Genomic DNA, 72089 nt, shown 5'->3' with positions numbered 1-72089 from the left:
GGATTACCGAAAACGCCGGATAACTGGAAATACCTAATAATGACGCAGTTAAACGGCAGAAGCTATGTTTTATTGTAAGCATGCATGTAAATACACGCAGTTGAGGTGTTATCTTAAAGTAAAACAAAAAAAAACTTTCATAAGAGCACTATATTGTTTCATGTCGATAATCCACATTATTCCATTGAAGTCGAAGACTCCCCTTTCAGTAAGCACTACTTCTCCTTATTTCTGAGCTGGACTAGGCTCTCCGTCGAAGAGGACTACTCGAAAGTAGCGAGCTACCCACTTTTCAGCTGCCAGTATAAACACGCCGAAGTACCGGATAATACAGGGAGTACTGTATTTCGGGAATGTCTTTGAGGTAATATTGAACATTAATGATGAAAAATTGTATTTTCAACGGATATTTTAATTTTTAAACACTCAAAACGCCTTTCTCCTCACTTTGGCGGATGAATAGCTACAGTGCGATGAAACGCGTGGTGCGAATTAAGATAACATTTCTACGGAAATTTCAAAGTTTAGATGTTTGCATAACGAATATACTTACTATCGCCGCAAAAAGGTAGAACGCTGAACTCTAAGCACTTGTACGAAATTTTGCCGAAGCTCTATAGGGTCGTATCATATATCGTCGTACTCATTGTTTATTCGGCTACAACAATAAATCATTAAACATTGTTTAAATGTGAAAGTTTAGCTTCTACGGTCGAAAGAGTGAAGTAGAACACGCGAAAAACTATGAGAACGGCGAAACGGTCTTCTTCTTCATGTCGTCACGGGCAAAATATTTGATTGATGTATTTTATTCTACTTTTTTATAAAGAGAAAACGACATCTTAGAGATATAAACAGCTTTTTAAAATTAAATTTTACGTATTCCTTGCTTTTTAAAATGGCTGAAAGTTAGATTCAATTTCCGAGGTTTAGAAGAGTACATGAATATTGAAGTTACGTATGCTATATGTAAAAAAATATAAAATTTTTACATACTGAAATTTTTACATCGTTCTCTTACTTAAAATAAACCAAAATGACAAAAATCGTTGTTAATAATAGTTTTAATAATAATAATTAAACGAAAGCGAATATTTTCGTCTTTTTGGTTTATTTTATGTAAGAGGAACATAATTAATATTTCCTTAGATGAAAAGTTTATAAATATTTTTTACACATAACATGCGTAACTTTAATACTCATACACTCCTCTAAACCTCGGAAGTTGAAATCTACCTTTCGGCCATTTTAAAAATCAAGGAATGGATTAAACATGCTTTTTAAAAGCTCTTTGTGATGCTAAGATGTCGTTTTCTCTCTAAAATAAATACAATGAAATGCGCCAATCAAATATTTTGCCCGTGACGAGAACAAGAAGACGACCGTTTCGCCGTTTTCACAGTTTTTCGCGTGTAACTTCACTCTTTCAACCGTGGAAGCTAACCGTTTACGTTTCAACAATATTTAATAATTTATTGTTGTAGCCGAATAAACAATAAATATAACGATATATGACACGACCTAATAGTGTGGCGAGTCAAACAGGAAGTACAACGCACCGACGCTGATCAGCGCGGGCAACCAGGCGAGCCCGGTCAACGCGGCGAGGCTGCCGCATCGAACCAAAAGCAGTATATCCAGCGTATATAAGACCAGCGGAGAAGCCACCGCGAGAGGCAGAAATATAAGAGAAGGTGCTAGCAGAACGCTGTGCTAGAGAGAACTGTGCCACCTCAAGTGTAAACCGATTTTTGTACATAATAAAAATCGTACATTGGAAGAGTATTGTTTGCTTGCAACATAGCCCGGCAGCCGACCTCTACAATAGATCTTCGGTAAAATTTCGTACAAGTGCTTTAAGTTCAACGCTCTGCCTTTTTTGCGCCAATAGTCGGTATTACCGAATTTTGGATATCAACATGATTAAGTATTCACAGTATTGACTCGGTGATAAAAAAAGGAATTTTTTTAACATTCAGAAATCCTGGGAACGTGGGAGAAGGTTGCAATGTCGAGGGTTAAAAAAAAAAATAGCATGACGATTAAGGAAAAAAAGGAATAAATGCAAAATTCCAAATCGTATTAATTCAGCGCTCATAAAATTGTACCAACATGTTTTCCGACATTCTTTTTCCCCCTCAATTCTTCTTATCTCCAAAATGTGGGCAATGTAGCACGATTCATTTACATAAACGATCATTACTCACGGATTTTTAAAATCGCTAATTGCTTGCGAATGACTCGAAGATAAAATCGAGATCGACCTGGAAGTGTACCCACTACCCAAAGCAACAATTAATTCTCACCTTTTCGAATGAAATCATATCACTCCCTCTTGTTACCATGTTCAAAAAGAAAAATGTAATGCGCATGTATATGTTTGGCGAATTCGAAAATTGGGAAATTATTTGCCACCTCAAAAGTCATTCATTCTCGGGCTAAAACATTTACCATCAGCGTATGTAATATTCAATCTCCGAAATATTAATGCTTTTATGTAGTGAGAGCAAGTCGTATTGACTGCCCACGAATTAAATCTTAAAGTGAAATCTTAAATGCTGATCCAAAGACACTTGGGATAAATCAAGAATCTTCAATAGCAATGACACTATCCTAAATAGACGTAGAATGAAAGGACTTTGTTGTAAATACGCTGAATGGTATGGTAAAAAATGTAATTATTCTCGAAATATATGTATCAAGGACAACCGAGGTATCAAGATATGTGTGCAAGGAATTGAGAAGGGAAATATAAGCCATACTACAGTATACATACATATACATATAATAGATAATAATAAGCTAGAACCTGATGCTTTCGAAATATCAGTGCAAGATATTTAGACATAGATAATGGAGTATAAGATATTTATTAGTGGCAGATAGACTATAAAGCTGTTAAAATCTGCATATTTTTGGCAGCAATCAATTTGGCTTTATAAATGGAAAATGTTCTTAGAAATTATATTATATATATAATTTATTTTTCAACAAAAATAATTGCCCGTATATTTTCAGTCAGTATATAAAGTAGTGGTAGAAGACTTGGATTGGGAGAAAAGCAGAGTAGAAATATAAAGAAAAGCCGAAGAGTGAGGTGACGACTAACTAGCTTGGCATAAAGAGGGAAAGAGGATGATGGGAGGATTTGTAGTGTGCAGGAATTCCACGAATCATCGGCGCGGAACAGGGACCTTTGGTTACGTAAGCGGAGGCAACGGAAGTATCCCCTGGGAAGTATTTACGTAACGTAAAATAACAAATCACTCAAACCATCTTCCAGCGAGAATTTTGACGTGTACAAAAGGATGAGCGAAAATTGTGCGAAAAATCCACAGAGAAAAAATCAGCAAAGGGAAGTCAAGTATCCTGGTCAAGGCGAATGATTTTTCTATGTGGATTTTTCGCATAATTTGTGCATTGCGGGTGACTAAAAGTTATCACCGTGTCTAGTATACTTAAAACAAGTGGATTAGGTTACTTAGAAGGAAGCAATGGAAAGAAAGGACTCTTTACACGAGGTATATTCTCAATGTACACGATGATGCATGAAGCCATTTGTGCACTAATGCGTTCCCGAAAGAACATAGAACAGGGCATAGTCGGATTTAGGGAAGGGGAACCAGCCCCCCCCCCCCCCGGATGCTTAAAAAATAGACAAGATTTTTAATAGGGTTATCATTGCGTTCGTTTTGTTTGGTGTATTACGGAGCACCAATTATTTAACTGAATATTAATAACTTTCATATTTAAGTAAAGAGAATATTTCGTGCAGTAATTGTTGTATGCTGCTTTTAATCTCAAATATGAGGATACCATTTGGCTGTCAGACCCTTGTGTCCTCCAGAAAAAAATCCTGACTCCGACCTTGGAACAGGGGCCTACAGAACAACATAGCTGTAAACTCAGCTTATAATTAGTAAAACAACTTGTCTGTTTCCACTCATTTTTATTTAAATCGACCATGGTTTCGACAACTGTATCATTATCAAGGCACCTTGATAATGGCACAAGTTGCCGAAACCATGGGCGGTTTAAATAAAAGTGTGCAGAAACAGACAAGTGGTTTTACTAAGCTGAATATCAAAGATTTCCACCGTATCACGCCGGACACTGTATGTTTAAGCTGTAAACTGTTTCATTCATATAGGTACAGACTATTTCAGCATGAATCTGCCATGCTTCAGGAGGTGATGGGGAGAAAATTTTAAGCATTGAATTGCAGTGATGATAACATAGCGATGAATTCATTCACCTTCAGTTCGTCTCCTCTGTGCAAAGTTTCCATTATTATAGTTAATCGCTTCGGTAACTGGGGAAAGCTATAACTCTCTCCCCATCCGAGGAATGCTCCCTAACGGTCATGACATCACTCAAGTTTCCATATCATCCATACATGTAATGATATAGAAATGATGTTTACTGCAATAAATAAAATAATTTTTCCTTAAATTTAGTGGAGCTGAAAATAAAGCTTTTATCATAAAAATACGCCTTTGAAAGTTGAAAATGTCTAAGATAAATCGGAGTCCATTGTAAAAAGAAGTTACCATTCTCTTTTGTGGATGGAATAAAATGAACGAAATATATTTCAAGCACAATCAACACAAGTTTCAGATTCCTTCCATCACTGCTAAAATTTTTCTGTAAAAATAGAAAGCACAATGACATTTTTATTACTCACAACAATTTTATCACTAGGTGTGATACAACCTTTTTTGTGGTTCATACCAAAACTAATAATTATTCAAAAATGCATCTACTTTGAAAGAAAAATTTAAATCATTATTATAATCATATCCACAAAAATTACATTATACTTTTATTCACGAATAATTTGTTCACCGTTGAATGCTTTGTGGAATTATGTAGCTTTTATTATGCAGGGTGTTTCATGAGGAATGTGCAATACTTGCAGGGTTTAAGATTGTACATTATCGTGCAACCTTAAATATTAAATACCCTTAAAAATCCAGATTATTAAATAAAATGTCGAAAAGGCTAGATACCCAAGAAAAACCGTTTTCATGGTTACTACAAAGTGTACCCACCAAAAATGTTTGCGTTGCCACAGCTAGTTGTACGTAGCTAAGGAGTTGCGACCTCATGTTTATGGAAAAAAATGCTTAAAATTGTCTCCCCTACCACCTCCTGAAGTATTGCCCAGTATATCCAATATCGATACCTTATTTCTCGGCCTTGCGCGTCCATATCACGTGTTTCGTCGTCATTAACACTCTAATGAACGATTCTTCCTATCGCGGCTCGGTGTTCTGTGAAAGACTCAATGAAACAGAACTTTAATGGCGTCAGTTTATCACGAAAAATGGGCTGAAATTTTTGTTTAATTTTATTTGATCTCCCAGAAAACTTAAAAGTTGCAATTGTGAGATGGTTAGGTGAGTTTGCTCCGATGGCAATGATTGTCTTTATTAATTCAGCGAAATAGTTTGCGGATACATCAACTCTTTTTTTTTCAGAATGACCCGTAGCCGTATAGCTGCCATGGGTGGTAACGAGTTCAGAATCTAAGGCTGTTCAGTTTCTACAAGTGACTTTTATAGAAAAGATGAATCTTCAGGGCAAGCGTATTTTTGAATGAAGGAAATTTAAAATAACCTATACAATGCCATTCCCTATTTACTTTTATGATACTTGAATGTAATTTACAGGCAGTAGGCCTCCATATTGAATTTCCATTTTGCTCCTGTGTAATTCCTTCAGTGGGAAAATTTCGACTGGCTTCAAAAGTAAACTAATGACTGGACTAAGTTATTGTAAGCTTCAACAACATTTTTGAGACATTTCTACGGCGAAAAGGAGTGCGGGTTTTCTCCAAGAGCGTCACATGCACAGAATGGTAGGATCACGAATATAACAAAAGAGGATCCTCAAGGCGGCCTCATATTGTGTCGTCGCCCACCGCGCATTTAAATGGGTTTACAGAAGTCGACACTCGCGTCGTTGACGGACAAATTGATCCGAGTTCCACGGGGAAATAAGGAAAAATTTAGGTGTGTGAACCGAAATTTACAATAAGAGTTGATGACTTACCATAAGAGATGATGTTATTTATCAAGGCATAACTCTGTCTGTGTACTCATCACCGCGGTACGGACAATTTTGAAAACCGATTAAAATGCGACTGAATTGGCAAGAGAAATGAGCCTTTGATTGGATGGAATTGGCCCTCCTCTATGCAGTACCGTAAGATGTAGCCGTATGGCTACGGTGAGCGGAAATGGGTTAGCTATTAGAAAATGGCTGTAGGAGGAATGATTTATTTATCGTTATAGCTTATCTTTCTCAATCTATCGGATAATATTATTAATTTGCGATTTCATGTCTGATTGAACTATAATATTTCTGGAACTGATTGCGCAATAGCTTAGTTTCTAAAACCCAAAGAAGATACCGTGGGCATTGCCCTTAGGGCCTGTTCCCCCGACGTGACTGACACCTTACATGGAGAACAACGAAGGCCTAAATTTGATGGCAAAATCAATGGCACTACGCGAGATTAAAGCTTGCCCCAAAAAACAGGCGAAGATAAGGCCCCTGGCCGCTAGCCTCTTGACTATAGCCTAGCCTCATGAACGATTTTCTGTATCATGGTAGGCGTTTGAAAAAATATTTCCTTGCCGCTTCAACTCATCTGATATCATTGTTTCATTAATTATTTCTAAAATCGAAGGGAAAATGAACTATGCTCAAAAAACTAATTTAGCAATCAGATAGGGTTCTTGGGTTCTCCAAGCGGCAATTGGCTGCATGCTTCTCGACGTTTCGAAGAACGACTTGTTCTTCATCTTCAGGGAATATTCTACATGCCGTCCCTCAGTGGTGTAGCCTTGAAATTTCGTTGAGTCTTAATTGAGTCTTCCTGAGACTTATACTATTGATAGTAATACAGTAAGTTGGAAATCAAGAGCGTAGAGAGCGCTGGTGGTAGGGGAAAGAACCCTTGCGGAATATTTTTGAGTGGAGCATGAAACCTGTCTCCCGTGAAATTATTTTACGGTAGACTCATGCTCAATTCTCATAGGCCCTTGGAATTTCCAGGTTATCTGGTGACGGAGGGCGTGAGATAATACTTGTTAACGAAACACCGCAAACAGCGGAGGCGTGAATATTCCTCAACTTATTCCCCTCTCGTGAAAGAGAAAGAAGTGGATGTAATGGTTCACTTTTTCAGTGATTTATCTTCATGTGGAATAAAATGCTTTTAAATACTTTTTCATACCGTGAGGGTACTTTCTCAATCGCTGGAGTCGCTTATCACGACACTGAGAGGCCAGAAAAGCTTTCATCGAAGAGTATAAACGGATTTACACGCGCCTTGATAACAATACATTACAATATAGTAACAAGTTAATAAAAAAATCCACGTTTATATTTTATTTTAAATGAAATTGATTAGAGCAACTAAACCGAAAATTAATCGACTATGCAAATGTTAGAACACTAAACATTACCACAATTTTGGAATTAAAAAGGAATCGTAAGAAGCTATTACTTGAAAATCAACTATAACATAATAAAATGGATTGATCTTTCCTTGCATTTGTTCATGCGATAACATGTATGTAATTTAGTTTTGGTTTTTTCATGATAAGAGAAAATATCAATAGTACCTGATCAACTAATGCGTTTTCCACTTCCTAACTATTTTTCTGCTGACTCAGGCCATTGGCTCAGGAGGAATTATGTTTAAATATTCATAAGATTCATATGTAATCTAATCACACAGTTTACTTTTTTATATTTCAAAATTTACATTATATTGCAATTTGGTTGATTAATACCTAACTGGTGAAAACATTGTACAACTATAATGCATTTTTATATGCTACATGTTAGGGTATTAAAATTGATGCATCATACACCTCGTATATATATAATGTAAAATGATCTTAGTACCAATTAATTCTTTTGTTTGAAATTCAAATGCAATACGATAAAGATAAACTGTGGCAAATGTAAAACAATGCATATAATTGCGGTAATTAACCTAAAAGACAATATTTTACTTGAAGCACCGGGCCACAATTGTATATACCATATAAAACAAGATTGTATATGTCCAAGACTGGAACAAGTAGAAAACTATAAGTATCTTGTTATTGAAATAAATTAAATACGAACTTTAACTACAGTTATAACTAATTACGGTAAAGTTTGAGTAACAATGCATCAATGTTACTACATTAAAAATACAGCAAACCGAAAAACATTAAAGTTCATTTATTTCAGTGCAGTAGAAATTCTATTCAGGTATAGCATTACAATTTGGGAAAACACTAGGTGCACATACTCAAACATGTTAAAAAGAAATCAGGATAGGATACTGTACCGAAATTTCATGCTGAATATAAGAGAAAACAAAAAGGTCTGTTGAAATACCACTTACGCTGAACAAATTACCAAAAGGTATTCAAAATATCAAAAATATAAATGAAGTGAAAAATTGCAAAGGAATGTTTATTGAAATAAATTATAATAATATTTGAATCAGATAAATCAACTGTACATTGCACGATAAAATAAAAATGATGTTATAATTTTTGTAAACAATTTGATCAAGGACATAAAAATGATAATTCAACACCGCAGATTAACTTAGTAAAAAATGGCACCGTCTGACAAGTTCTAATGGAATTAGCAGGACCTAAATTGAAACGATTATTTATGTAAGATACATAATTAATGAATATAAGGAATTCATTTGCTTCTACATTAACTTTAAGATATCTTATACTGCATATACCACGCATTATTCGATGTCAAATGTCGAATTTCAACAAATTTTATTATTGTTATTATTGAGACATGGTTACTGACAGGTTGTTTACAATGAAGTGTAAAAGTATTTTATAGAATGGTATGCTTATTTGTTTTTAAGACAGTTTGCTGAAATATTTCATTTTTTATTTGACGTGATGCAGAGCATAATACTTTATATGGCACCTGTTAATTAAATCGTTAATTTTGCAATTTGACAGGACATAAGTTATATTGCTTAGTGTGGCACCTGCTGACAAGCAAATTTCGGCTTAGCGGGACCAGAATGTACGCGATTTAATTTAAAAATTTAAAACGATTGTGTAAAACAAGAGTTATTTTATACATTTGTTGTAAATAAATTATTATTATTAAAAATTTAAAAAATAGGAAAATTGACCACCTTGCCTTGACTCAAAAGTCAAACGTTTTAATTTTACAGATAAAATTCATAACTATAGGGTACCCACACAATATCTACGCCGACTCTTTTAAGTTTCCGAATCCTGCGTGGTATTTTTGCGTTTTCAGGGAGGGGAGGAGGGGACGAGAGCGGACGAAAGTGGGGTGGGAGGAGAAAACAGAAGAGTTCCGCAGCAGCACAAGGTCGCCCCCGCAAAGAGCGCGGCAAGGTGTGGGAGTGGGGTGTGGGGGTGGTGCAGAGGGAGGGTGGAGTGGGGGAAGGTATATTTAGAAAACCCTTCCCCCACCACACTGCCCGACGCCTAAACACATTCATATCGCTTCCTATGAAATTTCGACCAGCTCCTCCCCCGCCCCCTTCCCCTACCACCCCTTGCTGCTGTCGCGATTAATTCTCAGGACTTCCCCCCACCCCCTCACCTCCTATTTCCCTCTTTCACTCACGAGATGGCGGTCCCGAAGGGAAACTCTACATTATTACGTCAAAAAAGTTGGAGGGGAGAGATAGAGTGAGGAAGAGGGTTGATCTGAATATACTAGCTCGATGGGCAATTTTTTGACATCGAATTTCGATGGAAAAAAATACCGGGCGGATAGACACACAGATAAGAATCCTTCGGGTACTTTTTAGGAGAAAATCTTATTCTAATAGGTAAGGATTACCTGATAATTTTTTCGTGAACTGTATAGTTTTCTAAGATGACTTTTTCATACAGAATCCAGTTAAGTAGGTGAATTATATAAATTATATATACAAGTCATATGCGTCAGTTGCCAATCGCCGATTGGATTCATTGTGTAAATCGTAAATTTGTTTGACGGCCGTGTCGCGTCGTTACGACATTAAATTCGATGCCTTTCTCCTTTACGTTATGGACTAGCTGTTATAAGTGTTTTACTATCACATCACATTATCCCTATTTAAATGTTACTGTTCCAATTTTTAGTGTAAACCAAACGATGTCTAAACAAAATATTATCATTATTATTTTATGAAATTGTATTGAATGAAATTTAAAATGGTGGTTTACATGTCTGCACTCCCTTTTTGAGGATACCTTGTTAGCGATTGCACCATGTACAGGGGGAAAAATAAAAGTAATTGTATTGTATCGTAACTGTTATCGTACTGATTATTTTTCTAAAAGTATTTAGTCAGTAATTAAAAATTTGAGAGTGTAATTTTAAGTGAGCCCGGTTGATTTTTAAAATATTTTTCCCGTCACCGCAGTCGATGGGCACATCTAAATAGAATCCTAGAAGTTCGAGGTGGCCCCGTTTAAGGAACCGGTACCCCAAAACCAAATGTGTAATATTTTCACGCCCAGGGGCGGACCCTGGATTTTTTTTCTGGGGGAGCACAAGGGTTTTACAGGAAAACAATCCACTCACACTTGAGATTAAAAACAAGATGAAACAATTACTGGACGAAATATTCTCTTTTTTTTAACCTGAAAGTTATCAATATGAAATTAAATGAATGAGACTCCGTAATGCACAAAACAAAACGAACGTAATGATGACTGTATAAAAATATTTTGTCCATTTTTTAAGCGTCTAACCCACGTTCACGCCAGTGATTTAGTTCGGGGTGAGCTCTACCCTTAAATTTACCACCCAACCTGGGTATAATCACCGAGAGTGAGTACCTACATTATAAAATTCAGACTTGAAATTATAGGAAATTGATGAAAAATGATGGCTCAAATGGATGGATCAGTGATTCTGTTGTTCTTTAATGTGACAGAATCAAGTACTCTATTTTATATCCTTTCAGAAAACGAATACTGAATACTGAATAGGAAGATTAAGACGCGAATGACATTAGGAAATCCGGAGTTGCACACGCATTTTCGGATTCGACAAGAGCCTCCAGCTCTTGTGACCTTTTCCACGATGCATTACCAGTCAATGGGAACGATTGCCTTCAAATGTCACTCGCAAAAGGGCGCATCGGAATGGGTTGGTATGAACATGAAAGTGCACGACCGATGTCTACGTAGGTACCTACTAGCCAACAAACACTCATCCACTCATCCTGAGCCCCTGGCCCTTTCGCCTCTGGTTGCCATGGTAATATTTTTAACACAATGAACTAGTATCAGTGGATGTATTTCAATTATAATTATAATAGGATCCTTTTGTATTTCATCAAGGAGTACTTTTGCATCTCATCAAGGTGTCCTTTTATATCTCCTAAGGAATATTACGTCGGGCTAAAAAAACTTGAGTCACTCTTTCTTTAAAAAATCAATGTGCGATTGCGCATTTTAAAATGATAAGTTGTTTTACCGTGAAAACTTGCCAATCATTATTTTAAGATTTGGAAAAACTTAAAAAGTCTATCGCGACTTCGCTAGTGATTTGATTACTAGAAATCAAACAAATAAATAAGATAGAGCAGAGTGAAAAAATTGAATCAATGATCGAATGCGGATAAACTGCTTTTTCAAATAAATAATATTACGATATCACCGAAAAAATCATAACAAGTGGTTCAAAAAATACCAATTCCAAAGTTTTTAATGAAACAATTACAGCCCATATGGATTAAAACATTAATTTTCAATAATTTAAGGTGCGAAACATGCACATTATTTAATGCATATATACTTCAGCTGTTCAAGCGACCATCTTATTTCGAGTCCAATCACGGAAATAATTTTCTAATTAGTCTAAAATAAAGTGCATTACTTAAGTGCAAAATCTTTATCATAATATAATTTTCGGGTCAACACTTTATTTTGTAAATATAGGTAATTAAAATGTTCACCTATGATTAGGAAAACATTTAAAAATTTTTTTGAATCCGAGTCTTTTATGTTACACATTTCCTACGTATCTTTTATGTTACACATTTCCTAAAATTTACACGAGGAAATCTCAAGTTTTAAACGAGAGTCGGTTGCCCATAGAAGAAGGCTACGTTTGGAATATTGTTCAAAATGACCTTTCCTTCGTTTCCGAGCGAAAACTACATAATAAAAAGGAAGAAATGATTAAATGTTAACACGAATTTTCGTTCGAAATCAACGATATGTAAGTACTTCAATAACGCATAAATATTACGCGCGAACATTTTGCACATTTTAGCGGGAGCTCAGTTCCTCAATTCAATAGCCCGCTAGCAGAAATCGATAAATTTTAAACAAATTGATTCTCGTTAAGTTAACAATCAATAGGTAATAATCGAATTACTAAAAAATGGAAATTCAAAAAAATTCAAAATTTTACGTTTTTTTGCTAAGAAACCGGCGAATTAACCCCATTAAGATGCGAAATCGGTCGGATATGGTTTCTCCGAAGAAAATATGCATTAAGGCAAAGGGAAGAATCGGTTACTGTTTCATAGTTGGAGCCTTTAAACCAAGTTACAGTCTATTTTAAGTTTTTTTTCGGAAAAATTCCAATTGTTATGGGTTTGATTAATGGCACCTAGAGATAATAAAGAATGTTTTTCTGGATCTTAAATGCTTGTTATCAAATACGATGTAATTTTTCCACCATACGCCAAAAGCAAAAAAATATTCGTATTAATTCCAGAAATGCGACGAAACATAAAATCATATTGGTGACTTATTCAGAAGCACAAAACAATGAGATATCAGGAAGTATAGTTTCCTAACTTTGGAGGAATGGGTTGGTATGATCATGAAAGTGCACGGCCGATGCCTGCGTACCAGTACCAAAAAACACTCATCTACTCATCCTGAGCCGCTGTCCGTTTTGCCTCTTGTTGCCATAGCTATATTTCTTTACAAAATAAAACAGTATCGGTGGATGTATGGATTTTTACAAGACCAATAGGGGTTGCTTTTAAAAGAACGAGATGTAAAACATTTCAAGAATGGTATAAGGCTTCCTATACATGCATAATTCCAAATAATTCTTTATCACCATAATGTACCATGCTGAATAGGGTAGTTTCCTTCATCAAAGAAAACGAAAGGCATTGATTGCGATCCGTTACCCAGTGTATTCATATTATACAAATAATTTGGTTTTACAAATCCCAGTTTGCCCAGACGAATTTTCAATTTTAACCGCATTTGAAAAAGGCCAGATTGGCGCCCATGCGATGCCACTCCACGTGATGTCACAGGACCTAGTTTCTATACGAGTAGATAGGAGTTTTACATCGTCTGAGATTACTAATGCATGCATAAGGCACAGAGCTCAGGGAAACCTCTCTTAATAATCACCTATTATAATTGCCTATGGTCGGAAAGTCTCCTTCGGTTGATAGGGTAATAATAATCCTTATTTAAGCCCAGCGCCACCTGCTAGAATGATACTCGGCTACCTGCTAGCAGCCTGCATCGCAGCGGCGCACATATCCTCGCCCCAAGGTCACCTCACATGGTGGCAGCGGTAATCAGAATGACGTCACACGGGCTTTTCCCATCATTCATACTTAGCCGTCGAGTTTTCGCGCGCTTGACAATTTTCACTTTTCATTCAATCGCGAAAAATAGTCATTTAAAAATCTAAATGCGTGAAACGTGTACTCCAGGAGTAATTATATTTCGATTTATGTAATAAAAAATAATAGGAAACCACCCGATGCAGATGCAGATATAGCCATCCACCGCCGTAAGGATATGTTTATAATATATTCTGGACCTGGGATCAGTATCCATCAGGTTAGTCGATAGCTTCTCGCCTTTTTCTGTCCTCTCAGATGCTCCTCTGCACGGTTCGTTTTCCGTGACGTATGGCAGGTCTACATATCCATACTTTCGCCGGAACAGACGCATTCCGCGAATAACCGGGTCGCATCCCGCTGACCACTGACGTCGAAGATCAACACAATGGCCACAGCGGCATCACGGACGAGATCGCAACAAATGGATTTTTGACACGGGATTTGGGCAGGAATTTCAATGCGTCGACGGCCTGTTTACGCATTCGACGTATGCGCGACACTGGTCGTGTCCAGAATGGTGAAACAAAAAGAGCATTCCGGGCGACCAGTTCAAAAGACACGATGCGAAGGGGTCTCGGTCGCAGTGCGGAGCATGTGGCATGGATGAACCACCGCGAGGGTCCAATCATTCGGGTCCATGAGCAATTATCGATGTCCCCCTAGTCATGGGCGTACCCACAATCAAAACTTAAGGGGGGCGCTAAACCAGCCCTAGTCTTAACATTTTTGCACAGAAAAAGTTAATGAAATAAAAATTTTAAGGAAATTATGGCAGAAATTAATTAGTTTTTATAATTATTTGCTTGAAAAAACAATGATTTTTATTTCACTTCTATGTCTTATACTAATATGCTTTTTTCTCTTCAAAAGGAAAATTTTTCTCATAGCTTTTGTTATGAACTAAATTTATTTTCGCTTCTGGGGGGGGGGGGTCAGTTGTTCCTGGGTACGCCCATGCCCCGTTTGGGGAAGCGATGTACCCCAGGCATTACAACTATTTTGGGTATTTACCCGGGCGATTCCCAGAATTTATCCACGCCTTTTTAAATTAATAAACTTAGTAAATTTGACTTAATTTAGTTTTATCTTAAAATTATAAGATTAAAGTAATAAACGTGAACTTTACCGTAAATAGTAGGGAGTGCTACGCTCTACGTTAAATACAACTCAAATTCTCTCACATATGGGACTTGTTGACATGCACTCACATAACACCTTTAAAAGGGTACAAAAACTATTAAAATAATAAAAATTTAAAGTTTTTGATAATATTTGGGGGGGGGGGTCATGACCCCTGTGACCCCCGCCCCGAATCCGACCCAGGTTACATGTCAGGAAAAAATACTAGGCGAGCGTATAATATGCGTTCTCTCAAATGACTCTATGAAAATTTCATTAAATGCAACGAGAGAGGATCTGATGGTAAAAACAAAAAAGAGCTTTCAATTAAAAAGAAAAAAAAAATGATTTTCAGTTTCCGCTTATGCAACCAAGGTTGAAGTAATAATACTCAGATCATATGATCACTGATTTGTATCAAGTGCTGATTCCGAACATACCGTTCGTTTAAATGTTGGTTATTTCGACTGGAAAATTAATTTCATTGAAGTGAAATACTCACGAAGGAGGAGACGCTTCGCTCGGCATTTTTGTAAACTACACACGCATTTTCATTGACTATGCTTTCCATTTTCCAGAGTAATATTGAGACTCGTGGATCCAATGTTGATCTCAGCTTTTGGCAACTGCACAGCGTCCTAGAGAACTCTAGTATATATATCTACGCCAAGGTGAAGGTGAGGATGAACATTTCAAGATGATAACGTAAAGAAAGTTCACTCGCAATCAAACCCGAAGCCCTCCAGGGGTATACCAAGGGTTAATCTACAAGGTCACTACGCCGCTGCCGTCCTGATAAAACGCATAGCAGCATCTAAATATTTTTGCCAGAGGATGGTCGTGTTAGCGGCGGCACTTGAGAAGTGAAGGGTACATCCGGCGGCGACATACCGAGCAGATGACGCGAAGCCAAAAGCATTGGTCTCGATGCTCACGATTTACCCGGGAAGGCAACCATCTCTCGCTTGCTAATGCCTAAAAGTAGAAAAAAAACCCGCACCAAAAACCTCACATCGACCGCACCGAGGCGCAAAGTAGTCAGGACTGGGAAGTATTTAAATACAAGTGTTTTAAAATACATATTTGAAATACATCTGTAATTTGTTTTCGGTATTTCAAGTACGCGAACTGAATGTATATTGTACCTTGTATTTAAAATACAGCTTTTTGATATTTTCCTATTCTAAAATAAACATACATTTGTAAGATACTTCTGAAGTAGCTTTGATAACACTTTTATAACATTATGCTTCAGAAATTATTTCCTTTTCATTAGATTCGTTTTATTCATGCTTGCAACTATCCATTACGTGCCAAGAAAGGTTATATTTTTTTAAGTTCTTTTAGTTTCCACACAAATGTATTTTGTATTTTAAAAGGTATTTAAAATACTGTTTTGTAGTATGCTTTTCAAATACCCAAGTCAAAGGTATTTGCATTTGGCATTTCGAATACATTAGGATAGGCACTTTGTATTTCAAGTACTTCTAGATCTGTATTTTGCCAAGTCCTGAAAGTAGTATTTCGAAAATTCATTCCATACAGGAGTATCTTGGATTTTTATTTCAGAAAATTGTGTGTGTAAAATTTGAGCCATATATTTGAGATATACATAATTTTGTCCATTGCGGAATGGTATTCTGGCATACTTTGACTGATTTTATGGACGAAATTTCAGATACGATCATATGGCTCAAATTCAACACCTCCGATTCTCTGGACTGAAAATTCAAAATACGCCTGAACGGAATGATTTTATGAGATGGTACTACTTTGCGACTGAAAGCGGTCGATATGCGAAATATATTTCGTATATAACAAACCTTAGGGGCTAGTTAAGCAACAGAAAGAGGGTAACTTGCAATCAATTTACTATCCAAGATTAACTAAGCGATCTCTGTAATCAAAGTCTACCGTAACTTGGCGTAGCATGGCCTAATTAGTTGCATAATGATCAATGACATACCCTCCCATTTCAAGCTCAGATGGCGCACCAAGCACGAAAACTATTTTAGAGTCGAGCTACGTATTTTATATGAATCTCAATAGAAAATATTATCCTACTTATAAATCGCGTCTTTCTAGATGAATAGGTGATTTTAACAACTAACGACAATACCAAGTCGAGTGACGCCATTTTATGCTGCTGTTAACTGAAATACTCACACTAGATTAGGCATGCAGAAGTTAGGTCATTTGGAAGAAAATTCCGGTAGCAAAAGAGGCGTTCATGAACAAAAAGGAGCTTATCAGATGATCGCTATACATGAGTGTAAACAAAACGTTAGTGAAGAGTCTCCACTGGAATGCAGTGGTTTGCGGTGAGGAAACGTGGACACTTAGGAAGGAGGAGGCGTTCAAAATGTGGGCGTGGAGGAGAATAGAAAGGGAGAAGTGGACGGAGGAGAGGAGGAACGAAGAAGTGTGGAACATGGTGGGTCAGGAGAGGCAGCTTTAAGATGAGGTACGAAAGAAACAGAAGGTATGGATGGAGCGAGTACTTAGCGGGGCGGGGACGTTTAAAACAGTGTTAGAGGGTAGAATGTTGGGTAACCGAGGGAGAGGATGTAAAAGAATAGGATTTTAGATAGAATGAAAGGGGGTAGGCCTTATTGTGTATTGAAGAGGAATGTATTCGAAGGGAGGGGAAGCTACCAGAATTCTTCTTAAGTACTCCACGGAAACCTACCTTAATCGATAAAATACTTTCATAAAAATTTCAAAATAAGTCGGAAGTTTATCCTAAATTGTAGGTACCTGCACAAATGTTTCATTGAGGCACTGCATTATGAGTAGAGATGAAGCAAATGTGTTGTTTTATCAAACGGATACTCGACAAACCTATATTACCTTCCTAAGTGAAATATTTCGCTTTTTTTGCACGAGTTACCCATAAAGTAATAATGGAAAATTTTCATTCACGGGTTGCTTCCTCTTTAAGTCCACTTTTTCCCTCAAACACATACCAAATTTGCAAAAAACTGAATTCTCACGAGTTGAGAGCACGGGAAATGTAAAAAAAAATTCATCCCCGAAGTAAACTTAAGGCTCCCTAGACGGTTCCGAAAATGAATTTTGATTTTCACTCGGTGCGACCACTAGCACGGCGAAGGAGGGGGAAGAACGTTGAATTGGAGGAGTGGTCTCGCCTTCAGAGTGGATGGAAAATGAAACGACCTGTGAGCCTCTGAAATGGGTAAGTACTCTTGGTGCCATCGCGTCGCACGTTCGGGTATTCCGGATTTTATTTTTTTAAAACCAAACTAGACCTCGATTTCACGCTGAAAATGATTAAATTAATTGTTAGCTGTTGATTATTCGATTTCAAACTGATCTGTGATGCTTAATCCTGGACTTAAGTAGGATCCCCTAAGAAACTATGAATTAAGTTTTCTTGGATATTACACTTTTACTTATTCCACTACTTTTTTATATAACGCGACCCGGGTTTCGACCCGGGTTTTGCGGTTTGCTACGAAGGTAGAATAACATCATTTTTTACATGTATAAGTGGTGCTTAGCCCGTAAACGTCCAGTACGCTATTAATACAAAGGTATATGACTTTAGGGTTTTCAACCAGTAACCTGAAAATCACTCTATACTAGTGCTAAGCACCCCCGTATTTTCCATCAGCGGTCCCAACAATGATTGGGGGGCACTGCATGGCACTCTCTTCGGCTCCCTTGCGGGGATAAGCGTCACTTCGTGACCATAGTCCCTGCGCAATCACACGGGCGCATTTCCGAAATCGGACTTTCGTCTGCCGCCTCTTAATTGGAAATCTCGTTAAAAACCCGCTCTGCGAGTATGCCTTATCTATTTACGCCCTTTGCGGCAGCTCGGTGACAGAGCGAGGCACTGAGCGGATATGATTGAGGGGAAATATGTATCGGGCGACCCTTTCCATAACTCGTGTATCGCAGCAGATATTTTCGGATGTATGGGGACCAGGGATCAGGATTGCTTTTATATATCTACCGAATCACTTTAAGTGAGGTTTGCAATTTTTTTTTTTACTATCCAGTAACATGTCGGTAAGTGACGCCTTCGGTGGCCCAGGGAAAGGAACTTCAAACTGGACCCCCTACCCTGAATGGGTGAAATAAACAAGCCTTTGACCCAGTCGAGGCTGAGCTCTGCACTTACTTATCCAAACAAACCACCGGGGTAAATCACTAAGTGAGCAAAAATTTTCACAGGTGGGTCAGCAAATTGAAGAGAAAAAATGAAGATTCTTTCCCACCCCCACAGTGGAAATGGGCAGAAAATGTATTCGCGCAGATTATAGCCACCTCTTCACGGAAAGAAAATTCAGAGGCACTCACCGCCTTATTCTTTAATCACACCTCAACTTGATAAAACCTAGATCAAATCCCTATTTTGCAAAAGGAGAGGGAGATGAATGCCCAAAACCAATTCCTTTCTTGCGCGAAAGCCATACTACGTCCATCCTACTATGATGTATGAAGCAAGTGCATAACCAGGAAAAATGTAAGTTAATCCCTTGACGTCAATGAATCATTATTCCATCGAATATACCAAGGCATGCAAGATGTTATTGGTGACATAGTCACATATAAATACTAACTTTTACCTTTCTCAAGTTTTTGTAATCGACCGACCAATGGCTAATATGGTGTGCAACGAAAAATGTGATGTAAGAAATCTAAAATTGGAAAAAAGTAAAAAAGTCTGCAAAATACAATAAAAAAGTAACGGTTTTTATCTATATTGCCGATCATTAGCTTTCACCAAGTTTCGACAATTACAATTAAATTGAAGAGTCAATGGTGTAAGGTTCATTTGGTGTCATTCTTTCGTTAGAGAACGAAAAAAAAACATTCGATGCCAATGATAATTATTTTTACGAATAAAGATAACTTTTAATAATTCCATTTATTATCATTCAAACTCATCCTGAGTTTTCCACAGGTTTCCTCTCCACCATAAAGCTCACTGACCAAAGAGCATATATGGAATTTCTCTTACTTGCCATTATCATAAGATATTCTTGGTAACATCACCAAATCACAAAACACACCAAAAATTAAAAAATCAATGATTGCTACCCGGCTATCACTTTTTACACCATATACATTATGGTTCATCTTTTATACTCCAACTTACATAATTGGATGTCAAGTTAAGTTCTTTTGTAGAAGATTATTAAGTATGGATTCCTAGTGACAATGGTGTAGTATTTCCAGGCGATAACGCCTGAATCTTCATAACTTGCATGGTGTAGGTAAATTTTCCTATTCAATAGATGATTTATGCTAAGTATTCTCCACTTAAAGCCGTAATCGACATATAGTGGACCCTCGCTGTGCAATGCGTGCGACTTCTGACGGATTGGGAAAACGATCAAAGCTGATTTTGAACGCGCTTTTCGAAATATAAAATTTCGCAGATTTTTTCCCACTCACAAAATATGTAATAAATAATATAGTTATTCTAATTATTATACACCTTATTGATGAAGAAAATCGACGATGGACAAATAGAAAGAATGTTATGAATAGAAAAGGAAGGCTATGAATAAAATATATGGAACAGGTAAAGAAAGAATGATATCAAAGAGAAGAAATACTTAGAGGTGAAAAAATTAGCTAATGGGAGAATTGAGTGGAGAAATGGGTCAAAACAATGTCGGGATTATTGACCAGTGATAATACGCTTAATTAGGTAACCATATATTTTTCTAACATGGTAAAATTAACATGCTATGATGCTCGTTACACGTTTTCCTTGCCCGGAAATAACTCCGATTCAACAAACGATGGAAATCGATTTACGATCGGTCGTACGGGACGGATTAATATCGCAAAGTGAGTGTCTACTGCATGTGGCTCGACAGCTTCGTTTTCTCTCCCGTTTCAATGGAGACCGTAGCTGTTTTCAACTCGCGAGTGCGACTCGGGAGAAGATTCCATCGCCGTGGATTATCAAACGCCGGTACCTAAATCACTTGCGGTCGGCTGTCGTGACACCTCGCAGTAAAATCGTGTGTCCCGCGTTATCTACCATCCCAAACCTCGCACGAGCAGTAATTATTGACGTTTCGGCGCGCGTACAAACTGCCTCGCACATTCCGTGTGAACGGCAAAACGCGATAGCGTTTCGTGGTTGTTTCTTGTTTTCCCCATTCGCCCTCGGCACGGAAACGAACGCTCAGATACATCTCGCATAGTGATGTGGGCCGGACGGATATTCGGGGGCCTGGCGTTTCTCAGTTGGAGGGAACTCAGTTCTCTTTGAAGCCTTTTCCCGCTTCTGGTACATGAACTAAAGGCAGAAAGGTTTTTAGAATAAATTAGAATAGAATATACATTTATTTTACTTGGACATCTTCATCCACTAAGAACATACAACAATGTTCTAATATAGTGTTTCAGGAGAGATCTACAATACTTTAGTAGGTGGTAGAGGAGACAATTTTTGGCATTTTTTCCATGAACATGGGGTCGTAATTCTTTCGTTATAGAGCTATGGCAACGCAAACATTTTTATGGACTTTTTAGTTGCCATGAAAACGGTTTTTATTGGGTACCCAGCCTTTTCGATATATTATTCTATAATCTGGAATTATAAGGACATCAAGTTAGTGAAGTTGGTTGGACGAATATGTGCGCTCATAATTGTCTAAAAAAATTGATTTTGAGCATAATTAAACGAGAGCCTTGAACCAGTATAAAAAAAATAAGATTGCGCAATCTCACCCATTTTGAGATTGTTTCAGATAATCATAATAGCACATTTTCGCTCATTCTCAATTTCTAGAATTTGCACAACTTTGATTGAATGCTAAAGACCATATTTTAATTTTTTCTGCATGAAATACGTAATTAAAATAAAAAATCAAATTACGCATAACAAAGTCGTAATTTTCATTTCATCTATTTTAATTTTTAATTTTTTTGGGATGTACATTGAGGATAACTCAATGCTATAGGTATCTTTTCCTCTTCAATAGATGATTTATACCATAAAAATTCCCAACGTATAGCCATAATCGACATGTAGTGGACCTCCGCTATATAATTGGTGCGACTTATGATGAATTGGGAAAACGGTTTAAGCTGATTTTGAACGCGCTTTTCGAAATGTAAAACTTCCCAGATTTTTTCCCACTCACAAAATATGTATTAAATTATATAATTATTTTAATTACTAAAATCATAATTATTTTAATTATTAAACACCTTACTGGTGAAGAAAATGGTCGAGGGACAAGTAGATGTTAAGAATAGAAAAGGAAGGCTATGAATAAAATATATGGAACAGGTAAAGAATGATATCAAAGAGAAGAAATACGTAGATGTATAATATACTTCTACTCTTCTCATCACCATAATGATCTTAAGTTATTGGAGTTTAGACCAAATAATTAAAAGTTATTTGCCTTCGTTTCGGTTTATTTTAAACCATACTCAGGGCTTAAAATGAAAATATTATTTTAAAATATTGATACATAAATAAAAGGTTGCAAAACCTGAAGATAAAGATAAAAAACAACCATAAATAAAAGGTTAAGGATGGTTAGTAACCTTTTATTTATGTATCAGTATTGTAAAATCATTTTTTCATTAAAAGCCCTGAGGATTGTTTAAAAAAACCGAACGTAGGAAAATCACTTTTAAATTACTTGGCCTAAACTCCACGAACTTCAGATCATTATATAATAGAAGTCAAGACAAGAAGAAAATAAATCCTTCTTATCATCAATTCAGATTTTATTTTTGTTTTCGATGGGACATAAGGGACAATATTCCTATCTCCATTTTTATGATGTCTTTCTGTTTTCGATAGTACGCGAGGGACAATTTCCCAGTGCAAGTGAATTTTCTGGATACCTACGTATCTATCTAAGAATCTGCCCGCGCACGTAATCTCGGCGCTAGGTCGCGTAAACACAATAGAGGCGCGGAGATGGGAGGCGGAAGAAAACAGCGGGAACCTTCGCGACGATGCACGCACGCACGCCGTGAGGTTGCGTTGCAGATGCGCGTCTTTTTTGGTCATCCAAAAATAAAGGCGAGACTAATTTTGAGGCCCTACTCGTGGAATTAGCAGCTCTTGGAAACCGCTGGCCGGGGCGCCGAAGATAGGACGGGGTAGTAGGGAGGTTAAAAGGGGGGGGGGGGGGCTGTCGGCCATTCTCGCCCCCCTCCATCCTCCTCCCCCTCGATTCTCTTTTGTCTCGCGTCAGCACGGGAGATTTGGGGAAACTCCCCCTCCTTTAGACCGACAGAAGGAGGTGGTCCTGCGCTCGGGTGCACGGACCAGTATAAACCGACGCTGAACCGGATTTCCCACCGGACCGATTCGCGGAAAGTTGACGCGGACATCATTTTTTTTCGAGTCTGCTCCGTCAAAGATTCGTTAACACATTCAATACTGGTATCTTCATTTCAAGGCAACATTTCCGAATGTTTCTTGACCAACCTCAGGGAAGAAAGATTTAGTGCTTTCCCGGCGAATTGACTGCGTGATCGCCACCGGGCCAGAAGCTGCACAACTGCCGCTGCTTCGATGTCCGACTCGGCCATAGAAACGTCGGCAGTAATGCAGTTCCTGACCCGGTGGCGATCCCGAAAACTCTTCCCGAAATCATATTCAGAGGCGTAACCAAGGGGGTGTTCGGGTGGTCCGGACCCTCTTGAAATATAAAAACACAATTATTTTCCTTCTTAAAAGAAAAGAAAACATTGAAACATCATGAATTTACGAAATATTTCTTTAACAAATGAATTTTTTTAGATTATGAAAAGTGTTCAAATTAGTTTAAAACCCATTACTTAGTACCCTGTTTTTCAAAAATCTTCCCCCCCCCTGGTTTTGGACCCCCCCATTGCCATGTATAGTCCATAGCGGAACCGGATATCCCAGCGGACCGATTCGCGGAAAGTTGACGCGGTCATCATTTTTTTCAAACAAGTTCCGTCTAAAGGGCGTTTTACGCGGGGCACGTTATTGCGCAATCTGACGCAGTCAAAATTGCGTCGTGTAAAGCGGTGAATGGGCTCCCTGAATGGGTGAAATGATCGCGCCCATGACCTAATCGAGGGTGAGCTCTGCCCTCACCTATCCAAACCAACCACCAGGTTGAATCAAAGATTGAATAAAAATTTTCATCATCGGTACAGAAAATTAAGAAAAAATCGAAGACTCTTTCTCCCCCGCACAATGGAAATGATTATTGATTAACCCAGTATGACCCAATGGTGCTTCTAAACAACATAAAAAAGGCATATTTTTCTGCTTTACCAAAGAAATTTCGAAACTAGGCATTATTTTTTCGTGTGAATAGTAATGAAAAAATGTTTAACTGCCACCATAATCGATTGAACGATGTACGGCCGTTGAACAGTCGAAAGAAAATAAATCCCCCAAAGCCGTACTCTTTAGTGGGCAAAAAGTGGGGGGTGGGAAGTTACAAGTCTTACAGGGGGGTAATGAACAGAAATCAAGCTAAAACACTATGAAACAAAACAATCGCGCTGCTCACTCATTCACCTTGCAGATTTGCTCTAAGGAACAAATTTCCGCGCGGGTCTCAATCAAAGGTGAACACCTTTCACATTCACCTTTGAATGTGTGTGTGATGGAGAGCCTGGTAAGAACAACTGTCTTTGACACTGTGGCGAAAAAAAGCGCTCCGAGACATTTGGAGACTTTTCTAGGCCGGCAATCGGGAGATCAGGATTTGAATCCCGGCTAAGCCAAATATTATTTCATGGTGAACTTCATCCTTGGCTCAAATCAGTGATGGCAATTGAGACTAAACGAAACTCAAAACGAAAACGAAAGTCAAAACCAGAAAAATTTCAACAGTTTCGTTCCCCGGAGCGAAATGTAGGAATGAAACGAAAAAGAATTAAACACGGGGAGCTAAACTAGGGTAGAAACGAAATCGGAGTCAAAACTTCTTTGGGTTGAAACTAAGCTAAAACTCTGGAAATAAAAGAAACGCAGATAATGTTTCGCACCAGAGGGACCACGTGCTTCACCTTCGAACGGTTTAGCTTCGAGCCCCACACCGAGTACGAAGTATGGTTGAATGAAGTGGACGTTCGACCAAACCGCCATTAGATGCATGTGGCACTCATATTTTTACCAATAACAGGAGAACGGTGAACGCAAACTGGCCATTCGATTTTTAAGTTCAATGTTTTAACCTCTCTACTCGCATGTCAAACGCAATGGGTCGAACTATTCCCTCTTATCCCCCTCTCCTCAACTTCAAGGATCGAAACTTAACTACGAGCAGCGGAGTTTTGACTAGTTTAGTTTCGTTCCTGGGAGTAAAGTTTTGCCCCGGCTCGAAACTAAACTCTTACGTGATTTTAATTTCGTGCGGGAACGAAACTAAACCTATGCCTCGTATTTTCTTTTCCTTCCGTGTCGAAACAAAATATTATCGTTTCGTTTCTCTTGCCATCCCTAGTGTAAATAGATTTTTTTCAAACCCTCATTAGATTCGATGTATGATCTTAGGTTTTACCGGCGTATCAGGTGCAGATATATTTCTCTGGTTTTCCACCGGTTTATGTATTCCATGTCTCCCGACGTTTCGAGCAACGACTTACTGTTCGTCCTCAGGGGATCTTCTGAATCTCAGATTGGAAAACATCAACTGGTGGAAAACCCGAGAAACTTTTCTGAACCTTCTTAGATTCGTTTCCTAGTTATCCTCATATTTTGCCTCCTTCTACTACCTAATAGTTTCAACTCTTCAAGACTCCACCCGGTGAAAAAAAGCATATAAATATATATATTTCCATCCTCGGTACTAAACTCAATACCAATAGCGTGTAAGAAACAGGCGACTCTGGTAAGAACAACTGCCTTTGACACCGTGACGAAAAAAGCGCTTCGCCTCACTCTCGCGGACTTTTTTCTGAGCGAGAATACAGACCTTGTCACGAACAATAAAAATTTAGCGACTTCCTCTATTTTTTTTCTCTCTCTCTCTCTCGAACGGAATATTTTCTTGATATATTTTTACTCAGCTCGTGTGTTCATCTCCAGTTATCGCAGTCTTTTGAGAGGTCGGAGAAAGAAATAGACCGTTCGTCGAGTGGGTTGGGAGAAGGGGAAGCGTATATTCGACCTGACGTGAGTTGGGAGAGAAATTTTCTCTCCGCGTCAATGGAAATTCAAATCGGTGACGTTCAAGATAACGACACGTGCTCTGGAAGGGAGTGTGGGTAGAGTGCGGTTGAACTAAAGAAGTTGCGGAGAACTAAAGGGGGACTTAAACACAAGGAGAACCCGCCCGCCCGCACGAAGTGCCTTTATTTTAAGCAAGTATTTTTAGTGGCACGCTGCACCATTACCATTCACTATTATTTCATGATATATTTTTTTGAAATATTGATTTATGGATATTTTGACGTGATTTATCGACGTGATAAAGTATTCTCTCTCGCTTCGGGAAAACGGATCGACCAATAATCTATTCTTTTTATAATAATAATACTGACATGCCGTTTTTAGCGGAGGTCCGTTTACTTCATTCGCTCTAAAAATACCTTCTATAACGTGGTTTCGATTCTCCCAATATTTTCGAATATATTGATTGTTTTTTTAGATATTTCCTCTGACTAAGTTGGCACGGAAACCGATAAATAATAAATCATAATGACGCTGATAAAAAGGACACTTAGAGAGTATATTTTAGCACACCGAAATATTTCCAAGGTGCCCGTAGAATAATAGCGCGTCGCGTGATTACTTTGGTTGCGCATTGCAGAGGCTGATTGAATTTTTAAAATATTTTTCGACTAGGGGGCCATATTCAAAATTAGTTACCCCAAGCCAAGGCTAAGACTTAAAGGGCTCTGCTAAAATTATACCCTTACGTACTTCGATGTCCAGGAATTCGCCCAATTTATGTCAAAATCCAGGTAAAGCCTATTGGACACCCCCAATTAAAATCCTCAGCGTGCGAGGTTACCCAAGGAAAGGAATTGAACGCGTGTAGTTCACACGCTTGTGACCCCAGGCAGATTCAGCATCAAATTTGGTGGAGGAGTTCATGACCTGGGTCCGGGGAGAGAGGGACGTTCTCCCGTGTAAAAAAATCTGAAATACCCCATTGTTTACTCATTTTGGAGCGTAAAATTTCATTTTCATTCTTAACAATGAATAGAGTTGAAAATTTTTAGATATTTAAGAAGTTTAACAATGGAGAAGAAATAAAAAACCAACTTGAAGTTAAAAGTTTTTGATAAAATTGAGGGGGGTCCTTTGGCCCGACCCCTAAATCCGCCACTGCCAGTGACTTAATCTAGAGTAAGCTCTACCCTCACAAATCCAAACCAACCTTTGGGTCTAATCCCTGAGTAAGAAAGTGATGACAAATATGAACAATACATCTGCAAACGCATTGGTAAAAAAATCGCGTGAATTCCTCCACTTGGATCCATTTGGCATTATTCCACCCTTTTTACAATCCCTACCCGCGAAATCATATTTCGATGCTTAAGAACAATTTTTGCATTCAGTAGGAACTCTTAAAAATATAGAATAGAGCATGATTAATTGTTGCTATAACTTGCTACAACTATAGTTGCTATAACTCAAGAGGTTACTTTTTCGAAGCCATTCAGGAGAATTAATGTGAGGCTTTGATAACATTAATGACTTAATAAGAATAAGTTCAAAAGAAGAAATCCAGGTGGATAGAGCCACAGGCACATAGCACAAATATATCCACATGCGACGATAAAAATGTGGAATAGATAGTGAATATTGAAAAAAAAAATTATTTCCTTCTCAATATTTTATTAGCAACTTATCTCCTCACACATCCACAGCCGACCGCTATAAATTAGAAACATCTTATACAATATTTATAGACCGCGTATCCTAAATCAATTCATCATAAAAACTCCATAATTTTCTCACATAACTCTGGTGCAGGAAAAACCGGAAACATTACGATACCGTTGTCGCGTTATTATTACACTCTCCGAGCCCATTTCAAATCGGTATCTCGAACAGCCTACCATCACATCGAAACATCCGCGTAAGAGGTTGGTCTTTGGCACGCGACTATTCAGGAATGAGGAGCGAAAAAAGAAGGCATAACTCATTCAAAATTTCCGTCCTCTATACACTATACCATGTTTCACAAAGCGGGGTGAAGGTTTTACGCCATATTATTCCGACCTCTTTTGCACATATTCGTCTCCCTTACTATCAACTTAGACCAACCGCTTGGATACAATCCACTTTAGTAATCAAAGGGTTTATCTACTATTCACGATATAATTTGGATTTTTTAAAATCCTCTTCTCTCACACCTACACTACCGATCAAAGGTTTTCGATCACCTATCACAACCATGGATTTGTGGTTACAACAGAAATTTAGGCTTAAATAATCTATCATGGCCCTGTTCTGGTTATAAAACAAGCATTAACATATAAAGACATCCGGCAGGAGGTTTATTGGTCGCGGGTTTGTTCTGCATCCGGGCAATTACCGCAAATATTTGTCTAATAGGGTGGTTTCCTTTTATTTTTTTGTTGCCTAAATCGAAAGATTATTACTCCTGGAGTACGCATTTCACGCTCTTAGATTTTTGAATGACGATATCTATTTTTCGCGATTAAACGAAAAGTGAAAATTTTCAAGCGCGCGAAAACGCGAGGGCTAAGTAGGAATGCTGGGAAAAGTCCGTTGAAGTATTTCTGGATCCAGCTGTCGCCGTGTGACGTAGGCTGCCAGCAGGAAGCAGTGTACCCTGCTAACAGGTTGCGCTTGGCTTAAATAAGGATTATCATTACCCTATCAAACGAAGGAAACTTTCCGAACGTAGTTAATTTTAATGGGTAATTATTAAGAGATGTTTTCCTGAGCTCTGTGCCTTTTGCATGCATTGGTAATCTCAGACGATGCAAAACTCCTATCTACTCGAATAGAAACTAGGTCCCTGTGACGTCACGCGGAGTGGCATCGCATGGGCGCCAATCTGGCCTTTTTCAAATGCGGTTAAAATTGACCATTGCCATTCCTCTGAACTGGGGTTTCTAATACCAAATAATTTGTATATTATGAATACACTAATGTTGGGTAACGAATCACAATCAATGCCTTACGTTTTCTTTGATGAAGGAAACTACCCTATTCTCCAAGCTTCGGAGATGAGCGTTTGTTCTCGGGCTATTGCCAGCTGAGCGCATTCGTATTTATTGTTGGGCTCCTTTATGAGCGGATTTGATTCGGTGGGCGATTCTTGAGCGGTTATTCAGTGGAGGTATTGAACTATGGAATAATTTACAGAGCTTTTGGACTGCAATGTCTGCACAAACACAATCTAATTTACAGAATGCCAAGAGCTGACTTTGAAGAGGCAAAAATATAAACCATATTGTGTCGTCCTTAATGTTAGAGAGAGGAAATATATATTTTGTTGGTCCATTTAATTTTTACGATGTGTTTGCACATTGAAATAATGATCTAATTTTGTGCATAGGTGATCGAAAACTTTAAACCGGTAAATTACATATGAGCCTACTTGATGAGGGCTGACTGTATCTACGAAATTCCTGAACAATACTTAACTTCAATCTTCGGGAAAGGGGTTTTGTGGGGACCCCACAAGCATTATTCCAGAAAAAAATTGCACATATAAATATACTAAACCCAACTATTGAAATTAGTTTCATTGTTTTCCACTATTTAATGTTAGTGAATGCTATGTCTAGAATAATGATGAAGATCAAGTTGATAGATCGTGCGAGTGGACTTTCTTAGAAGAGTGCATAGAAACCTAGGAAGGAAGAATTAATCGATTACATCATGATAAACCACCGTCTAATAAAAAGTATCGTTGAATGACTGGTGAAAGGGAAGGCGGATAAAAGATGAGTAACAAAGAGCATGTGATGAAGGTTATAAAGCAAAAGAATTATATACTTAGGTGTCAAAATATTAGCCGATAGGACGATTGAGTGGAGTGCTGAAACAGCCAATCACGCGGTTGATGACTCTTGAAGATAATGGTGATGACGAATGCTATCGCAGGGGGGCAGCTGGAATTAAGGCTAGGGGGGATTTTTAGGCACAAGTAATACTGGGGTGTCTGGGGGTGTGGAATACCCGCCAGGGTAAGCGGGAGGTGCGGGGGCACTCCTTCAGAAACGTTTCAAGTTAAATAGTTCAAAATGGTGAGTTTTACGGCTTTCGGAGGGATATATTATTGATATTTACACTATTCTGTAAGTAATATTAATCCAATTAAGTAAAACGGATTAAACTTAAAAACGTTTCTGAGCCCTGGGGGGGGGGGGGAGGTTAATCCCCCAAACCCCCCCCCCCTCGCTGCGCCACTGTGCTATCGTACCTGTCATTAACTTTAACTGAGCCCTCGTAAAAATCACATTCCGAAACAATTGTGTATTCCACCAGAGCATGTGGGCGACTTTCCCAAATCAGGCCAAATAATAAATGATTTAAAAATTTTTATGAGGGGAAAATTGTCTGTTGGATTCGAACCACGAATTCCTCAGTTTATGGGAATTTTCCGTGAATTTTTTGCGTCTCTCCTGTGCGGGAGAATGCTTCAGGTACTTAAGGCACTTTTCTTAAGCCAATATCTGTCCCCAAAAATCGTTCCCAATTTTATTATGATATCCGTCAACTCTTCCCGTAACAACCAAATTGACCAGGGACTTCAGGAAAATATTTCCTTGCAATGAGGAAAATAGCAATAAAGACGAGAATTTAAAAAATGTAGGGTCCAATTTAGAGTACGATAAATCATAAGTAGCAGATGGTCCTCGTTGAGTTCAACCTTTCTTCTTCTCGTGAATTTCAAATATATGGAAAACTTAAGGAAGACTTTTGGAGGCGTAATTTCACCCCAGATGATATTCAATAATGTCTAAAAATAGATCAAATCGAATGTGTATATTATTAAAGGCATATTATTAGAATTAGTTTTGCTATTAAATTTATTATTGCAAGTAAAAATAACTTTAATGAAAGTTGATTTCTCTTCAGTTGCCTCTCAAAAAAATTATTTATTTTATATTTTTAATAACATATTTTGTGATCACTAACCAAAATATGGGGCAATATAAACGCAATAATATATTTATTTTATCCATATTCACTCTTTTTCCACAAATCGTAGATTTGACATAGTTAGCATATGAATGATGACCATATTCGTGAGTAAGATAAGAATTCATGAATAAAGGTTTTTTCATTTCTATACAGTATTATGGGGGAAAAAATTTTATGGCCTTTTTTTGCAGAAAAAAATGTAATATGCGTGTGTTAGAGATACAAGGGTCATGTGTGTTAAGCGAGCGTTTACCTTCTCTCAGATTCGTGACGTCACGAAGCCATCCATGACGTTGCATGATAGCTCTGGCGTCGGGAATTGCGGAATCGACAGCTCCATGGAAACCAGGGAACAGTCGTGAGGAGAACCCCTCCATTCTCCAACCCAGTCCCAGAACATGCTCTAACGTCATCACGCGGAGATGATCTGATTCCGTGAATCCCTCGTTGTTTAAAACATCGATCAGATCGTAAATGTGGGGAAAAGATCGCGCCAAAAGGAAGTATTAAAGTCATCGTTATTTCAGGGTTCAATTTTTTTTATACCTCCCTCGAAGGACCGTTTCCGCGGCGTGATAAATTTTCCGAAAATATGTATGGAAAAAAATAAAACGCAATACTAGCGGCGCGGCGTTTCGGTCAGGTAGGCCGATTGATTTTGAGGTCATTGATGGCGCTTTGTCACGGAAGGCAGCGAACGGTTCTTTACCCCTCGCCGTGACGTCTTCACGTGTTTTCATTTCACGAAATCATGCGGTCTATATATGCCTCCCTCGCAATAAGCGTGCGTCATCGCCGGTAAGGTTTCTGGACACATAATTTCAATTTTATCCTGAATTTAAGGGAATACACTAGTTCGCAGACTGAAAATGAAGCAATTTTTTCCCAAATCACCATGAAAAAAACTTTATTCGTGAATTCTTTATCTAACTCGCGAATATGGACATCATTCATATGCCTAACTACGTCAAATCTACGACTTTGAGGAAAAAGAGTAAATAGATATTTATATACTAAAATATATATAATAAAATGTAGATAAGATGAAAATGGCGTTTATATTGCTCCATATTTTGGTTAGTGATCACATAATGTTATTAAACATTTAAAATAAATTAATTTTTTGAGAGGAAACTGAAGAGAAATCAACTTTCATTAAAGTTCTGAGTAATACGTGACGATAAAGTGAATGAATGTGACAACTCTTCTCTTCAAGTGCTTACGAGATCACTCAACAATAAGATAAATGCAGTAAAACATGTAGAGCATACCGTTAAATCATTTTAAGAGCCTTCTCATAGTTACTGGCTAATTCAATGAATCTAATTGGTTTTAGGAAAGTAGCTTGGGTAGCCGAAGGATGATTTACAACTGGCAAGGCATATTTCATGTTGTCACCAATCATGTTGTCCAAAGTGTAGTGAATCACGTGATGATCACTATAACGAACTCTAATCCAGAAGTCGAAGAAGGACCATACACAACTGCTTCGCTCCAACCCTGTCTACTACTTCAATACTCATTTTTTTTAATTTTTTTTGGAATTTCCATACAGCCATATTTATTTTCTAACATCCAACCACCAATCAAGAAAGAGCCAAAAATTGTATTCCTTACAATACAATTTTTGGCTCTTCACCTCGGAGTGTGCTCAACACCTTAAAATCCATTTCTACGCTATGTTGTTTTGAAACTGAAATTTTGATATCGCAGTACGTTTAAATTTTCAAATTCCATGGAAAAAGTAAGGATCTTGGCCAAGGAAACGCATAATAGTAATAATAATAATAGTTTGTCTTTATTATACAAGCGAATTTAGGACAGAGTTGTCCTCTCTTACAATTAACTTGTTAGACATTCACAAACATCCATGCCCTGAATGGTAGTCAAGCCACCCAGGCGGGATTCGAACCCGCGACCTCTAGGTTGGCAGTCGGGGACTTTACCCCGGCGCCACCGAGGCCGGCATACAGGCATTAGATGTGGATTCAAACCTTTATAAAAGACAGAGTCGCCACAGGAACTCATATGAGACAAAGAAATTCTCTCAATATTGTTCGTACAACGACCCCACCATTTTTAAAAGACGCAGGCTCGTTTAAGGCAGGTCAATTGCCACAAACTTCCATCAGGACCTTTATGGAATAATTTATCCCGTAATTGTGCTGTAAATCGTTTCAGAATCGATTGATAAAAAATTGAATGTGTGAAAGTTATTTCAAAAACTCGATTTAATGTCATTTTCTTTGGTAATAACTGAATGACTATTGAACTTTAGTTATTTCAATAACTCTGTTTATTATAAATTGATTTGATAATAAAAAAATGACTAATGAACTTTCTTTTACCATAGGCACACAGTACGGTTGCATATCGAGGGTCGATATAGATGAGCACATGATATGATGTCATAACTTTACGAAACAGGCTATAGATGTATAACCAAGAATCAAAAGAGTGGCCGCGGTTGAGTTACATAGACAAATGGAGGGCACTCCAACGACATTCTTCGATATATCAACCGCGCTTGTGGTCTTATCCTGGCGGAAGACCGCAGCATAGCAATGCGGTACCATCAGAAAAATATTCCCTCAATTTTCCTGCATATCTTTCTTCGTAGTCTTAATAATTATTTTTCTCTTCGCTCAATTTATATGGTCTCAATTGGTGCCCCTTCTGATTTGTTTAGCCGCCGCAAAATGTGTAGTTATTTGGCTAATAATTTGGTCTCTCATTAAAAATAATTCGATATCCCAGCAGCACCATTTCTTCATTAGTTTTTAACATCATGTATTAAGCAACCCTCCAAACGAGCACTTAATTTATACTCCAATTTCTCTTAATTATTATTGGTTCACTATTGTATAGTATAGGAAATCATGTTGACATTTTGGCGTACTTAGTGTAATCCCCTGTCAAAATTAGCCTGTTTATCGTGCAAATGAAAATTTAACTCATGAAAAAGTTTTATGTTTGACATACAGACAAATTAAAAAAAGGTGTGCATAGGTCTACTATATATCGTAAGGAGAGATAGAAAATATAGCGAACCTCAAGGACGATAGGCAAGTCTCATCAATACGTTAGAGGGAGAAATTGAAAATTTATTGCGGCGTGGAACCGGAGAGATATTCACTTCAATTTTTGGCCGGGAAAGAATCGGACATGACTTCCTCTCTATAAGCTCTGAAATGTTCATGTTGATTGCGCCAGTATTGAAGGAGTGATATTTCTCCAATAAAGTCAAGATAGGACCATATAATGAAAAGTAAAACTTTACAATAAATAATAATAATAATTTAAAGAAAAGTAATTTAAGTAAAAAATAAAAGATTCAAGCAAACATTTATGAATGGTTGACCTTCGACGTGGAATGTCATTACCTGGTACATCTGAATAGAAGAGTTCTTCTTTCGTATTCTAACAGATGAACGTTCAACGTCGAAACTTTGGTCGTCCATAAACAAATGGACGACCTAGAAATTAAAATAATTAATAGACCTTTAAGTAATTAATAGACATTTGGATAATTAATATACGACCTAATGAATTAGAATAGAAGAACTGGTTCTGCACGCATGATGCGCGTATCTGCATATCTATAAATCTCAACAGTGATAGTCCTGCTTCCCTCATCAGGCACATTTGAATAGAAGACCTATTCTATACAAATATACCATATGACGACGCAGTGGCGCGGTCAGGGGGGGTTTTGTGGGAGAAAACCCCCCCAGAGCTCAGAGAAATTCTTAAGTTTAAGCCATTTTACTTAATTAGATTGATATTACTCATAGAATAGGGTGTGGATTAATAAAATATCCCTCAGAAAGCCGTAAAACTCACCATTTTGAACAATTTATCTTGAAATTCCGTAATTTACTAATCTCACCCATACCGCTTATCCTGGTAGGTTTTCCATACCCCCTCACACATCGGTGTTAGTTGCACCCAAACCCCTCCCCCCCCCAGCCTTAATTCCTAGCTGAGCCCCTGTGACGCCGTGCCGCGTCGAAACATAAGTCTGATTAATAAATTCATGTAAAATTACGAAGTTTTACTCTTCACTATGTTAAGGCGATTCCTTGAAGTCACGCCCGAGAGTCTCGGGCCGAGACTAGTTCACGTGGAGGCATGCATCTCCTTAAGCCGATCACGAGTGAACTCCCGCGCTGAACGAAAAACCGCGAGCACTAAGGCACGGCGATCCACTCCTCGAGTCTCATCCGCGAGAAGGCTGGCTTTTCGTATGCGAGTGGCGTTGCGTGCTTGTGTGTGGGAAGTGGATACGGCCGGTCGCGGCTATAGCAAATGCGTCGGGTGGTTGGAGGGGTGGGAAGGTGGGATAATGGGAGTGGGGGAGGAGGAGGAGGAGGAGGAGGAGGGGTGGGCTGCGCCATATGTTACCTGGCCTCCGCGGAGAGAGAGAGACTGGCACGCACTTTCTTCGATCCGGTGGCGTTAGGGGTCGCGAGGTGGGATAGGATGCGCGGGAAGTAGTACTATAACAAGTGACAGGCGCGCAGCTAAGAATTAAGGCTAGGGGGGGTTTTAGGAGCAGCTAATACTGGGCAGCATGGAATAATGGAGGTGCGGGTGCCCTCCCCCAGAAATGTTTTAAGAAAAATGGTTCCAAACGGTGAGTTTTACGACTTTCTGAGGGATATTTTATAAATCCTTGCACTATTATGTAAGTGATATTTATCCATTTAAGCAGAATGGATTCAATTTAAAATATCTCTGAGTTCTGGCGGGAGAGTTATCCCCTTAGGCCACCCCTCTCGATGCCCGGCTAACTGGTGAGGTATATAAATATACAGATACACGCATTGTGCGTACGAAAGAGTTATTCCATTCTAATGTATTGGGTCGTCTAATTATTTAAAGGTTATTATTTATATGAGTCTCCTACCGAACTCTGAGGAAGGTGGATGTGTGCCACCGAAAATTTAGTACCGTGAGTGTTTTTTTATCTTTTTTGTGTCATCTGCTTCTGCCCAACCTGTGGTATTTTTTTATGTTACTTTAATTATTAATATTTTTAATTATATTATTATTTTAATTTTTTTATGGTCTAGGTGGCCTAAGGTCTATCAATTATTTTAATTTCTAGGTCATCCATTTTTTATGGACGACCTATAAATGCACGCCATAATCTGGCACATTCCGATAGAAAAACTCTTCTACTCAAATGTCGTACATGGACATTGACGTACCCAAGATCAAAAGTAGGGGGAGGGAGGAGCCGGCTATGGTTGTTCAAGTTGTAGCATTTTAGCACAGAAAAGGTTAGTGACACCAAAAGTTTAGGAAAATTGTGACAGCGCTTTAATAGTTTATAAAATTATTCGATTGAAATAAAATAATGATTTTTATTTTAGTCCCATGTCTTATACTAATATCATTTTTCTTCAAAAGAAAGTTTGTTCAAAAATTTTGTTTTGAACTAAATTTATTTTTGTTTCTAGGGGGGGTGGTAGCTGCCCCCTCATGCCCCCCGCACGTACACCCATGTATAGAGAGACACGCATTATGCGTGTAGCGCCTTCATTCATTCACGCCAAAGCTTCAATCATTCGGATGGAAGACATAGTTACAGGGGATTCTTGAACTCTACACATCCGTAAATTCAGTTCATATTTGTAATTTCAGTTGTGTTCCATGTTTACTTCTTCACCGCTGATGTTTTGTCCTCGTTGGTTGGCGACAAACAATTTTTTTATTTACGCACCCGCGGCAACAATACTCGCTTATGGAGTGGAGCAATTTAAATAATAACCCAGATTTATCAGCCTTTTTGTTTTATATTTAAATAACTTCAATACGATTAAATCGTCGACATATGTTTTTAATGTTCATTCATGTATTTATGAACAAAGAGGAAGCTTGTAAATTATTTTATGACCCAAAAGTTACAGCTGAACAAATACATATATACACCTTAAAGTGAGGTGGCAGTGAATGATGAAATTACCTAATTTCCACTTTTAGTATCATTGATTAGAATAGTCCTGCATTTTCGCTGTTACAACTCAGTAGTTCACTGGCGGCCGGGGAATTTGGGTCCCATAAGTGCGATGTCCTCCGCTTTATTTGTTTATTTTATTAAGGCGTTCTTTGATCTGGGAGATCGCTAGCCGACAAAAAAAACGACAGCACCGTTGATGACATCAACGCTTGCTGATGACCGCGAATTGACGCTCTAATTAGACCGTTTCGAAATCGTTTAGGCAGTTCCCTTGAGAATCCTTGGTTCTACATACGAGATAAACCACCATTGCCTTAGTGTTGATTTTTTGTATAGCCTATTGATTCGGCAAATTAAATTTATTAATAGATAACTATATTTTAATAGTTGACTGATAGTAAGACGTTAACGTGGACCTATACAGTCCTAGCGGGGCAACTGTGGCATAATCCATCATTTCAATACCAGCATTGGACGAAATTTTTCCTATTTACGTGATTTTTAAACTAAGACGGTTTATTTACGTAGTTCATTTCATCAAGTTATTTAAAAAAATATCATTATCAGTTCACATTTTGTGACATTTGTTTGCGGAATCCCTCTCCTCCTAAACTCTAGTAATAACTAAATTAGTTAGGGAAAAATATCCTGCACGGATAAAACTCTGTTGTCGTAATCGAATGGAGGTCACGATATTCGATGAACCGCACGAATACTAAACAAAAAACGAGCAAACGACGTATCCATTTTAAAGACGTCATATAGGGAAAATGGGGACGTGTCTAAAGGCGGTGGGAAGTGATTTTGACGAAGAGATTTTACTTGAGTTCTTGTGAACATAAAGCCTCAGGGCAAAAAAATTAACTCGAACGATTTTTTGTTTCCGCGCATACAACATAGATTGAAACCGCAAAATCGCAGATCATGTGATCCACGATCCATTGGCTGATTCCGATGATACCTTATGTTGTCTATTTCGTTAGAAAATTTTATTTCCATTAAATTTAGCACTCACTCAGTTTGAAAAGTATCATTCATTGACCATTATGTTTTTGGTGAAGTATTCCTTGCTTAACACGGATGCCATCAAAAGTAAGATATGTATTTTATTTAAGCAGAAATGTTCATGAATCATGAACGAAACCAGCCTAGGTTGGCTAAATCTTTGTAACTGAAGGAAATTCTAGTTGGAGCCTTTCTCTTAAAGAATACCGGGGAGAAAACACGTAATGACTTCAGCGAACTGCTTATGACTAGGTCAGAAACCACATGTAAGACGTCTCGCACAAAGGAATAATCTTTGAACTACCCCATTTTTCGTGCAACTGCCGACCGAAAGTCATTTTACCATTACGGTCTCGAAATTCTGTATTCCTCTCCCTGACGGCTGAAAACATCAAGTTTCCATTAATGCACTTAAAAATTATATTATAAATGGCTCTACTTAATGCCGAGCAAAATTAAACAAACTGTGGAAAATAAATCACATCCAACAAATTACGAATGTTATAAAATTTAAATCCTCTTCTGTGCTATCCTGTTACATTTTTGCGTCCTACTTCCATGTCTATTTATTTACTGCTGCATCTATGTATGTTTTGAATCAACAGATCTTGGTACGCTTTCATTTTCGTGTCCCTCGTAAGCTTTTGAGTGAGCCAAGCTCTTCTTACTTGTAAATTGTGTTTTACTCCTAGAGTGATGCCCCGAGCACAGTAATATACATTCTATTCTCTTCAATTCTATTGTCTTAAAATTTTAATAGTAGGTATATAAGGTAGACCCAGGTCAAAAAATGCCTGGGTCTCAAATTTGAAAATTATTCCCTAGCATTTTTTTTAGATGACTATCATTTATAATTGAGAAACAGGTAAATGTTTACAGAAGTGTTAAAGTGTTTATCATATGCAAATAATAATACCCTGAAAATATATCTACGACAACATAATTTTTCAACGAACATAACTATAAATAATATGCTGATTCTAATGAAAACATATGATAAAATAGTATCGTTGAAAGGGGGTTCTCTCCCAACACAACATAAAATTAAGAGGAAGGGGACATTCAATGTCATAGTATAAATATGTGGTATCATGGTAATGTTTTTACTGTAAAATAGGGTTTAACATTTAGAAATAATAAAAAAAATACTAGGATAGTAGACATTCCGAGTACATTTTTCAAAACGGAGTCAATCTAATAAGTTCATCCGTTGGAATTCGATGGCAAATACCGCACCACAAACGAGCTTGAACGAATTTCCCGCCAATCGTGTAACGGTAAGAGAATGAGTCATTCCGTGGGGCGCGTGGGTGGGAAACGAGAAGGGGATTATGGGGTTGGGATGAGGCGTAGCCTCCGATGAGCACAAGCCGGAACATCCGAATTTCGAGCGTCATCTGTTTTACATTAGTGGGCCTGTTTTTGTGTTGTCCTCATGAGGACTCCATTAATATTTTCTTTTAGTACATTATTTGGACTGCTAATATTTGTTACGTTCCCTTAACATGTACATATTAATTGTTATAGCCCTCAAGTAATCGCAACTTATGGATCATGACTTTTATATGATCATATGCAATAAATCAGGACGTTGTACAAAGAAAGTTGAGTAAATCCTATCCCTCCCCAACTTTCTCCCCCACCTCCTCATTCCTCAATTCATCCAACCCCTTCACTCTCTCCAGCTTTCTCCACCCCCACATCTCAAAAGCATTTATCCTCTCTCTATCTCTTCTTCCCCACGTCCATGTTTCACATCCATATAATATAGCACATCTAAACATGGCATTTCACCAGTATCTTCCTCAGCTATAGATCTATGCCGCTACAAAACACCTTTCTCTTTGTATAAAATACATGTAGGTACACCTTTCTCTTTTAACCCATTCGGCCGGCAATTCGCCAGCCTATATCGATCTTACTTAAGGTAAAGATCAAGCTAACCACTGGTAGCGTGATTTTCGATGCATTTTAAAATCAGTTATGACTAATGATAAAATATAATCTTGAAATTAAATGGTATGTACCAAAAAGACTTAAACTATCGTATCATAAATAAATATATGAATCCTGACTTAAAATTTCATGCGATATATGGTAATATGTAGATGAAAACTTTAAGATAATTGAAAAAGGGATTTAGGTCCGACATTTCCGTGAAAAATTCAGAGGCGAATGGGTTGAATATTAAACGATTTTAATTTTTCCTGGTGAATACTTCTAACGAATATTTCTCGGGTTCTCAGCCAGGTTAATGCTTTATTAGAAGCCGACGTTTCGGGAGACGACTTGTCTCCCATCCTCAAGGATGTGTTACTTTATGGAAGTTCAATGTCACACTTTAAAATTGAAAAGAAATTGGTGTTGTATTGGTCTTCCATAAAGTAATACAGCCTTGAGGATGCGAGACAAGTCGTCTCCCAAAACGTTGGCTTATATAGAACCATTAACCAGGATGAGAACCCGAGAAATATTCGTCAGCGGTTAAATATTGTTAATTAAATAAAATTGGCATGTGAAATGAATCGCGTGACAAGATGGAAAATTTACACTTCACTGAACAACTGGCATAAAAATAATCGCATACCCCGCGCTTCGCGTAGGTCGTGTGAATCAAGTCCGGCCAACACAGCCATGTCGGAGGCTACGGTCGAGGAGTGGGCTCTAGGTGCAAGGGACGGACACTCTTCTCTCGTGGGATGTGTCTCGCCGAGCGAGGTGAGAGCGAAGGAGACCAGTCGCAGCCTTGACACCTGCCCTATTTCATCATCCAACCGTGCACATATGTTATGCCGAAATATATGTATGTCCCCCTCTTCTCAACCACGCACTCCCCATTGCCTCTGTTAAACTTCCCACCCACTCCCCGACCACCTACAAAGGTATACGATATAATATTTCCTGGAGTTTAGGTCAATTTTAAATCAAGTTTCAGCCAACGTTTCGATTTATTTTTAAATCATCATCAGATTTAAAAAATTTTAGATCTTGAGGTTATATTGAAAAAAAGACTTTCCAAGGAAATGGTTTACATTTCAAAAACAAAAAATTGTTGTAATAAAGCAGAATCAGGGGTCAAATTACTTTTGCAAAATACAATTAAACGATCTTCAGGTTTAAATTTCATACACCTCTTAGATGTTAATACATTTGAAGAAACAGTGGTACAATGTTCCTTTTGATAAGATTGAAAATTATTCATTTGAATAGTCTTATAACACAATACATCAGATGCAGGAAAACTTTCCAAGCCACCAATATTCATAGTAACATTATTGAGGATCCTTGCAAAACAAATAGTAAGCCAATATGAACCTTGAACATTATGATCATTACCAACAGCAAAGGTATACTTAAATCCAAAGAGAGTTCCAATGGTATCAGCAACCCAAACATTAACAGCTCCAGCATGATTAGCCTTCAACACAGTACAATCCTTGATGTAATTATATTTAATGTGGAAAATGTGTTTGCAAATGCTTCTTTTTCAGTTTTATGTAGTTTTGGTTTTTAATTTCGATTAAAACTACATTCAATGAAATGATAAATCGTTCTCTTTTTGCTCTCCTGAAAAGTTGCTATTTTTTATTTTAATTTTTGATATAGGTACGTGTTGTTAGAAGTTAGATACACGCATCATTTTCCACATTAATTTATCATAATTTTATTCAATAATGTGAACTTTTTGGCATTCTTAACTTTGCCTTTTGGCGGCCTCGGTAGCCGGGTTAACGTCCCCAAATCACAACCTAGAGTTCGCGGGTTCGAATGCCGCCTTGGTAGATTTATCACCATCTAATGCATGATGTATGTAATTTTCAATTATATTAACTGTAAGAGAGGATTATTTAGTACTAAATTCCCTTGTAATAAAGACAACAGAATTATTATTATCGCTGGTTAACAATCCAACGATTGTGGGTAAACTTTTCTCGGGATTCCCACCGGGTTAATGTTTGAATATCGGCCAACGTTTCAAGTACCGTCTCGGCACTCATCTTCAGGGCTGAATATTGATTTATTAAAAAAATTTATTATAAAAATTTATTTATTTTTTGATAAATAAATCAATATTCAGCCCTGAAGATGAGTGCCGAGAGGGTACTTGAAACGTTGGCCGATATTAAAACATTAACCCGGTGGGAATCCCGACAAAAGTTTACCCACATTATTCGCCGGGAAAGCATTAAATCATATTTCACAATCCAACGATTGGTTTGACGAAGCTCTCCATTACTCTCTCCTATCCACTAGCCTTATCATAGCGACGTATTCATTCTCTATTACATCCTTTATAACATGTCCTAAGTAACTCATTCGGGGCCGTCCCTTTCCCTTCTTCCCTTCCACCTGTCCTTCTACGATGGTTTTCATCAGGCCATCGTGTCTCATAATGTGTCTGACCAAGTTGACGGTTTTATCTGACTGCCCTATCTAATGGTTTCAGAAGATTTCTCTTTTCTCCCACACTTCTTAGCACTTCCTCATTACTTACACGGTCGATCCATTTTATCTTTATCATTCTTCAGTAGCACTACATTTCGAATGCTTCCACTAGTGATATTTCTGTTGCTGTCAACAACCTAGTCTTCCTTAAATAATTACTTAACATTTATAAAATTATGATTTCTCTACTGTCCTACTTACATTTGAACAGAATTGGCCTCACGGATACTTTTAGCACGCTTAGGGCTGCGATAAATGAGTTATAAAATCTTAAAATAAAATCAATTCAGATTGCTCATATAAAGTTACAGCTTTGCAGCATTTTCTATTACAGCCTTTGCGACGTGCATCGATATAATATCAATGAGTGATACATGATGATCAATAATTTTGATCAAATGTGCTATATGCCCACCCCAACAGCTAACATAATGCAGTAGCACTTAGTTATTTTTAAATTCTACGACAATCATATGAATTATTCGTAATTGCTAATTAACAATTATCTTAAAAGTGGCAAGGAGAGGAAAAGTACTGAGAGTTGGATGAGTTATACTTTTGAAAGTGGAGTATTTCATTTAAAAACGATTACATTTACTTAATTAAAGAAGGAAAAAATCATTTTAAGGTATTGAATCTTTAATTTAAATTCCTCTGTTATCATTATTTTCACACAAAAGCAGAAATCCTTATTACCAAAGCTCCAAAAATCATACCCTATATACCCTCATAATAATGCTTGTACCATCACACAGCTTCTTAAACGTATCTTTCTGTTAGTCGTAAGTAAAAATATAATGCTATTACCCTTGTCACATCTATAATAACTATTAATTTTTACCGTCAAAGTCTTATCAGTTTTGAATTATTACTCTTTAAGGTAGAAGCCGTAAATTGAGAGGTGATTCTTCTTAAGATAATAATTAATAGAGAGAGAATTTCATGTGAATTCAATTTTCTTTCTATCCTAAGATAAAAGATATTATTCATACCAACGATGAAATTCGCGTTGAAAAAAATAATTGACGTAATCGGGATTCAAAACGGTGACCAAGGTCTCCCGAATACCGTCCAAGTATGAAATCATTTATACCACCGAATCATCGTCTTACACTGTGAATCTCAGACTGGGTTTTACGGAACAACACTGTGTTCTATGCAGTGTTTTAAATAAAAATATATTACTGAATATTTTCATGCTAAAAGATCCAAAATAGATAATTCAATCACTATTTAAACAAACTAATAGCTCGAGCAGTGGCGGATACAGATGGTCGGGGCGCGCCCCACCTTTCGAGGAAGTCTGCATTGCCGAACATAGCAGAACCACAATTGAACCTTTTTTATATCGTAAGATGGCATTGCCTTGTACATGTGTATAATCAGTTTAATTAAAAATGTCTTAAACTTTACAAGTGAATTGATTATATTTTTACTACGATAAAAGTAAACGTATTTTTAAAGCTCAAGATATATTTTAGCGCTCCCCCTTGAGTTTTTTCTGTATCCGCCACTGTTATTGACAGTGGCGTAACTATGGAGGGGGGGATAGATCCCCCCCACCAAAGCCTCAGAGAAATAAAAAAATATTCAAAACCGTTGTCTAGTTTTGACTTATAATAACTGCATCTGCTTAAATTTAATTTTTTTAGTCCCAAAATGATGAAAAATGTATTTCCTGGCACGTCATTTTAAAAAAATATCCCGAACTCCCCAAGGGGGGAGGGGGGATTTGCCACCCTAGCCCATCTCATCCCCCCCCGAAGAATATTCCTAGTTACACCACTGGTTATTGAGGCTATTTCCCGATATAGTGACACTATTTCATGTTTCACCGCCGCCGAGTGTTCGAGGAGAAATTTCTCCCGCCAAGGCCAGAGCATGGAACCCGAGGGGAATTGGAGGGAGGGAGGGGTCGAGGGTCGTCCGGGACTACGGTAAGGTCCTGGGACTTTATACCGTTGTGCAGGAGAGAGAGAGAGAGAGGCTGGGAGGGGGAATTGCTGACCTTAATGAATGAACTCATCCGCCAGAAATAAAAGGCGGGAGTGGGAGAGGGGGAGGCCGAAAAGTGAAATGAAGCCCGTGGGAGTGACACAATACACGTGGAGTTGATTTAGAGAAACTCGACCTCGCCGGAGATGAGCTTTCCCTTGGGCCCGGATTGGATCCGGCCATTTTTTTTATTTTTCTTCTCTTCTTTTTCTCTCGCTGCGAACCGCATCGTGAATGGGAGAAGCCTTTTAAACCCTTTAAGGTCTACGGGACAATTCAGTCCCAATTTTTTTTTTTAATTTCTCAAAATTAAATGAGAAGGTTTATGATTGTAACAATAGGATGGTTTCCTATTATTTTTTTATTGCCTAAATCAAAAGATTATTACTCCTGCAGTACGTATTTCACGCTTTTCTATTTTTAAATGACGATATCTATTTTTCGCGATTTAATAAAGAGTAAAAAAATTTCAGGCGCGCGTAAACGCGACGGCTACGTATGAATGCTGAGAAAAGCCCACGTGACGTCTGGCCTCTGCTGTGTGAGTCCACCAGAGTGCGAGGCTATAAACGCCGCTATGATGCAGGCTGCTTGCTTCCGAGCACGGCGGTAGCGTAGAGTACCCTGCTAGCAGATAGCGCTTGCCTTATATAAGAATTATTAATACCCTATCAAACGAAAGAAACTTTCCGACCTTAGGCAATTTTAATAGGTGATTATTATGAGTTGTTTCTCTGAGCTCAGTGCCTCATGCATGCATTGGTAATCTCAGACGATGCATAACTCCTGACTACTCGTTCCTGTGACGTCATGTGGAGTGGCATCGCATAGGCGCCAGTCTGGCCTTTTTCAAATGAGGTTAAAATTGAACATTAATATTCGTCTAAACTCCGATTTCTAAAACCAAATAATAGGTATATCATGACTACCCTAATGATAAGTAACGATTCGCAATGAATACCTTTCATTTTCTTTCATTAAGGAAACGACCCTGTTGGCTCTATTGATGAATAGGCTATTGCCTTATAGTTTTTAATTCTTTTTATGATATCCATGAGATAATGTAGTTTTTAGAATGTTAAGAACTTTCACTTAAAATGCTGTTTACGGAGAGGAAATTTGATTGTTTATATCAAATCATTGAGAAGGACAATTATAACAGGACTTTCGGTTTATCATTGACGTGTACCTAGCATGCGGAGTTAGTACGTAAAACTCCGGCTTTAATTTGGCTTAAAATCTGGGCTTTAATTTTTACAAAATAAGTGTTTTTATGCAATGGGACATATGTTTCACTAACATGGGCGTACCCAATGGAGGGGCAGGGGGTGCTGTAAGCAATACTCGCAGTCTTTAAGCAAAATCAGTACTACTGAATTGAAACGAAAGTATTCAACAAATTTTTAAAACCCACGAAAAATGATATGTATTAGTATAAGATATGTAACTAAAATAAAACTATTTTTTCAAGGAAATAATCCCATGAATCCCATGGCGTGCCCCCCCCCTGTTATGACCCTGGGTACGCCCTTGTTCACTATAGACCATAAGGGAGTAGGAATTGGTATTATTTAACGTCCCACACTGTACCTCAGAAACTGCTAGAAATATCGCTTTCTTGTAAATATTTTTGAAATCTACGGATTATTATTAGCCTAAAAACGTATTTCGTTATGAAATCTAACGACTGCAATCCCATTAGATCTTAAAGGGTTGAAGCCCATTCCGATCTGCATGCCTCATGTTCAAGTTTATACACATGCTTAGTTGTATTTACAATATAAAACCATGCGTAAATGAGTCGCTTTATAATTTCGGGTTTTCGGCGATGAAATAAAATGACTATGTATGAGAGCTGGGATTGGATCCGATGTTTTTACGTTTTACGCTGCGAACCGCATCGTGAATGATAGAGGCTTCTTAAGGCTTGGTCGCACGGTACATTAACACGTACAAGTTAATGTACGTTTGCGTGAATGATTTTGGTGGACCGGATCGCAACATGTACGAATGAATGAACCAAATTAGAACAGGTTCTATTTTCTGTGCATGCATTCGCACAAGTTGGGTGGTTACACGGTGCATTTTGGCGTTCAATATCGCATTCATTCATTTAGACATCAACCCGTACGTGTTAATATACCGGGTAAACATGCCTTTAAAGCCTGTTCTGATCAGGATCTTCATGTTCAAGTTTATGCACATACTTAGCTATATTTGCAATATAAAATCCATGTGTAAACGAGTCGTTTGATAATTTCGTGTTTTGGGCGATATAATAAAATTACTTTTTCACCTTGTACGAGAGCTGGGATAGAATTAGATGTTTCAAAACTAGGCAATATTTTTAAATAAATTTTTTATTTCTCTGATGATTTGGGGGGGATCTATCCCCTCATCCCCCCCATAGTTAAGCCACTGCGTACGCCCGAAGCAGTTTTTGACGAACCGCGCAACCTTCCTTTCTCTTGCAGTGCACCACGACGCAATTTTAACTGCGCCTTCGTACACACGTCAGATTGAGCAAGTACGTGCCCGTCAAGTAGGCAACGTCTACGAGCCAGAGCAGGGGCGGATCCAGGATTTCTTTTTGGGGAGGGGGGGCACAAGCAAGGCCGTATCCAAGATTTTGTTCTGGGGGGGCACAAGGATACCCCGTAACACAAAGCGAACACAATGATAACGGGACCGTATTAAAAATCTTGCACAATTTTTAAGGGTCTGGGGGGGTGGGGGCACGTGCCCCCGTGTTCCTCCCCCGCACAAATGCCATTGATGATGGTATGCATCTGTGGCGTAATTAGAAATATGCTTTGGGGGGGGGGATAGAATAGCCTGGGGTGGCGACAATCCCCCCCCCCACCCCCGAAGGAAACGGGTGTCCGGGGGAAAAAAATAAATGCCTGAATGTACATTTTACATTGTTTTGGTACTTAAAATTTAACTTTAAGTGGATGCGGTTATTAAATTTACGCCTACGAGCCGGAGTAAAACGGCCTTTAGAGTATGTGTGCAACTTGACCAATTGACGGGCACGGGAGGACGGGTTAGGCATTTCATTTTGAAGGGGAGCGCTGGCGTGGGGTCATCGTCTGAGCAGCATGCTGAGACAGTCAGCCACCCAGTGGGCATGCATAACCGTTTCCCGCGCTCTCCGTCGTCCGACCGACACGCCTCGTGGACTGCAGCCTCACCCGCCGCCGCGTGCAAATGGCAAAGTGGGTGGGCGGGTTTGGAGGGTGTCTCGCCGCGAGAGAACGTCAAAGGTGGGCGCGTTCGGCGTCGCCATTTCCGCCCATCCCCCCATCCACCCTCTCCGATACCTCTTTATGGCGTTCAAATGCGTCCCCTCTCTCTCTCCTCCACCTGCCATTTGACTCCCATTCCAACAACAATCGTCCCCCCCCCCCCTTTCCTTCCTCTCTTCCTGCAGGAAGTGGCGTAGCCAGTCGCGGCAGACAGGTGGGTGGGAGGAGAGGTGAGGACGAGAACGCGTCTATTCAAAGCCATAAAACAAGTACGTGTCGATATGACGTCAATATTATGTTTTAAATCGGTGCAATTTAGCTCGGAGCCTTCAACCTACTGCCTCAGAATAAGAATACATACAACTTGACTGCGCAGTTACCAAAAGCTGAGGTTATCGTTGGGTTCTTCTTCTTTATTATATATCGATGGCTAAGTTCTAACAGCAGGTATTTTGAAATTTTGCCTGTCAGAGTTAATACTGCTAATGCTGTTGATAAGCAATAAAATTCAAGCAAGAAATAACTCTTTGTTTGAAAAATATAAGCTTCTTTTTCAGTTAAATGTAGTTTTGGTTTTTAATTTCAATTAAAATTATATACAATAAAAAATATAAATCGTTTTCTTGCTCTCCTGAAAAGCTGCTATTTTGAGAGTTGTTGGTAGATGTTTTTGGATGAATTAGAAGTAGTTTTTCTTCACACAGAGATTTATCCCCGATATTATAATTATGCTGACGTTTTCTGCTGGCGTGTCCACGTGCGATGTATTTAAGTTATGAAAGCTTCTTTTTTATTATTAGACATGAAAAAATTATCTAACGATAATTTAGATGTAAGATGCATTTCTAAATGAATTAAAATCATGATACTTCACCCACTTAGCAATTTATTGGAAGTAAAAGATCCAATCAAAATGAAGGAAATGAATACGAGGAGCTACCGCAGGAATCAGCCGATCAAAAATCCATCAGGAATTTCGTGATCTTGGATTTTGCCTTTTGACCTACGGTTGTATACGCAGAAGCCGATAATATCTCTTTTGCATAATTAATCAGAGACTACGCCTAAAGCATACGATACTTGAGTGCAAGACGCAATAGGGTTGCAGGGTTGTGACACTGAGGAGGGAATCTAGAAGGATTAAATCGGTACTGAATTTCACATAACAGTAAAAATACCGCTTGATATTTAGTGAAGGCGGAGTTATCGAAATGTGTGAGTGAAAAAAATGAAACTCCTTGTTAATTAAGATAAGGTATTTTAAAAAGGGTTGATTTACGGGTGAAAACTGCATTTTAATGGAAGAAACTATTGGTACCCTGTTAAATCTGGTAAATATTTGATAAAATCTAAATCACCCTGATAAATATTTGCTTGGTTCATATATGCAATGTCGTTTTCAAAATCAGCAATCAGGTTATCGGAAGCAATTTTTTCCTTCTAGAGAAAACATGGCTAATAAAACCACCCGAATGATTCCTGTTTATCTGATTCTTCCACTACACAGGATTACTACTTAAGAAAAATGTCTCTGTGTTCGGTGGTCAGGTGTGGAATAGTATACCTACCGACATTTAAAAAATCAGTTCATTATTAAAAAAAACATTCCTTAGTATGTATTCTACTTAGAAGGGTCAAAGTATAATAAGTATAAAAAATTGATTGAAGGATTGTTGTTGTCGTAATAATGTAACTACCTTGAGAATAAATGTTCAATCAAGCTCAAATATAACATGTACGATGGCGTATTTTCTTAGTGGACGAAGGCGTCCAAGGATAATAAATGTATAACCTATTCTATTCTTAAAAATTTCAGCCACTATCTGGAAAAATTTTCCCTTGGCGTGAGGAGTATAATGTAATAGGCACAATCAACACATAGCGCCTTGAAAAACTTGAAGAGAATCTCTTGGGGTCACCACTCGAGAGCAGTACTCGTCCGGTTGACGTCAAATTTCCCCACTTCCCCACTCACGGTGACTACCCATTCTGGTATACGTATGCATGTGTCGGTACGTGCATGCGAGAATCCTTTGTTCGTCTTTTTTTCCACCTACCAACACATTATTTTTTCTTCCCCAGACACTCGACGCTACGGTACCGTCGTCGGCGGACAGGTGAGTTGGGAGAGATCAGGAGCTCTGTGGCGCATTAACCGCCACAACATGGAGTTGGACCGATGGATAGGTGTTTGACTCCCAATCGGACGGCCCACGTTCGATTCTCGGTGACTGTTGGAATTTTTTCTGTCTCTTTCCAGAGAAATTCCAGAAAGTTCGCGGAAGTTCCGGCGCAACGTTCGAGAGAATTCGCCGCCAATATATATATTAGCAAGCCATCTCAGCTACCAGAGCAGTCTGTATTTTGAAGTGGCAATAAAACCTCCCCTACCTCATAAGAGTAATATTCGGCGTAACAATTGGTATTCGAAATAATGACGTCTTTCCGAGAACCTTCCACGAACTATCCGAGAGATTGCCTTAGTGGATAGGGCCCCAGCTCGCCGAGGAGAGTTGAAATGCAAAAAGATCGTAGATTACAATATGAACAAGAGAGATATTCTGCATCTACCTCTACGAGGTACAGAGACTATGAGGGTTCTAGGTGAACCCTCTTAAGGGTACAACGCACCGGAGCCGGGAACCAAGCCCGTGGCTTATACGCCCGATCACCCGGGGAGGGGCTGGAGAGGTAGGAAATAGGATAGAGGCGCCGCCGCGATGGGAGCCCGCCGACGCCTCTGGGAGGGGATAGGAGCGGAAGGGAGGGGACGAGGGAAAAACACCCCAACGCTATAGAAGCGAAGGATGCCCTACTAATTAGCGAAACCAAGCGTAAGCTATTAATGTTCTACCAATCCTAGTGGATTTTCCTAGGAGGAAGAAAAATCCATTGATCGAATCGGTAGATTCTACGAGGTACAGTGCCAGACAACTATAGGGTGTGTGGCACGGGGTGAGTCCACACCAGGTATGCGGCGATCACCATCAGCGGCGAGATGAGGTGAGCCAGACACTAGGAGAGTTCCTACATACCATGTAAAATAAAACTATCGTTAGTAATAAATAGTTAGCGTAGTTAGTGATTCATGCATGAGTTATAATACGCCAAGAAATGTATGAAAACAGCTAACACTTACAAATATATTTATGTCATTTATGACGGTTCATTTATCACGATTATATCCTAATGTGTTCCTGCCAAAGGAGTGTTATGGACCGAGCAAATGTGTGTAAGTCCGCCAGTAATGGTCTCGTTGTCATTTGATTAGGTTCCGGCAAAAAGTGGTTTTACCTTCGTGAAAATACACGGGGATTCATCATTGTAGATTTTTCCTCAGCCTCTTATGCACATATCTTCCTGCCGTGTATATTGATTGTGATTTCGATTATACTCGTTTTTCGTAGAATATTTAAGCACGGTGTATCATTTTTTGTGAAGATTTCACTTAACAACACAGCCTACTCATTCGATGTATTCATTTTTTGACGCTACCCAAATCGAAACCTATATTTTAATTTGTTTTATCGTATATGTAAACTAATGAGTTTATGCAAGTGGCGATGAAGTAAAATGAAAATGAGATATGAGCATGGAATATATGTAAATGGTTTTTTATTTGGGCTTTTATCAAAAGCTATCGTTATAATGAAGCTTGAAATTCTAATATCGAGTGGTTGAAGCCCGTACCCTCTTATCAGCCGTATATGCGGAGCCCATTTTACCTATTCCAAGTCAATCTATCCTAGAGCTAAACTATCGTAGGCATTGTGGTCCATCTTGATAATGCTGCAGTGCAGTGAAACATGCCGTCTCCGTTAAAATAAAATTTTTAGGTGGAAAAGTGCGTAGTACTACTTTTTATTCTCTCTTATGCCTGCACGATACCATTCCACTGGTCGATGTCGCAGCCAACGTCGTACTGCATCCATAACTTTTTCATCATCCCCTTAGCGGCGATGATGAAAACTTTACCGTGCTTTAAAATACTGTGCTTTCGTCCACTGCCAGATCCCTGTAGACATACTGAAAGCGCCTATGAATGTGTGTGATACCCCGTTTTTCCACTGAAAGAAACTCAATCACAGACCGTTGTTTGGAAAGCACCTCCGTTACAGACGTCATTTCAACAGTTCCGCATAGCGCGGTCACCGATTGGAAGTCAATGCAGCCATATGAAACGAATCGGGAATGTTTGAAGATGATCCACAAGAAATGTCAAGTTTTTTGAACCAAAATTGACCGTGAAAAAAAAGTGTGGCTATTGAACTCAACTCAAATTTGCATTCGCAAGTGATACAAAGGAGACGCTGAGGACGCGATACCTTTGGTGGGGAGTGGGGGATCTTGCCGAATTTGAATAACCCTTTCCACACCACCTCGCGGGCAGATATAGCGTCTGGACCAAAAATTTGCATCGGCACGAGCGAGACAAAGAAGAGATCGATTTAAATACATCATTCCGCAGCCCTTATCCAGTCGGTCAATAGCACGTGGCAAGGGTATTGTTACGTTTAGAACGAACCGAGAAAATACGTTTCCCCGATAATCAACCTTGAAATTTAGAGTGACAATGAATTAAAATGTTTTTCAGGGAAATATTCCAAAATTTTACTTTGGTATCAGCCATATATAGAACAAAATTATACTACACTCGCAATTTTTGATGCTGAAATGAGAATAGAAAACATAAAGTCTTCTATGAGTAACACCAGCAAAATTCGTTTATAAAAGCACTAGGCTGATAATGGGAATGAGTTTTTCATCCTTATATTGTGTTCATTTTGACCACCTCCGAAATGCTTTTTACATGTGTTGCGAACGAGATTTCCTGGCTATCTATCATAGAAATTTTAATGTCTATATACTCTTAATAGAAAATGAAGCATCCGAAAAAACCATCAAGTCAAAAAGGGTGCTTTTCCATCTCTATCAATGTATTTTGTAACCAAATGTAGAAAAAATTCACAGATACATTATCCAAAAAGGTAATCAATTTACAAGCTTATTTCTTCTTATTCTCTCAAGCATAACTTTCAGCAAGTATTTTTTTTTGTGGTGACAAACAAAAAGAACATACTTTGAGTCATAGGTGCAAACGGATATGGTGATTCTTTCTCTCACGTATTGGCGCCACAGGCGGCACCGCTAAACTACGTTAATCCCAACTGCCAGTTTACATTTCAAAACGTACGACGAGCTTTTTTGTGTCGTGTTGGTAACAATTCTTTTGTGCTTGCAGAAACTTCGATATTAAATTGAGAGCATTAATTAGACAGCATTGTTAAGGAAATAATAATTGTTTAGCAAACTTCATATTATTATATTTTTTCCTTTTCGAAAAATTTTATTATTTTTTATTGTAAATAGCAAGTTTATATCAACTTATTCATAATTTTTTTGTGGGTAATTTCAATTTTTCTTGTGTTTTATTATTATTATTTATTTTTTTGAACATTCCATCAAGCAATAAAATTATTCTACACCTTGTTCATATATTTTTGTGCTTACTTTCCATTTTTCTTGTGTTTCATTTATATTATTAATTTTTTGAACATATTCCATTAAGCAATAAAATTATGCTACAATGGATAACACAACAACTAGAAAAAGGAAAAACACAAGGAAAACTCAAAGAAGAGTAGCTTGATAGGCTATGGGAGTAGGCTATGTGTATGAAGTTGGAATTGCTGGATCATAATTCCAAACATCAGCTAATAATGCGTTGTTTATTGCCCCGAGTCTGGACTTAAAATTATTCACTAGCTGGGAGATGAACTGGTTAAATCCATTGCGCAATTATTGCAATTACTATTATATGCGCATGTACTAAATCTGTTGATCTGAAGACGCAGAAAGAAACAGAAAGATCACTCTGACGATCAACTCTTCAAAAAATCAACAATAGTACATGCGGGTATAAGGCATAAGACCACCAGGCGGTATATAATTAGTAATCCAAATATTCAGCGCGAGCGTGAAGGTAGGCACAAAACAGGGGAGGAAACTTCGCAAGAATAGCGGCGAGGTAAGGCAGCCTCACAAAGCCGAGAAGAATAAATCATGCATTCATTTTGCTGCAATTGACGAGGGAATGTATATACCTAACTCGGAGTGGGAGAGAAGAGTATATGACTAACATATGAGGGGAATTTCGAAGCTTTTCCCTCCCGTCGCTGATGAACTAAGTAAGACTCCCAAAAAGGGAAGCTCTGAAAGTTTTCGGCGATTAATCATTCATTCGTTCGAAGGCGAAGCCGCGAGCCGCCGATCACCTCGCTCAGTTCGACCCGACAAGGCCGGCCGCCGCCGCCGCGCGCAAAATGCGTTCCGCTTGACGAAAAATACTTCTGAAAGTCCCATTAAATATACAGCTACTTTCACCATTAACTCCGACTCCGTCTGGTAGTAATGAAATCCTCCGCCCGGCTGCTCATGGGCCGAAAAAAGCCTTGCTTCGCCGACGAGTGAGAGAGATGTAGAGAGAGAGAAAAGTTCGCCGGGTCACTCTTAATTTTATCCATAAGTCACAGGACAGTGAAAAATGAAAAAGGTATTTGAGGACGGGGAAGGGGAGAAGTCTATTGCGTGAGTCATACGATCTTTTTTTCCTCTCATCCCTCAGAATGATAGCTCAAGCGATAGCTTTTCGTGGACCAAAAAAAATGATCGCTCGATCCATCTTGTTCTGTTTCTCACGGTCAATCCCACCGTCCTTATTTCCATTGATACTACGTATCTTTCCGCATTTACAACTGTCATTCCATCAAAAGCCAGACGTGGCACATCTGTCAGCGGCCGTACTCTTTGATTAGCTGAAAGACGGCGACAGCGATGTTTTCAGTGATGGTAAAAGGGACATGCACAAAGATGGAAACATTCGAAGGATGGGACTTCCCATCCCTGGAGTCATCATTGGAATGACCGCAGGAGCTATTACTCGAAAGGTACGGAAAAATGAATGACTGATTCAGGCTTAACGGAACCGGTTCCGAATAAAAAAAAAAAACGAAAATTTAAAGCACAACATAGACTTCTTACTCCGCAGTCACTTGCGCAGATGCAAATATATAGACGACGGATATTACAAAAACGAGAAAAACACAATAAATTTACTTTAAAGTTTTATCTGAAAGGATTTCTAGACCGCCATAATAAAGACCAGTGGGTTAGCCAGGAATTTCCTTCGAGAGGGGGGAGAATCCAAAATCAGAAGGAAAACTTTTGAAAAAAAAGGGTACTAAGAAGAGGGTTTTACACTAATTTTAACGCTTTCCATTATCAAAAAAGCTTCATTTGTCAAAGAAATCTTTTGTAAATCCGTGACTTTTCAATATTTTGTTTTCTTTCACGAAGGAAAGTGATTATCTTTTCATATTTTGGGGGGAGGGAGTTCTCAATATTTAGTTTTCTATCACGAAGAAAAGTAATTGTTTTTATATTTCGGGAGGGCGCCCGAACCCCCGGGGCCTCGCCCCTGGCTTCGCCACTGATAAAAACGAAGGTTATTGGACATTGACAGCTGCATAGAAGTCAAGATTGGTAGAACTCGAAATGTGGTGCAGCTGGAGATTGATAAACTAGGCAAGACTGGATCCTGAGACATGGTTTATTTATTTATTTTTTATTTCATTTATTTCTATCACCTGGCCCAGATGAGGCTACAATCCGGCCCCCTCTTCCTCTGTACCAGGGCTCTCTTCCTGGTGACCTGACGAGAACAATCGTTGAGGGACATGTGGAAGGCAAGAAGGGAAAGGGACGGCCCCGAATGAGTCACGTAAGACAGGTTATTACGGATGTAAAACAAGAAATACGCGTCAATGTGAAGGTTAGCATATAGGAAGGCAGAATGGCGAGCTGTTTAAAACGAATCTTAGGATCGTTGGCTAATAATGATGAGGACATGAGAGAAAAAAACATCAAAATCGAGTTGCTTTAAGCAAACAGACAATTTTTCCTCAGGATTTAGGCACGATCGGCGATCCTCCATGGTATATCGTTGATGCGCCACTGCAACTTCCAGCTCTGGTTTCTCTTTCAAGTTTCCATGAATTCCTTTATCTTTAACAACGAAAACACTTTGTTACTTCCACAAAATACACAGTTTCTATTTATTACCGGTTTCGGCTATTACACCATTTTCAAATACCTAGTAATAGCCGAAACCGGTAATAAATAGAAACTGTGTATTTTGTGGAAGTAACAAAGTGTTTTCATTGTTAATATGGAACCCTTCCACCACGTAAATGCTTCAAGTTTTGATTTAATTCCTTTACCTTATTGAATGAAGAAATATGTATTGCATTTAATACAGGGTTCTAACAATAAGTGGGATGCTAAGGGGAAAATTCACAAAGTCCCTCGCGATCATTATTACACGATGATTTTTACCCATTGTGGAATTGCAAGACTGGGACTCATGGGACTTCAAAAAGTGTGCTCGTTCTTTTTCTATTATATGTTCCTATCCCTTTATTTCCTTACCTATGAGTTTATTGGCATGAATGAAATAAATATATTTTATAATTTTTAAAACGCCCTTTCGAAAAATCAGTTTGTCCACTCAAAGACTATTTTGTGATCAATGTATCAATGACATTAAAAAAAACACTGTATGGATTTTAAGCTCAAAATACCACAAATACAATCATTTATTATTTTTAGTAGTGAGGGAAAAAAGTTTTTTCTCCGCGGACGTTTTTGTAATGTCGACTAAAATACGTTTTTTTCAAGTAAAATGCTGTATTCGCATATTTTCCTTTCTTGTATTCAATTTTGACAGAGAGACGCATTTCCTCTGAGCACTTTGTGCATGTATTTCCCGAGAAATATACATTTGTATCTAATCATTTCCAAGGATTAATATTGACAGGAATATAGTGAAATATAAAATGTGACATTATTACGAAAGGTATTTTCAACAAGAAATATAGTGATTGTAAAATCACATGTCAACACTCATTGTCAAAGGACTCGAACACGTATCTTGGCGACTACTTCTTCAAAAACCAAATAAAAAAACTGAAGGAAGGAGCTAATTAAATGTAAATGGTATTGAAAATATGATAAATGGGCGATTCCATGAAAATGTCAACTTTTTATGTCGAATTAAAGTTTAAGCTGGAAATATTTTATCTTGATTAATCAACAGCTAAATGATTGAATGTTATGAAATAAGTATTTGAAACATTATTCTGAGCCTTATGAAAAGATTTCAAATTATACTTCGATTCATAGACCTTTGAAGATGTTTGAAATCATTACGCTTAGGAGGTTGACCTGGAAGTAATTCCGTCACATGTTAATTTTGGGCATATTTAGAGGGTATTTCGATAATTAATTTTATTTCTGTATACAAGCACCACCTTCGTAAATGTGTTTTTGATCATGTACAGTTAGAAGTTTTGCAATTGTTATGTATTTTATGAAATATCTTATTGTGTAGTTTTCTCTTAAGGCAATTCCGTCACTAATGGAATTGCCCAAATATATTTAGGGAACTAAATTTCTACGATATTCTATGAAAAGCGCCATCTATCAGGCCACTGGAAAAATTAAATGATTTTTTCACGTGGGTACTTTTAGAGCCTAATTAAATAAACTTCTATTTTCAAAAAAATTCGTTTCCAAGCTTTTCTTTTTTTTCGCGTTGCTCATCCCTCAAGTTTCACTCATGCTAATGGGTAAATATGTGCCAACACTCGAGAAATCTATAATTACCATATCAAAATTGTGTTTACCCACCCCACACCTCAATAATTATGACTTCGAAAATGAATTTGACCGAGCGGTTTGCGCCTCTGTTAATGACCTCGCTATTAACGGAAATCTCATTTTGGTGACTAGCATGCAGTTATGCCGCACGGACAGCCGGGTCGTACGAAATGCGGTTTGATTCCGCCGTGGATAGCAAAGAAAGAATAAAAAATATCCCATTCTAGCACTGGAAACCAATGGCCTCGTTTCCATACAGGGATCTCGCTAACTGGTGAATTAGCACGGTCGACATTAAAGCACGTCAGTTACGACGACTTGTCATAAAAAAAACATTTGAGGTCTCGCGTTGGGGGACCTTTGGGAAATGAATCGCATAGACCGGAAATTCGAAGGATTCAACGAAATGCGTTGGTTCCGATGGAAAGAAGTAAGTGCCGAATTGTTCGGAAGCGTTCACTTCCGTAGAGCTGCGCGTAGCCGCTTGCCAGCCGAACGGTCGAACATGCCACGTAATTAGTCCGCCAACTACAGGATCCTACTCTTTCGCAATCCGTCGTCGAATGGTTTTTCCCAGCGTCCCTCGAATGCTGGTTCAAATTCTGCACGAGGGGATTAACTAACAAAGCCCTGTGGCACATACAATATCTGAATAGAATAGAATAACAATATCTGTAAGCGGCCCTGCCCTTTGATTAACTGAAAGACGGCGCCAGCGATGTTTTCAGCGATGGAAAAAGGGACCAGCAGAAAGATTCGATTGGATGGGAATTCCCATCCCTGGAGCCACCATTGAAACAATAACAGGAGCTATTGCTCGAAAGGTACGGAAAAATGAATGACCGATTCAGGCATCACTGAACCGGTTCCCAATTCAAAAAAAAGAATAACAGAAAATTTAAAGCACAACATAAACGTCTTAATACGCAGTCACGTGCACAGATGCAAATATGTGGACGACGGATATTACAAAAAAACAAGCACCGTAAATTTAGTGTCAAAGTTTTCCATGAAAGGACTTCTAGCCTGTCATAAAAAAGGCCAGTGGGTGGGTACCCTATAGGGTAAGTACCCGATTATGGCCATTCATTCCGACCCGAAATCGCAATTTATTAATATTACTAGTAGGCCATCCGGCGTTGCTCGGGAAGAATAGCAGCCACAAAAGTGGCAAACTTGGAACTTAGCATTCATAGTCACAACGGCAGGATTTTTAGGTAAAGAAAGGGAGAAGGTATGATGATGGTACATCCGCAACAGCAAACAATGGAGAAAAACTATTTCCATAAACCTCACACGGGATCAGCTTATACCGCGCTCGACAGCATTGATCATTATGCTTGAACGTAGGCGCGTAGACCAAAGATGTCATGTGAACGCATACCCCATCAAAAGGGTTTGCACCAAGACGATCAATGAGTAAGTGCGGAATCCTTGGAGGTATGCATTCCCTTTCAGCGAGTCAAGAGGTGTGCCTATCCGACAGGATGTCCAACCACAGAAGCTGTATGACGTGACGTAACAAACTGTAATGAGTAAACAACGCAAAGGGCGCATCAGACATAACCAAAAGTGGCACTATAGGCTTTGGGAGTATAAGATGCACTTATGTACTAACTTTAGTTGCAATCCGTGCAGCCGTATGAAAACGCATAGCGGACAGACAAATAGACATCCTCTTTTCTTATACTTGTATATAGATTGTTAGATTCCGTAGATGAAATGAAAAGATAACTAGCGGCGATAAAACACAATCTTTTCCTTTCAGGCATTAGCTTGTATGTGCAAAATAATACAGCAACAAAGTTACCTCCCACTTTTCGCGAGTTACTGACGTCATAAAAAGTCTGCCTCATTTACTCGTTCAGGAGAAAATTTCACTGATTGTGGGTGAGGTGAGGAATCGCTATCAAGAACGAGCAACACTGAGCCACACCAGATCAATGCATGAGTCCCAGGAGTAGCAATACGCGGTGGCTTACACTACATGAGTTCCTTATCTCATTGGTTGGCTCTACAACTGTTTTAAGCGTATCAAGAATACAGTTAATATTTGCCTTATAATGTAATTCACAAACTTAATACGGCATCTTTTAGCAGTAAAAAATACTCTACTTTTTCAAATAATTGATTCATATCAAGTTCGTTATATCGATTAGATGAGTAGGTCAAGGTGCGAAGCAAAAAAAGAATATGGTGGCACGTTGAAGCCCCGAACCGATAAGTCTACAAGTATTAAGGGAAGATAAATAAAATTTGAAGGAATAAGGTCGGAGAATTTAGACCGAGTGAGAAATAAAACCTAACAGTAATGACGAATTATTGCCATGTAATTATCGTAAGTGGCTTTATTTCTCTTGAATAATTTTCCTAACAACACATTAAAGTACATGCGATGTTATTTCCATGCACTACTTTCAGCGTGTTCTATCAGCTTCATATCATCAAGCGCTTAGGAATACATCGCGTGGACGAGACTCAAGATTACTGACTTGGTATGCAAATGAACTTGTTAAAATTCACAAAGTTATTCCATATTCTCCTCCTTGTTTCGCCTCATACAAACATCACTCCTCTCTGACGTTTTATACCACCCCGACAAACTTCGTGATGACATTTTTTCCAGTATTTTACGTGAAATATTTTTTCAGCACACGCAACTACGAAAGCGCTAATAATAAGGGTCCCTTGCAGTATCAACGCCGACCTTGCAAAACGAGGCCAATTATCTGTCACTCCTATACTTGAGGGACACGAAGAATTAACATTAGTGAGTAATGCTTGCCGGGTGTACACCCAGTGGCTAGGGTATTTATAACTAGGTAATTACTCATTCACATTTCCACTCATGGCCTGAGAAAAAACCCAAGATGAGGAGTATGGTATTATGGTATTTGGAGGAGGCGACCGACGCCATGTCATTTGCGCCATGAGGGGAGGGTATGGAGTTAAGGGTAGAGATAAACTCGTCGTCGGCATTAGCCTGCTCTTCATGAAAGGCGCCAAGGGGACCATGGCTTTAACGTCCCATCCGACGGACGGAGTGTTGCGCTTGAAATGCCCTCCACACTGCATGTAAATAGGGATCGAGCAGTCATTTTTAGCATCGAGCAGTACATTTACAATAGGTAACTCTAAGTATACATAAAAATGAATAAGAGTTTTAAAAATGTAGAAACAGAAAAAATGGCACTTATAAGTTAATCAGACCTTTCAGTGGTGAAAATCAACCATTCTCAATGAAAGAAAAAAGTTTACAGTGTGATTGAGTGGAAGTTCGTCATGAAAAAATATTTAGCTTCACCGGTAATCGAACCCGAATCTCCCGATCGCCGGTCAGGCGTGGTCACCAATCACACTGCAAAGTCATCATCTCAGAGCGAACTTCAGGATGGCGAAGATCTTCCTCGGTATGGAAAAAAGAAGGATATGCAATGGAATAATGGTGTGATTCACGCTTTAATCTAAGTCCATGTTTGATATAGCGATCCGCTTATCCCTGTATTCTGGACCGGTCATTCTGTCCACTGCAGCCATGTTCATCTATCCCATTTCACTTTCACTTCACTTTTTTCATCCACCGTAGAAGTGAAAGCTTGATTCCCGTTGGGAGAAATGACCCATTGGGGGACGACTGTATCCCTGTTGCACCGGTCTCATTTCTGTTTCCCGCCGACAGGGACAGGGTACATTAAATCACACACGTTAACTGGTGGCTCCTCAATCCAATCGTTGAAGAAGTTGAAAATCGAACAAAACATCGCAGCTAAGCGAGTATCAAATATGATTGAACGAGAGTCAAAAGCCGCTCGTACAATTCATATAGGTAGTGTGGGCAGTTCGCATTTTGCACGTGCGCTATTGTTATGGTTATTTTTTTCAGCCAACAAATTTCATTATACCGCATTTATAAAAAAATAGATAATTATAGAGGCCTCCGGTAGGCAAAATCACATAATGAATTTTTTTTTAGCCAATTCAATAGAGGTTCTATCTGATCTCGATCTCTTTTATAGATATAACTGATGATTACAGGATTAACTGGCTTTGAATAATCAGCGAGAACATGGGATCCGGTGCAGGAATACTTAATCCGTGAACTGAATAAAATACAAAGTAAATCTGCGCCATTCGTCAAAATTGCAACGGCCGTATAGACAGCGTTACACATATGCTAGGAGGCTGCGAGCAAGGCTTAGATTGCTTGAACAATTGAGAATGGATACCTTTAAGAGCGAAACGGAGAACATAATATTATAGCCCTACTATACTGTATTTCCAGGTCCGACGGAAACGATAAATTAAGTGGGATATTTTGCCGAACGAATAGATATGGGAATTCTTTTTACCCCAGAACTACAAAGGACTTTAATAAATACTAGTCAAAATTTTGTTTGAGCATTTGTTTTTTACATGTAGATGGCTGGTATCCTAACACCCCCTTCCACACGCCTTTTAGGCGGCTTGCGGGGTAGTGTGTAGATGTAGAACTGTGTGAAACCTTTCCATTATGCAAAATGAAAGCATAAACTTATATTCACGTCCTGGTCGCGCCAAAGGCGCGATTTAATGCCGTACCGGTGAGCATTGGCTCATCCCAACCAGCCAGTTTCCAGTGAACATTTAATAACAATAGCGCACATGTTCTGTGGTGGGTGTATTGTGTTGTTCGTGTGAAATAGAAACTTATAGATAGCATTTTTAACACAGAAATATTGTATTATAATAGTCATAACATTGATATAACATTATTGATATTTCTCATTATATTTTTTTTACGTCCATTTATTACGATTTATTTTTTTAAATATTATTTTTTGATATTTTATAATTTTTTTCAATTTCTTTCTCTTTTTTATGTATTTTTTTGTATTCTTTTCTACATTGCATGAATTAGCAAAAGATTTTCATTCTATTATAAATTTTTTTGAGATCTTTTATTATTTAAATTACAAGCAACATTCAGTGGCGCCGACTTCATGGGGCCTGAGGGGGCCCGAGCCCCCTCAAAAAGTCGTTACGGGTGAAGAAAAAATGTGTCAGGCTTGTCGATTTTCCCCGGAGTGTCCAGATATCGAGAATCGAGTTTTCGGGGTTCTAATTTCGACCATATGACTCTTCTAAAATGCCCTGAAAACTTTAAACTCACTACTTATAAAATTTCCCGGGGCAAGATCCTCTGTTTTGGCCCCCCCAATATTTTTTGTAAGTCAAATTTTTAACAACATTTATAATTGGAATCGAATATTCATGAAAAAACCAAAGATTAGAAGGAGGTTAAGACACAGAGAAGACTCATAGAAGAGTAACTTGGTGACGCAGTGTAAGTGTCGTTGGAATTTTTGTATCATAATTCCAGATGTCTGTAAGTAAAGTGTTTTGAGTGTCCTTCATCCTGGACTTAAAAATTGGTTACTAAGTGGGAAATAAAGTCATTTATGGTGGGGAGTTTATTAGTAGACAAAACATCGGAGATCCTGACAAGACAACTAGTTTGTAGGAGGGAACGTGTTGTTTTATTCTGAAAGATTTCCAGTTTTCGACGAATGGATCCATTTTTGGCAAATATTTTGCATGCATAAAGCACCACCGGTCGGATGATGTTCTTTTACAGCCGGATTAATTCACATATATATTTGAAACAGCGCGACACGGGTTTCATGACTTAGCATTCATCACCTGACGATGTAGCTATGTTATGCAACTTGGGTCGTTGTCATTCAAATATATCAGTGAACTTGGCAAAGTTAATTCTTTCATTTTGGGGATCGGATTGGTGCGGTGGCTAAAGTGTTGGCTTCCCACCCTTTGGGCTCGGGTTCAAATCCCGGCGGTGACAGAGATTTTTCAGAGACTGCCCAATCCCTGCTTGATTGTTGTATGGAGGATATTTCAAGGGCAACACTCCGTCCGCACGATGGGACGCTAAGCCGTGGTCCCCTTGGCGACTTTCGTTAAGAGCTGGCTAATGCCGACGCCGGGTTTCTCTCCACGCTTCCTTAGCTACCCTTCCATCATAGCGCAAATGACCTAAGCTGTCGGTCGCCTCCTCTAAATACTATGCTACTACTTCTTTCTATTTTCTTTAATGCAGTACTTAATCACGTAGTATATAGTTACCAGCGTCAGACTCGGTTGGAAAATTAGACTGGCTAATTCATAACGCATAGCGAAGCTGCAGGCAGTATTTCTTACGCATCATAGTTAAGAATGCCGTCGGAAAGAATATCCTTTCGGGAGGGAGATAACACTTAAGTATAAAACCGGGACAAACTAGAACGACAAAGTATGAATACTTGTCATTTCCCATACTTGTCTAAAAATGTTTCCAAGATAGAAAAGATTAACTTTTAAGAGACAAGGTAATGCAGCATTTTTCCTCTGAAGAAACATATTCTTCGAGTGATTATTGCATGGAAATTACAAAGAAATAATTCATTCTTTTCGAAGGATTGCCCTATCTGGAAGAGCAGGAAATGTATGCATTACAAAGGACGAGGACATGTCATTACAAGCTGAATTAATACATTATTCAAAAGGGCATAACCCTCGAGTTCCCGGAAGCTAATAATCTGTTCATTGAAGTCGGTGTCATGCATTTCGAATGAAGGGCAATTTCGTTAAAACCTAGTCTGCCTGTCGTAGTCCTACTATTTGCATCAATGATTAAGCGTCTAGAAAGCTGAAAAATTGTAGGATTGTGTAATGCGTACCACAAAACAATGATCGAACGCCGCAAGCAGTTCATATCTAGAAAAAAGAATGTTCAACATAAAATTTTTTACTTCTTTCTGTCAAAAGAGTTAGTTAGGACCTTGTGAACTGATTCATGATGAATATCTATAAGTGTGTATAAAAATTAATATCATGTTTTAAAAATATAGAATCACAGAAAAAATGGTACTTACGAGCTAATCAGACGTGTCAGTAGTGAAAATCGACCATTCTCAATGAAAGAGAAAAGTTAACTGTGTGATTGAATAGAAGTTAGTCATGAAAAAAATATTTGGCTCAACCGGGATCGATCCCGGATCTCTCCTTTGCCTGTCAAGTGTCAAGTGGTCGCCCATTACACCACCACGCCATCCTCTAAGAGCGACTTCAGGACAGCGAAGATCTACCTTGGGGCACATAACATTGCACCCGTGCACGTGACAGGTACTGTGACGGGAATGCCCAATGTACCGAATAGGGTGGTTTCCTATCTTCTATATTATTTCTACTGTAAAGATACCTTATTCTCAACTTATACGCAACCAAACTCTACAAATGAGGTACCAAAATGCAGAGAATTTATCAGAGAACATGCGACGGCATATCTTACTTCCTAAATATTGCCATTGTTTCCTAAAATTGGTTTTTAAATAATTTAAAACAAAAATAAACAAAAACCGGTAAATATTCCTGACATTAACGGCGCACAAACTGATACATTTGTTCATTTGCAACAATATCTCGCATTCTTTAAATAACTTTTATCAAAAGGCGGCTGATTCCACATTCAAGTCTCCTGTTGATACGTAAGTATGAGTCATCATGTGCGTTTAACAGAGGATAGTGTAATTACTTCCAATGTTGTGTTTAAAGAGGTCTTCTGACCTCAATTTGTACATGAACATTCCAATTAAATTTGTACATAAGACCCTGCCTTTTTTCTACATTTTATTATTAGAAACGCGCCTATCCCTCTGTGGATCTGCATTGAAAAGAGCGGGGGAAGCCCGCTCGTTATTATTTATTGCCTAAATCGAAGGATTATTACTCCTGGAGTATGTATTTCACGCTTTTATATTTTTCAATGACGATATCTATTTTTCGCGATTAAATGAAAAGTGAAAATTTTCAAGCGCGCGAAACCCGACGGCTAAGTATGAATGTTGGGAAAATCCCGAGTGACGTCGTTCTGGTTCCGGCTACCGCTGTGTGAGGCCCCCTTGGTACGAGGCTATGAGCGCCGCTAAGACGCAGGCTGCTAGCAGGTAGCGCTTGGCTTAAATAAGGATTATTAATACCCTATCAAACGAAGGAAACTTCCCAACCATAGGCAATTTTAATAGGTGATTATTAAGAAATGTTTCCCTGAGCTCTGTGCCTCATGCATGCATTGGCAATCTCAGATGTAAAACTCCTAACTACTCGTATAGCATCTGGGTCCCCGTGACGTCACGTGGAGTGGCATCGCATGGGCGCCAATCTGGCCTTTTTCAAATGAGGTTGAAATTGAGCATTAATATTCGTCTACACTAGGATTTATAAAACTAAATAATTTGTATATTATTAAGTACTAAATAATATGTATTTGTGTATGTATTTCGTTTTCTTTGATGAAGGAAACTACCTCATTAGGCACATACCTAAATTTCAATCAATTTTGAGAAAAATATTTAAGAAAATGGGTGATTTAGCTTTCTATGAACTCCCTCAATTGAAATTTGAAAGGAAAAATTGTTTTCTATAGGTAAAAAACATTTTCTCCAGAAAGGGTTAAATGTTCTTTTTATTCCTGACCTCAAAGCGTCTTCCTGTCTGCTCAATTTTCTAAGTTTCAAATTCATCTCTTCCTTCTTTAGGTGAATTGGAAAGGTTACAGCAGTAGGGTAAATGTATCATAATTTACGCCTGAAGACTACTCATTACTCATCGAGTCCCGGGTAGCGTAATATAAAAAAGTATTGATGTAAGTAAAAGTAAATTGTACAAGAAACCTTTTAAAGGGATACCACACAGTTGAAAATGAGTTAGCGAGTTATTTTTATTTTATACAACGCTCATTTTCCAATTCACCTACCTTGTTCCTAATTTTATCCCTCGATTCAAGTCACGGAAAAATTGAATCAGATTTGACCGGGAATAATTACTATTAAATTATAATATATATTTAAATACCACGACGAAATTGCTCTCTATCGGAAAGAGGAAATCTGAGAGGAATATTACCTCACACAGGAAATGAAAATAATTGAATGTTTCGGATACGTAAAAATTAAATTAAAAAAGATAAACATATCCCAGTATTCAAGTAACGCCAATTTTCTGATCGCCATAACGTTGAATGTTCCTTTAACTAATAGAACTTTATTCTCACACACCATCATAAAATTTAATTAGATGTAATCGAAACGAGATGATGAACTATGGTCACGAAACACTTCGACAGCTGATTCACTTGATTGTGGGATAAAGATGATAAATGTTTTGACAGCGAGTGAGAAAGTATCACGAAAATATATCCAAGACGGAAAAGTTGTAACTAATCCGAATAAACGCTTTAAACGATTATAACCCAATGCTGCTTGTAAGTAAAATCAAAAATGTATACATTTTCTGCTCTATTTAGTAAATATGTAAATCACGCATTATTTTGTGGTGTAAGCATTAAGACCGAAATATTTAGCAGCCACGATAATTAAGATTGAGTGCAAAATTTTCAAGTTTTCGAAATGAAAAATCTTGAAATTTCATTTCTCCCAGAATCAGCTCTGGGTTAGAATGGGTTAAAAAAATTGTTACCCATAGTTATAATAGAAACTGAAAACTTATCGCACTAAAACCAGAATAATTTGAAATGGCTAGCTTACCCAGTTTAACTTTGACGCATTCTACATTACAAACATACGAATTGAATCGACGTTTAATTTAAAATCTTAGCAATTCAAAATATGCTCGAAAATCACTGCATCAGCCCCGAAGATGCTGGGGAAGTCTCTCAACGAAATGTCGGCCTACAATATGGAGAACCTAACCGGGTTGGAAACTCGAGAAGAATTCAATCAAGTCATTCACCGGGAAAAAATCAGATTCTCAGAAAAAATCAAAACAAAGCTATGTTTGATTTCACTAAGGTCTGTCCGTAACAATAGCTTTAACTCATGGTATATTTTGAAGGGACGAATATTGTGTTAGAACAAGAAGCATCTACCATTAAAATACCCAGAGGGCTTAAGCAGTGTGCTATACCCATTCATCGCTCACGCTGGTTGGTTGGTTGCAAGTGTCCCTCTGGTAGTATAATATTATTAAATGTGATTCAAATGACTGCAGAGCTTCACGCCCATTTCTTTTACATTTCTGATCTTCATGAGACAGTACTTGATTGCACAATTATGAACCAAAATAATGCGAATCATAACTGGTTCTTCATAAAATGACCACCGTCATTATTTCCGCACCTCTGTTCTATTCGGCATCAAGAAGATTTTTCCTCGCATCCAACGCGTAGCCTAAAATATCCCTCCCTCTTCTTCCGCATCTATTGCGAAATATTCACCCTCCCATCTGTTTCTTGGGCGTTCTGTCAGATTCCAAATAACCTTCAACATTTTTCACGGCCATGAGCCCCCCATTCTGCGCCATCAAAATAATAGCTAAAGAATCGAAAAATATCACTGCTTTTGCAAAAAAATCACCTACTTATTAATTTTTGCTATAATATTTGGATAAATTATCCTTAATAATTCTCTTTCCTAACACGCTAGTGACCCTAGGAGGCAATCCATTGTTCAGCAGTTATCTTCTCTGTCGTTTTTGTGAGTGTGTTATAGATCCACGTACGTGCTTAGACAATAAAAACAAGTGAATGTTACTTTGAGGCTAGAGTTGATACGTAATAAATATTCATTATCTTTAAAAATAATACTTTTTCTGACTAATCGAATTTTTAAAATTATTTTTGAAACTACACGACATTGCCGCACACACGTACCATCAGTTTTCAAAAAAGCAAATTTGAAAATTCAATATCAATTGAGAGGGTGAGAAGTCAAGGGGTAAAAGTGATAGTTTTCTCAACAGAGTTAGGTAAAGTTAATCGTTATAATAAATGGACACAAAAATTAGTTACCTAATATCTGTACATAAATATGTTGCCTTTAACTAATTTCTGTACCAAACACTGCATAGAAAAAAGAAATCACTTGGATTCTCATCCACACAATGATGTGGTGAAAAATGCATCAAAGGAAACAATATATATTTTTCGTGAGGGATAGAGTTGATATGAAAAAGATATTTCTCACCTCGATATATAATTTAACGATAAATAAAATTACTATTTTCCACTTTAAATTGAAGTAGCTTTTAAAAGTGGAAATTGGCAAATAGTTAGGAGATGGGTGAGTTGCAACAAATCGATCAAAGTATCTACTGCTATATAAACTGAACGATAGTTTCTTGTTAACGAGGTCATTATCTTTGATTTTATTTCCGATCAAACGAAATGCTGTCCAAAAAAATAACAAAATATTTTTGTTATTCGTTTTGGACAGCAATATTTTTGAACTGCGTCCCATACTCTATACATTCCATATCCATATCCATAAATTTTCATCGTTCGTCAAGGTGGTGGACTATAAAACTTTAATATCATTTGAAATCAAAATATTTATCTAGAAAAGACAGCTGAGAAACTGCAATATTACTTGAAATACTCAATTTTCAACAGCAAATATGAAAAGAAAGAATAAATAAATAGCAATCGTAAGCAGCATTTTGATGAAATATTTTTTAACGAAAGATTTTGGCAGCGTCGTATCGCAAGTGCCTTTGAGGTTTTCGCGCTGTTCCCATTATCTCAACGGCAGCAGCAACAGCAGCTAGTGTATCATTTGTCTGTCACTGAGATCCTCAAAGGCACTCGTACAAGGAAATCTGAATGTTTGACAACGCGGAACCCTTTTGATCTTTCTCCGAGAAGGAAAGGGCCACGGATGCCTATACCGGAGGAGGGGAGCGATATGTGATGGAAAATATTGGGAGGAAGTTGCGTCACAAATACGTCACACACTCGGCAACGAAAATAATAAAGTTGTGAGGGATTCCAAATTTTCCCAACGCTAACAGAAGGAAGAAATACTGGGTTTACCAATGGGTAACATTCAATAATGCAAACAATGCTGATATACGATACATCAATGTTAAAATCTATGGCAATAGTTCCGTGATACACAGCACATTGATTAATTAATGTGCAATCGAATTCATGTGCAACGTGCACGCGCTTGGCTGCGTTCAATTATTGCCAAGCAAGGGCGCATTTTTTCAGTCAGGTGTTGCTGGGTGCAAGACTCAGCGTTTCCTAAAAAAAGGAAGCATGCCATGGAAACATATGATCTGTGTTATTAGCATCACATATTTCCTTTAAGTAGGAAACATTTATTTTTGCACGTAGCGACAACTGAAATGAAAAAAAGATAAACTGTCCAACTTGGGTATGATGCCTTTCCACAGTTAGCGATTCATTTAAGTATGAGATATTATGTTGCCCAATTTTAAATATTTTCTGTAGAATATTTTCCATTCAATTAGGCTGAAATTCCAAACAGTAAATTGAATCTCACCAAATTATTTCAATCCCAACACTTGGAAAACCACAATATGTTGCCGTTTCCTCGAACTATCCCACCACGTCAAACTCCAGCCACGGTTTAAACGGATCGCCGCCAATGCCGAGGCGTCTTCCGCAGTTACGTTTGAAAGCGCTCCAGGCATACGAAAATAAACAACACGCGGTAAACATTACCACATTTTCCAGCTGTCCGCCACGAGGTCGGATGCGATCATAGATTCACTTTCATTTCCTCCTGAAGTAATCTCAATGCAGAGCAGATTGTGGAATCCTAAGGAGAAGGGATGATATATATATATATATATAAGAGACAGGTAAGCACTGAGGAAAAGGCAAATGGGGTCAGTGTATCATACTTTAAAATTTTAAACGAGGAACGATTAAAAAATAAAATCAAAATATAGGAACTTGCTGCAGGCCAAGTAAATTACAGTTAATTTTCATGATAATTTGAAATAACTAAGATTTAGTAATGCTTGCTTCCCAAAGGACATATAAAGGTGTTTACGATCGGTCATTGTAGTTCGTTAATAACCCCCGATGAAAACCTTTGGAAAAAAAAGAAAAATAAATTTTAATACCCTTGAAAATATAACGTCACCTCAAAAGTAATTCGTTTCTGATAGCTCAGTAATCCTCATCTCGGATAGGGATACAGAAATCATGGAGGTATAGCATGTTGATAGCGTCTGTTTTCATGCTGCTTACAACTTCGGCAGTTTTTACAATTTTTTGCAAACGCTTCCGATGTTATTTTTTTATTCTCTAGACACTTTCTGCTCGTAAAACTTTTAACTTTACGTGATCCGAATTTTTTTTCGTTATTTATGCTTGGAAGTGCTACTTTTTATCAAAAGAGATAAAAATAGGTTGTTGTGCTAAAACATAATTGTATTATTTTAGTTTTTGGCCATCAATTATATTTTTATTTTTAGAGTTGACTTATTAATTGATAGATTATAAATTTAACAATTTTTTTAGATTTTAGCATCCCATTTTTTTAATTTTCATACTTTCCTATTATCCTTTTTTATTAAAATATTTTATGCATACGATGGTTCATACTTCATATCTGTGCTAATATAAAGCAGCTTTAATTTCTCTTTATTTTCTATCCATGAATGTGCAATGTGTATTAGTATAGTTTTTCAAATAAAATTTCGTTCCATCGGGAGGGAATTAACCGTGCGCGCGTCAGAATAGGGTTAGCTCAGATGAGCGGTTTCCGACTTGTGGTGCCGCTGATCGTGATATTTACGTGCAAAAGTTCATTTGGGAACGCAGAAAAAATGGATAGTTGTGAGCACGTCTCCCACACTAGCCCCACTACGTCCAAGTTTCGATAACGGCGTCTGGCAGAATCGAAAGATACACCTTTTTCTTCGGACGTTTGATTGCATTATCGCGATCGAGGGTTACAAACTCGTCAATGTGCACTTAAGTAGATGGAAGGGGGCAATGTTTACGGCGCCCGCGGGCTTTTTACGGTCCCGCGCTGATGCATCGGAAAGGCCGATCGCCTTTTATTTTTACGACCGCCACCTCCCCCCCTCCAGCATCTATCCCTCCCCACTCCAATGGGAAATGGGGCATAGAAGATACGTAAGGTGTGCGCCCTTGAAAGATAACATGACTTTCTCTTCGGTTGCGCATTCTCCTCTCTCTCTCTATCGCTGTCCATCTTGATATTAAAGCTACACGTATACCTACACTGCCTCAATAAGTTACTCTTCTATGAGTCATTGGTATTTATTTATTTCCATAAAACCGAAAACAGCTCTATACGGCCTTTTAAACCGGGGTTATTAACATGTTAACAATTTAACGTACACAAACAACCGTGCACTGGAAAGGGGTAACTTACCCAGCCGGGACTCGAACCCGCGACCTCCTGTTTGGCAGGCTCAGACTTTACCCCGCCGTCACCGAGGCTGAGTATGTGTTAACCTCCCTCTAATCATAGATTAGTAATTAGCAATTTTTTAGATACCATGATCCATATATCCGAAACATCCTATCTATATACAGCCCTTGTGGTGACTGACTCACTGATGGATACAAATTCCCGACTACTTCTAGAAGTGCTGGAGAGCTGAAATTTGGCACGCGTGCGGGGAACCGGAAATGATCCGGAGGAAAAATCCGAAAACCGGAAGTTTCCGCCACGTGTCCTCGCTAGGACGACAAAATGGCCGAAATCGCGCTTTTTCCGGGGACCCTCTTTCGGTTTTAATTTTACTGCGCGCGAACGGTGCGTGCCACTTGGATGTTTAATACATATTTTGAAAGCTGATAAATGTGGGCACGTAATAATGGTATGTTATTAGTTTATTTTTAAGAAATTTGCAGCCAAAATGGCGTCCAAAAATTGGTTTTTCGAAAAACATTTCATACCTTCCGCTCCCCTCGACTTAATTTCGGGTGTAGGATAACGAAAATGATTATTATATATGCTCATAACATCGTCTACGAATTGTTGGCAACAATTTTCTTTCGTCGTCCTTGGTTACTCAGAAAAAAATTAAAATATACCGAAAATC

This window comes from Ischnura elegans, chromosome 4 (assembly GCF_921293095.1).
Source record: "Ischnura elegans chromosome 4, ioIscEleg1.1, whole genome shotgun sequence".
NCBI classification, from domain to species: Eukaryota; Metazoa; Arthropoda; class Insecta; order Odonata; family Coenagrionidae; genus Ischnura; species Ischnura elegans.
The sequence above is the reverse complement of the archived record's forward strand: the minus strand, read 5'-3'. Positions refer to the sequence as shown.